We start from the raw sequence: 60,714 nt of genomic DNA, 5'->3' as shown, positions 1-60,714 counted from the left end.
GTAAAAACAAAAATAAAAAAATACTAAAATGCAGTGTTTCGCAACCAGGGTGCCTCCAGTTGTTGCAAAACCAAAACTCCCAGCATGCCTTGACCGGCAAAGGCATGCTGGGAGTAGTAGTTTCACAACAGCTGGAGGCACCCTGGTAGAAACACACTGAGCTGAGTAAAAGGGCGCAGGGAGGGGAAAAAAAATAAATAAATAAAAAATAAATAAAAAAACCTTCTGCTCACCTATTCCCGGTCCCTGCAGATGCCGCTTTCCTCCGTGCGGTCCGATGTCTCATCTCTTCTCCATACAAGCAGTAGGACATTTCCCTTTTCAGCCAATCACTGGCCGCAGTGGTGTCACGTGTCAAGCCAGTGATTGGCTGATGGGGAAAGGTCTTTTTCAGCAGCAAACACACTAGGTTGGTGATTTGAAAGCCGCTTGGGAAACCCAGTGCATTGCTGCAGTACAAAATGTGACGGGGGGGGGGGGGGGGGGGGGAGGGGATGTGACAAGAGGGAGGAAAGATGTGACGGAGAAGAGAAGACGTGACCATGAGGTGAGAATGTGCCGGGGGGGGACGGGGGGAGATAGAAATGAAATGGGGAGATGTGAAATGGGCGGTGGGCATAAAATGGGTGGATAGTTGTAAAAGGGAGACGATTGGACATGAAATGGCGGGATTATACCATTTATTTACTATATCACATCGCATATAGATATTGCAATATTTAGTCCCATAATCACAATTGCACATTTTCCCCATACTCTGCAGTCCTAGTGTGTATATTAGTCAGAGACCCCGCATCCATCTCCTGTTCACTCGCCCTATAACCCGGTGTATTGGATTTAGTGTGGGTGAACGGGATCACTGTTTTCCTTTAATAAAAAAAGAACTGCAGGAGTTTACCTATCGTATCCTTAACTCTTGAGTTTTCAGATCCGGATAAGCTGACAAGCGCCACACCGCCAATACTGCGAATGGAAAACGAGATTACACGAGTGAATCAGGGAGAACAGACGATGATCGATATGATGGGGGAGGGGTCAATACAAATAACAGTCTTCAGTCACCTCAAAACAACAGCCAGTAATTTGGAGAGGGTGAAGCGGTCGCCGCTGTTACTGGGAAAGATGGACGCCAGGATCAGCGTGAAAAGACCTGAAATAAAAGACCCACCGGTTAAGAACCACACAGTCACTCCTAGTTATTATAAGTCCAAGAATGAAGAATAAATGGTGTCAGAACCCACCTGACGTGGAGGAGATGATGTTCACAATGGCCACCTGCGTGTCAGACAGCGCCTCCTGATAGGAATAATTGGCCAAGAACCACTGGAAAGAGAAAAGGAACAAAAAGCAGCTCTATAGAGGTCGGTAGAGTAAGGGAATTATGGGAAGAAAACACTTAAAGCAGTGTTTCCCAACCAGTGTGCCTCCAGCTGTTGCAAAACTACAACTACAAGCATGCCCGAACAGCCAAAGGCTGTCCCAAGCATGCTAGGAGCTGTATTTTTGCAACAGCTGGAGGCACATTGGCTTAGGGTGACAATACAGATAGATAAATCAGGTATCTAATCACCTTTAGTAGGCAGTGCTCCCAGTCTCAATGAAGATAATATATATAGGGGAGTGAGAATAAAACATAACTTTTACTAGTTTTGCAATAAAACATACAAATATAGAGTGAGTGTTTATATAGGTAATGTATTACCATCCATTAGGCGCAAAATAGACAACTGTTAAAGTAGTAGGTTTTTTCATTGCTCATAATAACGAAGATAGAGTCACTATCTCAATACACGTCTCGAAATTCCGCCTGACGCGTTTCTGACAAAGTGTCTTCCTCAGGGGCATGGAAGGAGACAGTGACCTACATGAGAAATTAGCTATTGCATATAGTTGCTTGGCAAAGAGATACTAATGCATATAGTTGCTTGAACAAGGACCAGAGTCGCTAATACAGTAGTGGCTCCGGTTAACCAATCATGTGCTCAAAGTCTATTAGCACAACAAACAAAACTATAGTGAGCAGGAGTCTCCTCAAAGGTCCAGTCTGTAGACCTGTTAGGCTGGTGCGACAACGCTCATCTATGCACAAACCCGCAGTGGCGGGGAGCCGTGCAGTTGTGCCAGATACTGTGCGCACTAGCCGGCACAACTGCACGGCTCCCCGCCACTGCGGACTCTGGTCCTTGTTCAAGCAACTACCGTATATGGCGGCGTATAAGACGACCCCCAACTTTTACAGTTAAAATATAGAGCTTGGGATATACTTGCCGTATAAGACTACCCCTCCTACCGCGATGTACAGTACCTTGTAGTTCCCCCACATTAGGTAGGCAGCATGTTCCCCCACAATAGTAGGCAGCTCCCCCACATTACATCGGCAGCTCCCCCCCTCCCCCCACAATAATAGGCAGCTCCCCTCCCCCCCCACCAAAATAGTAGGCAGCTCCCCTCCCCCCCAAATAGTAGGCAGCTCCCCTCCCCCCAATAGTAGGCAGCTCCCCTCCCCCCAATAGTAGGCAGCTCCCCTCCCCCCCAATAGTAGGCAGCTCCCCTCCCCCCCAATAGTAGGCAGCTCCCCTCCCCCCCAATAGTAGGCAGCTCCCCTCCCCCCCAATAGTAGGCAGCTCCCCTCCCCCCCAATAGTAGGCAGCTCCCCTCCCCCCCAATAGTAGGCAGCTCCCCTCCCCCCCAATAGTAGGCAGCTCCCCTCCCCCCCAATAGTAGGCAGCTCCCCTCCCCCCCCAATAGTAGGCAGCTCCCCTCCCCCCCAATAGTAGGCAGCTCCCCTCCCCCCAATAGTAGGCAGCTCCCCCCCCCCCCAATAGTAGGCAGCTCCCCCCCCCCCCAATAGTAGGCAGCTCCCCTCCCCCCCCAATAGTAGGCAGCTCCCCTCCCCCCCAATAGTAGGCAGCTCCCCTCCCCCCCAATAGTAGGCAGCTCCCCTCCCCCCCAATAGTAGGCAGCTCCCCTCCCCCCCAATAGTAGGCAGCTCCCCTCCCCCCCAATAGTAGGCAGCTCCCCTCCCCCCCAATAGTAGGCAGCTCCCCTCCCCCCAATAGTAGGCAGCTCCCTCCCCCCAATAGTAGGCAGCTCCCCTCCCCCCCCAATAGTAGGCAGCTCCCCTCCCCCCCAATAGTAGGCAGCTCCCCTCCCCCCCAATAGTAGGCAGCTCCCCTCCCCCCCAATAGTAGGCAGCTCCCCTCCCCCCCAATAGTAGGCAGCTCCCCTCCCCCCCAATAGTAGGCAGCTCCCTCCCCCCCCAATAGTAGGCAGCTCCCCTCCCCCCCAATAGTAGGCAGCTCCCCTCCCCCCCAATAGTAGGCAGCTCCCCTCCCCCCCAATAGTAGGCAGCTCCCCTCCCCCCCAATAGTAGGCAGCTCCCCTCCCCCCCCAATAGTAGGCAGCTCCCCTCCCCCCCAATAGTAGGCAGCTCCCCTCCCCCCCAATAGTAGGCAGCTCCCCTCCCCCCAATAGTAGGCAGCTCCCCTCCCCCCCAATAGTAGGCAGCTCCCCTCCCCCACAATAGTAGGCAGCTCCCCTCCCCCACACATACAACGTCCAGCCATAGAGTGTATGGCTGGAGGCTGTATGTCTGTGTACTGCCCCCTCACAGTGTTTCGGTCACCGCTCCACCGGTCCGGGGTCACAATCTACTGATATGGCCTATGGACCATAGCAGCATTCCCGGGACCGGAGGGGCAGTGATCGGAACACTGTAGATGACGCGCCGCCAGTCACTCATCAGGCCCCGGCAGGCGCTCGTCCTCCTGCGCCTCTATGGTTGTACGCACGGGACGTCACTGACGTCCCGTGCGTACAACCATAGAGAGGTGGAGAAGCACAGAAGGACCGGAGGAGGACGCGCGGCGGCCGGGGAATGATTAGTGACCCGCGGACATCCTTATGTCCCGAAAACATTTTTCGGGACACAGGGATGTCCGGCATAGGAAAACTTATGATTATCTTCCCGGGCCGGCTCCTGCGTGCGGCTGCAGGCGGGGGCCGGCCAGAGCATGTAAAAACGAATTCATGTATACTAAAAACCAGGGTGCCTCCAGCTGTTGTGAAACTACAACTACCAGCATGCCCGGACAGCCTTTGCCGGTCCGGGCATGCTGGGAGTTGTAGTTTCACAACAGCTGGAGGCACCCGGGTTTTTAAGTATACAGTTATTAGTTTGTACATGCTCTGGCCGTCCCCCGCCTGCAGCCGCACACAGGAGCCGGCCCGGGCAGATAATCATAAGTATTCCTATGCCGGACCCCAATACCCGGTGTATAAGACGACCCCCGACTTTTCAGAAGAAAATTCGGGGTTAAAAAGTCGTCTTACACGCCGGGATATACGGTATATGCATTAGTATCTCTTTGCGAAGCAACTATATGCAATAGCTAATTTCTCATGTAGGTCACTGTCTCCTTCCATACCCCTGAGGAAGACATTTTATGTCAGAAACGCGTCAAGCGGAATTTGGAGACTTGTATTGAGATAGTGACTCTATCTTCGTTATTATGAGCAATGAAGAAACCTACTACTTTAACAGTTGTCTATTTTGCGTCTAATGGATGGTAATACATTACCTATATAAACACTCACTCTATATTTGTATGTTTTATTGCAAAACTAGCAAAAGTTATGTTTTATTCTCACTCAGATAGATAGATATATATCTATCTATCTATCTATCTATCTATCTAAAACTCAATGTGTGTGTGTATGTATGTATGTGAAGATATTAACATGAAACTTGGTCACATGTTACTTATATGTCACCAACAAACATAGGATAGGTGATTTAACCCTTACTCACCCCCATTTGCCAGGGGCGGGGTTTATGTTTAAAGTCCCATACAAGTCTATGAGAAATATATGTTACTGCATAACTTCCAAACGGCTGGAGATATTTCCATAATACTTGGTCACATGTTACTTATATGTCCATTTAAACTAGAGGATAGTTAGTTTAACTCTTAACTACCCCCATTTGTAAGGGTCGGGGTTTTTGTTTAAAGTCCCATGCAAATCAATGGGAAATGTATGTTCCCACATAACTTTTGTACGGCTGGAGATATTTCAATACCTGGTACATATATTACGGGTCGGGATATGAGGTCGAGATAGGAGGTCGGGACGGGACAACAATATACTGTATGAGGTCGGGATAGGAGGACGGGATATGGGGTCGGGATATGACAATATATGAGGACTGGATATGAAGTCAAAAGCTTCCTCCTTTATTTATTTTCCTCCGCAACAAGGATTAGGAAGGAAAAACCGGGCAACGCCAGGTACTCAGCTAGTATATATATATATATTTTAGGGTGACATACACAGATACTCATCCGGGAGGGCAGAAACTAAAGATAGAGACATGTGTTGGCTGAATCCACTATTTTATGGCAGGACCAGCCAACCCCCCCCCCCCCCCACGGGCGTAATTTTCCAATTCCCGTGTCCGCACAGAAACATTTAACCTGTTTAATGTTTCTGCGGATTCCGCTTGTAAATGCATTGCCGTCTACGGAGACAGTGAATGTGCTGCCGATTCAAGTAGATGTGCTGCCCGTATTTTCCGGGGACATTCCACACATTTTCGGCCTAAAGCTGTTTTTTTCCCAAAAAGTGTGCCTCCAGCTGTTGCAAAACTACAACTCCCAGCATGCCCGGACAGCCATAGGCTGTCCGGGCATGCTGGGAGTTGTAGTTTTGCAACAGCTGGAGGCACCCTGGTTTGAAACATTGAGGGGAATCAATCTTTTTTAGACTGTTTTTTTTTCCCCCCCATCTAAATTTGTCGCAGAAAAAGTCGCCGGCTGGTACCGTGCAACCTTTTCTTCTGCAACATTTAATTCAGCCTGACCATGAAGTGATCGGATTTAGATCACTTTGTACAGTGGTCACCAATTTATCATGTGCGACTTTTGCAAAAAGTCGCACAGTCCAGATTTAGAAGAAATCACGGGGCAATTCAACCCTGTGCTGTATAACTGTGCGACAAATCCCTGCAAATTTTGATACAATTGTCACACGGCAAAATTTAACCAGCTCAGTTCTGTGGGCATTCATCAACGCCCGTTTGCCATTTGATAAATTTGGCGCACGGCCGCCGCTCTCCCCACGGCTTTTTTGCTCTAAAGTAAACAAGAAGTACAGATTTGATAAATGCCCCTCACTGCACTCAAATATAAAGCGCACCCCCCCCCCATTCTCCCTGACCGATGTTGGAGGAAGAATCAGGAATATTCCATTTCATCTGCTCAATCTTTTTGTTCTCAGAGAGATAAACCACTAGAGTCTGGCAGTAGCTTACCTCCCTGGCTCCATTTTAAACACATGAACACTCGGCCAAGCAGAGCATTCATGTATTTGATGAAATCAGACATAGCTATTGGCCAAAGAAGTGTATATATGAACACAGCCAACCCCATCAGCCGTACAGGAGAACCATAACAACATCAAGCCCCTTACCACAAAACAGAAGAAGAAACTGATCTTGGCTACTTGGCAGATGGTGAATTTGCCGCTAGTCCTCGCCCCCGGCTCGCTGTCTCGGACCGGTGGGTGCGACATGCGGGATAGTTTGGCTTCTAGAGCTTGACTTGATGGGAGCTGCCGCACCTCCATTAGGTTACTGAACCGGACACGTGGCTTCTTTGTGGCTTAAAAAAATAAATAAATTTAAAAATACATAAAATAAAAAATACAAAATTAATAAATGCAAAAAGCGTAAGCCAATCCCCTGTATATAAATGGAAGGATACAAGAACCTAGAAGATATACTAAATATAAACCTAAGAGTTAAAATGGTACGCCAGTGGAAAACATTTATTTATTTATTTATTTTTTAAATCAACTGGTGCCAGAATAGGTAAACAGATTTGTAAATTACTCCTATTAAAAAAATCTTTATCCTTCCAGTACTTAGCTGCTGAATACTACAGAGAAAGTTCGTTTGTTTTTGGATTTCTTTTCTTTTTTTTTTTCTGCCTACAGTGCTCTCTGCTGACACCTCTGTCCGTATAAGGAACTGTCCAGAGCAGGAGAAAATCCCCATAGCAAACCTATGCTTCTCTGGATAGTTCCTGATACAGAGAGGAGGTGTCAGCAGAGAGCACTGTGGACAGAAAAACAAAATTTAATAAATAAATAAATAAATAAAAAAAGAAATGCAAAAGCAAAAAGAACTTTCTCTGTAATATACAGCCGCTAATAAGTACTAGAAGGATAAAGATTTTTTTATAGAAGTAATTTACAAATCTAACAGACCATAGATACAGGATCCGGCACTGCTGTGTGTACGGCAAATAGGTAGCTACAGGTGGATATTAGAAGCAAAAAAAACACATTGCTATGGTGCTCAGTCCAGAAAAAAACAGATATGTCCAACAATAAATGAAGTGAGAATAGAGGACGGCACTCACCCAGGATGGTAGCTTCAAAAGTTCTTTATTTTATGAACACGGTGGCGGTGTTAGACAGGTGAATGGACAGGAACGCCGAGGGCCTCGGTGTGTAGGTAACAGCTGTGTCGTACTTCCGTACTTCGTCAGACCATCACCTGTGACACCGCCAACGTGTTCATAAAATTAAAGAACTTTTGAAGCTACCATCCTGGGTGAGTGCCGTCCTCTATTCTCACTTCATTCATTTACAAATCTGTTTAACTTTCTGGCACCAGTTGATTAAAAAAATAAAATAAAAATTATTTTCCACCGGAGTACCCCTTTAACACATCAGCTTACAGTGACCCTGACATTTCTATAAAGTTCTGACCGGTCCTAGTGACCCTGTACTATATCACTCAATCAGGATCTGGGGCTGGGCCTTTGCTGCCAAGCCAGTTTTTTCCCCCCACCAGGGTGCCTCTAGATGTTGCAAAACTACAACTGTCAGCATGCCCGGACAGCCGAAGGCTGTCCGGCCATGCTGGGAGTTGTAGTTTTGCAACAGCTAGAGGCACCCTGGTGGGGAAACACTGTCCTAAGTAATAATAGGGGAGAGGGAGAAACAAAAAAAACCTGATGCTCACCTAGCCACAGCCCCTATAGGTCTGCCATAGATCCCGTTCTCCTCTGTGCTTCCGACAAGCCGCTGGTTTCAGGACCTTTTCTGCTCAGCCAATCAGTGGCCACAGTGGTGTCACATGCCGGGCCAGTGATTAGCTGAGCAAGAAGGTCCTGTAAGTCTGACAAGTCACTGTACTGCATGGAGGAGAATGGGATCTACGGCTGATCTACAGGGGACGGGGGCTAGGTGGGCATCAGAATGTGAAATTGGGCAAAAGAAATGAAATTGGGGGATTTCACCATTTGTTTATTACCGTATTTTTCGCCGTATAAGACGCACCTTTTCTTCCCCAAAACTGGGGGGGGGGGGGAAAAGTCGGTGCGTCTTGTATGGCGAATACACCCCTATCTCTGACCAATAAACATACCTTTAGTCCGGCGCCCCCGGTCCCCCTAAAGATCGGCTTCTCTCTGCGCTGAATTGAGTGCTGGAGGCGGGAAATTGAATATTCATGACAGGCGCTCACATGACCAGCGACCATGAATATTCAAATCCAGCTGGCGGGCCCACCTCCAGCGCGCAATTAAGCGCAGCTAGAAGCCGATTTTCAGAGGGATCGGGCGCTGGACTGAAGGTATGTATTAGGGCTGCACGATCTATCGCAAAAGCAAATCGAATCGCAATTTTTGCTTTTTGCGATACGGCCCCCAGGGAAAACTTGCGATTATCTGCTCGGGTCGGCTCCCGTGTGCTGCTGCAGGCAGGGGCCAGCCAGAGGAGGTAAAAACAAAATTTAAAAAATACTAAAATGCAGTGTTTCCCAACCAGGGTGCCTCCAGTTGTTGCAAAACCAAAACTCCCAGCATGCCTTGACCGGCAAAGGCACGCTGGGAGTAGTAGTTTCACAACAGCTGGAGGCACCCTGGTAGAAACACACTGAGCTGAGTAAAAGGGTGCAGGGAGGGGAAAAAAAAAAAAAATTAAAAAAAAAACCTTCTGCTCACCTACTCCCGGTCCCTGCAGATGCCGCTTTCCTCCGTGCGGTCCGATGTCTCATCTCTTCTCCATACAAGCAGTAGGACCTTTCCCTTTTCAGCCAATCACTGGCCGCAGTGGTGTCACGTGTCAAGCCAGTGATTGGCTGATGGGGAAAGGTCTTTTTCAGCAGCAAACACACTAGGTTGGTGATTTGAAAGCCGCTTGGGAAACCCAGTGTATTGCTGCAGTACAAAATGTGACGGGGGGAGGGGAGGGGATGTGACAAGAGGGAGGAAAGATGTGACGGGGGAAGAGAAGATGTGACCATGAGGTGAGAATGTGCCGGGGGGGGGGGGGAGATAGAAATTAAATGGGGAGATGTGAAATGGGCGGTGGGCATAAAATGGGTGGATAGGTGTAAAAGGGAGGCGATTGGACATGAAATGGCGGGATTATACCATTTATTTATTATATCACATCGCATATAGATATTGCAATATTTAGTCCCATAATCGCAATTGCACATTTTCCCCATACTGTGCAGTCCATCGCGGTGATGCCCTGTATTAACCCTTCAGATGCGGCGATCAAAGCTGACCGCCGCGTCTGAAGGGAAAGTGACACTAACCCGGCTGTTCAGTCGGGCTGTTCGGGACCGCCGCGATTTCACCCCGGCGGTCCCGAACAGCCCGACTGAATAGCCGGGTTAGTGTTTATAGGACACCGGGGGGGGACGACCTTACCTGCCTCCTCGGTGTCTTCTCCGTTCAGGGATCCCCTGTATGGCCGGCGCTCTCCTTCCTCGTCATCACGTTGTTGCGTACGTGCGGCGGCGTGCGTAACGACGTGATGGCGGCGACGGAGAGCAAGGATACCCGGCCGGCAGCAGAGACGTTCCGGGGCGACGGGGACACGGCGACAGCGATGGAGCGACATCCAGGGCAGCGGTGACGGGTCCGGAGCAGCGGGGACACGTGAGTATTACCTCCTATGCAGTGGTCTTCAACCTGCGGACCTCCAGATGTTGCAAAACTACAACTCCCAGCATGCCCGGACAGCCGTTGGCTGTCCGGGCATGCTGGGAGTTGTAGTTTTGCAACATCTGGAGGTCCGCAGATTGAAGACCACTACTGGGTTCAAAATCTTTTTTAGATTTTGCACCTATAAATTGGGTGCGTCTTATACGCCGGTGCGTCCTATAGGACGAAAAATACGGTATATTGCAATAGCAATATTTCCCTCCATAATTGCAATCGCGCGTTTTCCCCGCAAATCGTTCAGCCCTAGGTTATTTTGTAAACTACTACGTGCACCAGAGCGACCTCCGCAGGTGACCTGTATACACTGCACGGATCTTACTCACATTTCTCATTGCTCTGAGGTTTGGATATCAGGATCTTTTCATTCTGAAGGTCATGGAACTTGACAGGGACGTAGAGAGGTTCACTCTGTAGGAAAGACAGGACCTCAGGTTACAGCATATAACAACGGATGTTCTCCTTGTGCCCTCTCCTCTATTATACAGAAGCCTCTGTACCAACGATGAGGTCAAGGACACAACCAGGAGCCTGACACATTCGCAGGCTTTGACCTTACCAGGGTGTGGTTCACACTGCTGTCTGCTGTGCACGCTGGGAAATAACCTTCAGCATCTGCAAACTGAGACAGAAATGCAGCTGTAAATCCCTTCATTAACCTAAAATGACTCCTTAACCAAAAAACAAAAAAGCTCCAAAAGGCTTGGACACAGTCATTCTGCCTGCTGAAGATGCTCCACACTGTTCCTGAAAGGTAAATCAAGGCTTCCCTCTGATCTCTCACCACCCATAAAGATTAGGGCAGCTCTCCCTTGTGTAAACAGCAGTGAAAACTCCCTTGTGTAAACTCCATGTCCACAGCGCTACATTGTTACCTCCCCCTCCCTTCAGCTTCACAACAGAAGCAGCTCAGTGCCTAGTGTAACTTCTTCCTTGCTGTGCTGCTGCGTCCATCCTTTCTGCTCACATAGTTCCTTACAAACCCAGCGCATCCGTAAGTAATCAGCTCAGCACCAGACTATTTAGTCCAGTGCACCCTCAGCATTAAGCCATCCATGTATTGTACAAATTATCCCCCCAGCAGTGCAGCCGGTTCAGTGCTTATTGTAACCCTTTCCTTGCTGTACTATTTCTTTCAAGCCTGCTCACATAACATCTTCAAAAAAAACACTGCGTCAGTAAGCCTTTCTGAGACCCCCCCCCCCCAACTCACCAGAGTGGAGCGTCTCCCCCGCAAGCGTTTGGTGCACTGCTGTCTCCACGGCCGCCAGACCAGAAAACCCAGCAAATACAAGACAAACATAGAGGTCTTTGCAAAAGTGCTGAAAAAAGGTTTGTTGAACTCCTGAAATATGTACTGGAAAATGAGACAGAAATAAAAGCTGAGTGAGTGACGAGATATGTCTATAAAAACTAATGTTACAATAAAAAAATAAAATAAAATAAAAAGCAGACACAAAAAGCACAAAAGAGCTACAAGGGGCCCCAAACCTAAGAACCTGCATCAGTGACATCACTGCCTGGATATAGACAGAGAGAGCCAGCAATGCTGCTGGTATCCCTCCACCTGCCGGAGGTCGCGGACCCCTCACTGCACAGTGATCATGGTCTACACATAATGAAATATACAGCTTTTAAACTTCAATTTTTTTTTTTGGGGGGGGGGGGGGGGGGGTAGTTTGGAGACCATTTTTCTTTTTACTAAGTTGACTGCAGTATAAAACCACATAAGCCACATAAACTTACATTAAAGTCAAAAGTACATCTATTTTTTTCATGCCACAATAAAAACTTTGGGTGAGGAGGGATAGAGCGGGACTGCACCACTAAGCGCACGGTATATCCAGGAGTGTATTCAAATAATAGGGGTAGCGATGGTACGGTATGTGGTGGTGCAATGGAGCAAGAAACCGACACTGTCCAAAATGTGTAAAGGAAGAATGCGCAACTGCACTCACCTAAAAGAATGAATCTTTAAAGGGGTACTCCGGCCCTAAGACATCTTATCCCCTGTCCAAAGGATAGAGGAGAAGATGTTGGACCACGGGGGACCCCTGCAATATCGTATTCGGAACCCACCTCTTTGAGCTGCACGCCGCGCTGCCAGCTCACAAACTGCCGGGTGCCGACCACGGGGCCAGAGTATTGTGACATCACGGCTCCTCCTCCCATGCGACGTCACACCCCGCCCCCGCTATGCAAGTCTATGGGATGGGGCGTGACGGCCCATAGATTTTATAACTTTTGGAGGCTTCCGTTTCTACACAATAAATTTTTCAGCAAAAATGACCCCTTATCTTTATTCTGTAGGTCCATACGGATAAAATGATCCCCTACTTATATAGGTTTGATGTTGTCGCACTTCTGGAAAAAATCATAACTACATGCAGGAAAATGTATACGTTTAAAATCGTCATCTTCTGACCTCTATAACTTTATTTTTCCACGTACTGGGCGGTATGAGGGCTCATTTTTGGCGCCGTGATCTGAAGTTTTTAGCGATACCATTTTTGTATTGATCGGACTTTTAGATCGCTTTTTATTCATTTTTTTCATGATATAACGTGCGCTATTAGCCACAGGTCCCGTCCGTTGTTAGAGGTCGGGCCCAACCCGCTATGATGCCCTTGGTCCTTAAGGGGTTAAGAGGATTTGCCAAGTAGATTTATATAAATAAATAAAAAATAAATAAAAAAAAGTTTGGTATTACCAATTTGGTGATACCAAATGTAAACTTTCCCGATTACAGGAGAGAATTATTTTTTTTTTTATTCCCATAGGAATTTTTTTTTTCTATACAGTTAATTAATCTTATTGGAACAATCTAATGTCTCACAATAGTACTAGCGGAGAAGGAAAACTTGACCCTTGCGATGGCGCTGCTAGTTCCAAAAATGACGTGGATGCCAGACCAGAAGTATTTGTGAAAACACCGGAATGGTTTATTTAATCATAAAGAACACAATAAAATACAGGGAAGACGCGTTTCGGGGGAGCCACCCCCTTCCTCAGATCAGTAACTGATCTGAGGAAGGGAGTGGCTCCCCCGAAACACGTCATCCCTGTATTTTATTGTTTTCTTTATGATTAAATAAATGCAAATGGATTATATGCGAATATTCTATTCGCTCGAGGTGAGCGGCCATAACTTAGGGGCAGGTTCTGCCCTCTCAAGGTTACCGTGTTAACATTGCCATCTTTTGTAGTGGTAACGCACAAGGCGCCCCCGTCGGTCTCTCTTTTTTCCACTTTCAGGTGCATAATAGTACTTGGCCATGAAATCACTTCTAAAATACACTGGAATACTTCTGGTGTTTCATTGAATTATGCCTCTAGCAGGGCCTCATAAGTGAATATAGAAGGCCGGCCTGGGGGGCATTAATTAGGCCCAGGCTGCTGTGGAAACCCAAAGCGCACACTGTAACTGCGCTACTGTCCTTTGGGTTTCCACAGCAGCCTGGGCCTAATAAACTTTTTTTTATAATGTTTTCAATTTTTCCTCACTCACAGAAGTCAGCTCTGAAGACGCCACCCAGATGACATCCACAAGTAAGAGGACAAGAATCCCCAGTACCAGGCGTCTGCGCGGCAAGCTGGAGCTGCCAGAAGTGACCACGCGATTCATGATGTCCACCCCGACCATGTGCCACCGGCTGTAGGAAGAGAGAACAAAGAGTCACAGGTCTGCACCTCTGCCAAAATGACCGCACAACTGTATATAGAGAACTTCATATATACACCCCCCACATACTGTATATATCAGTGTTTCATAACCATTGTGCCTCCAGCTGTTGCAAAACTACAACTTAGAGCATGTCCGGACAGCCTTTGGCAACAGCTGGAGGCAAAGTGGTTATAAATAATTATAATAAATTAAATAAACAATATTATTATTAATATTAATTAAATAATAAAAATTAAATAAATTATAATATTAACCCCTTAAGGACTGAGCCATTTTACACCTTAAGGACCAGAGCATTTCTTGCAATTCTGACCACTGTCACTTTAAACATTAATAACTCTGATGCTTTTAGTTATCATTCTGATTCCGAGATAGTTTTTTCGTGACATATTCTACTTTAACATAGTGGTAAATTTTATGGTAACTTGCATCCTTTCTTGGTGAAAAATCCCCAAATTTGATGAAAAAAATGAAAATTTTGCATTTTTCTAACTTTGAAGCGCTCTGCTTGTAAGGAAAAAAAATTTGATTCACATTTCCAATATGTCTACTTTATGTTTGCATCATAAAATTGATGAGTTTTTACTTTTGGAAGACATCAGAGGGCTTCAACGGTCAGCAGCAATTTTTACATTTTTCACAAAATTTTCAAACTCACTATTTTTCAGGGACCAGTTCAGTTTTGAGGTGGATTTGAAGGGTCTTCATATTAGAAATACCCCATAAATGACCCCATTATAAAAACTACACCCCCCCCCCCCCCAAAGTATTCAAAATGACATTCAGTAAGTGATTTAACCCTTTAGGTGTTTCACAGAAATAGCAGCAAAATGAAGGAGAAAATTCACAATCTTCATTTTTTACACTCGCATGTTCTTGTAGACCCAATTTTTTTATTTTTACAAGGGGTAAAAAGGAGAAAATGTATACTTGTATTTGTATCCCAATTTCTCTCGAGTAAGCACATACCTCATATGTCTATGTAAAGTGTTCGGCGGACGCAGTAGAGGGCTCAGAAGGGAAGGAGCGACAAATGGTTTTTGGGGGGCATGTCACCTTTAGGAAGCCCCTATGGTGCCAAATCAGCAAAAAAACTCCCACATGGCATACCATTTTGGAAACAAAACCCCTTGGGGAACGTAACAAGGGGTAATGTGAACATTTATACCCCACAGGTGTTTCACAACTTTTACATATGTAAAAAAAAAAAAAAAAAAAATGTTATTTACCTAAAATGCTTGGTTTCCCAAAAATTTTACATTTTTAAAAAGGGTAATAGCAGAAAATACTCCCCAAAATTTGTAACACAATTTCTCTCGAGTACGGCGATACCCCATATGTGACCCTAAACTGTTGCCTTGAAATACGACAGGGCTCCAAAGCGAAAGAGCGCCATGCGCATTTGAGGCCTAAATTAGGGACTTGCATAGGGGTGGATATAGGGGTATTCTACGCCAGTGATTCCCAAACAGGGTGCCTCCAGCTGTTGTAAAACTCCCAGCATGCCTGGACAGTCAGTGGCTATCTGGCAATACTGGGAGTAGTTGTTTTGCAACAGCTGGAGGCTCCGTTTTGGAAACAGTGGCGTACCAGAGGTTTTTCATTTTTATTGGGGAAGGGAGGGGGGCTGTGTAGGGGTATGTGTATATGTAGTGTTTTTTACTTTTTATTTTATTTTGTGTTAGTGTAGTGTTTTTAGGGTACAGTCGCACGGGCGGGGGTTCACAGTAGTTTCTCGCTGGCAGTTTGAGCTGCGGCAGAAAATTTGCCGCAGCTCAAACTTGCAGCTGGATACTTACTGTAAACCTCCGCCCATGTGAGTGTACCCTGTACTTCACATTGGGGGGGGGGGGGGGATTGTAGTTATGCAACAGCTTGAGGCACACTGGTTTGCTACTTAACTCAGTGTTTCACAACCAGTGTGCCTTCAGCTGTTGTGAAACACAACCTGCAGATGCACCACTACAACTCCCAGCATGCACTTTAGCTGATTGTGCAAGCTGGGAGATGTAGTTATACAACAGCTGAAGGTACACTTTTCCACAGAAAAAATGTGCCTCCAGCTGTTGCAAAACTTTAAGTCCCAGCATGCCCATAAGGGCATGCTGGGAGTTGTGGTGGTCTGCCTCCTGCTGTTGCATAACTACAGCTCCCAGCATGCCCTTTTTGCATGCTGGGAGCTGTTGCTAAGTAACAGCAGGAGGCTGTCACTCACGTCCAACTGCTTATCCACGCCGCATACATGTCAGTCCCTCACCGCCGCCGCTGCTCCTGGGGCCCAGAGCCCAACTGGGTCGCCGGGGATCGGGTTCCCCAGCTGCCGGGGTCCTCTTCCCGCACCCGATCACATCCTCCGGAAGAGGGGCAGAGCGGGTTGCGGGAGTGACACCCGCAGCAGGTGCCCTGATTGGTCGGCCGGTAAACCGGCCAACGAATCAGGGCGATCGTGAGGTGGCACCAGTGCCACCTCACCCCTGCTGGCTATGGCTGTTCGGGGCCTTCAGAGACGGCCCCGATCAGCCAGTAATTCCGGGTCACTGGAGACACGATTGACCAGGAATCCGCCGCAGATCGCTGGGCTGAATTGTTCAGCGATCTGCGGCCATCGCCGACATGGGAGGTCATCATGACCCCCCCTGGGCGATATGCCGCGATGCCTGCTGATCGATATCAGCAGGCATCGGGCACCGGCTCCCTCCGGCTAGCGGCGGGGGGGCCGGGAATGGACAGGACGTACTCATACGTCCTCGGTCCTTAAGGACTCGGAAATGGGGGCGTAGGAGTACGTCCATTGTCCTTAAGGGGTTAAATAATAAATATATATATATATATATATATATATATATATATATATATATATAACCAACAACAAAAAACGTGGTCTCAAAAGGCTGGAGGTGCTCAACCCCAAATGCAGTTGTGCATTTATACTGGGGAGCAGATCCTGCCCTTGTAGTCCGTTGCTAGGAACGATCCCCAGCATAAAATGCATACAATGGAGGATGCCTGCAGCGGACTACAAGTGCCACAATAGAATCCTACACCAGATAAACGGTGTGGATGTGTAACAATTAGAATAATACAATACAGGAATACGGGTGCACTACTGTGGTAGATGTAACAATGACATTGGCTAATCCCTCAACACTGATGTGAAAATTGAGACATTCGCCAGTGTATCCTTATATGAAGGACACACCAGAGCCCGCACACCAACGCCAAGGTGTCTCAAATGGCGCGGGACCTAACGCTAAACCTACCTGTGCGTGATAAGCAAAACAGGGGCCAGTGGGCAATTACAGCAGCACTAGGCCGACATGTAGCCTGCTCCCAGTTCCCTCCAGCGTGACTGAGCACATACAATGGAAGGGGGGAGAGAGGCTACAAGCCCCACCCAAGTTGGCTGATATAGGTGCATGGCCTCACAGGTGCAACCCTAATGCTGCCTGGAAAATGTTCAAGGCGCATTAACATATGGAGTTTACACACCTCCTAGTATAAATTTACAAACAACAACAAAAAACGTGGTCTCAAAAGGCTGGAACTCCATATGTTAATGCGCCTTGAACATTTTCCAGGCAGCATTAGGGTTGCACCTGTGAGGCCATGCACCTATATCAGCCAACTTGGGTGGGGCTTGTAGCCTCTCTCCCCCCTTCCATTGTATGTGTGCTTAGTCACGCTGGAGGGTACTGGGAGCAGGCTGCATGTCGACCTAGTGCTGCTGTAATTGCCCCACTGGCCCCCTGGTTTGCTTTTCACGCACAGGTAGGTTAGCCTTAGGTCCCGCGCCATCTGAGAAACCTTGGCGTTGGTGTGCATACTGGCGAATGTCTCAATTTTAACATCAGTGTTGAGGGATAGCCAATGTTATTGTATACATCTAGTGCACCTAGATTTCTGTATTGCATTATAATCTCTATCAGGCAAAGTGGTTAGGAAACACTAATTAAATAAAATAATAAATTATAATAATAAATAACTAAATATTTTTAAAGGGGTTCTCCGGTGCTTACACATCTTTTTCCCTATCCAAAGGATAGGGGATAAGATGCCTGATCGCGGGAGTCCCGCCGCTGGGGACCCCCGTGATCTTGCACGCGGCACCCCGTTTGTAATCAGTCCCCAGAGCGTGTTTGCTCCAGGTCTGATTACAGGCGACCACCGGCGTGTGACGTCACACCTCCGCCCCCCCTGTGACATCACGCTCCGCCCCTCAATGCAAGTCTATGGGAGGGGGCGTGACAGCTATCATGCCCCCCTCCCATAGACTTGCATTGAGGGGTGGAGCGTGATGTCACACGGGAGCGGGGGGCGTGACGTCACACGCCGCTGGCCCGGTGATCGCCTGTAATCAGACCTGGAGCGAAAACGCTCTGGGGACTGATTACAAACGGGGTGCCGCGTGCAAGATCACGGGGGTCCCCAGCAGCGGGACGCCCGCGATCAGGCATCTTATCCCCTATCCTTTGGATAGGGGATAAGATGTGTAAGCACCGGAGAACCCCTTTAATAATAAAATAAAAAAAATTATAATTAAATAATAATACACACACATTATATATATATATATATATATATATATATATATATATATATATATATATATATATATATACATACACATACACACACACACACACACCTATCTATATCTATGAAACTTACACCATCACCACACACAGAGAGAGAGAGGAAGGTTACTCATTTCTCATATGGTACCAAAATTCCCACGTTAGGCAGCCGGCGCCCCTGCAGTTATAGTATGAGAAGCACTTTACCTTCTATCACACGCCGTGTCTGAGCCGCGAAGGAATCACCGGACTGCAGCATCTGTGATCACAAAGAAGGAGAAGGTGAGTGCAAGAATACGACAATCCAAACACCGGTGTATACAAACTTCAAGATGGGGGGGGGTGCGACAGGTATACAGCGGATGTATATACACATCTACTATACAAGATATATAAATACAAACTGTGCAATCTCCATGTGGAATTCTGCACAGAACTTCTGCCGTGTTAATATAACCTAAGCGCGACAAACTTACAATGGAACCCTATGGGATTGTCTTGGTCAGTTGCACTTTTCTCCCCGCTCGGCCCCGATCAATCAAAACTTTAGGACATGTCAAAATTTACTTGAAAAAGTGACAGTGGGAAAGCAAAAAACTCTGGCCCAAAAAAATAAAATAAATAAATAATAACCCCCCAAAAATGTACTTGCCCATCAAATACCTTTAAAGGGAGAAGTAAAAAGTTATAGGGGGGGTCCGAAATGGCTTTTAAAATTTACTTAATAGATAAGTTTTTTTTTTTTTTTTTTAAAGTAGTAAAACAACGAAAACTATAGAAATTGAGTATCGTAACCGGTGCTTTCACTCTAGTGGTAGCATGAGACGGAGTCTACAACCCACACAAGGGGCTCAGGTAGTGCAGCTCATCCAGGATGGCACATCAATGCGAGCTGTGGCAAGAAGGTTTGCTGTGGTCTGTCAGCGTAGTGTCCAGAGCATGGAGGCGCTACCAGGAGACAGGCCAGTACATCAGGAGACGTGGAGGAGGTCGTAGGAGGGCAACAACCCAGCAGCAGGACCGCTACCTCCGCCTTTGTGCAAGGAGGAGCAGGAGGAGCACTGTCAGAGCCCTGCAAAATGACCTCCAGCAGGCCACAAGTGTGCATGTGTCCACTCAAACGGTCAGAAACAGACTCCATGAGGGTGGTATGAGGGGCCCGACGTCCACAGGTGGGGGTTGTGCTTACAGGACGTTTGGCATTTGCCAAAGAACACCAAGATTGGCAAATTCACCACTGGCGCCCTGTGCTCTTCACAGATGAAAGCAGGTTCACACTGAGCACATGTGACAGAGTCTGGAGACGCCGTGGAGAACGTTCTGCTGCCTGCAACATCCTCCAGCATCAGCAGTTTGGCGGTGGGTCAGTAATGGTGTGGGGTGGCCTTTCTTTGGGGGGCCGCACAGCCCTCCATGTGCTTGCCAGAGGTAGCCTGACTGCCATTAGGTACCGAGATGAGATCCTCAGACCCCTTGTGAGACCATATGCTGGTGCGGTTGGCCCCTGGGTTCCTCCTAATACAAGACAATGCTAGACCTCATGTGGCTGGAGTGTGTCAGCAGTTCCTACAAGGGGAAGGCATTGATGCTATGGACTGGCCGCCCGTTCCCCTGAATCCGATTGATCACATCTGGGACATCTCGCTCCATCCACCACAGACTGTCCAGGAGTTGGCGGATGCTTTAGTCCAGGTCTGGGAGGACATCCCTCAGGAGACCATCCTCCACCTCATCAGGATCATGTTAAGGGGGCGTGTTGACCACCGTGCATGAAGCGGCGGCTGACACTCCCCCTCAATACAACTCTATGGCAGAGCCAGAACGCTGCCTTCGGCCGTCTCCAGTACTGCCATAGCGATGTATTGAGGGGGAGTGTCGGCTGCTGCTTCGTGCGCTGTCAACACGCGCTATCTGACCAGCGAGCTGGGGCCCCCGTAAAGAGTGATCGTGGGGGGCCCCAGCGCTCGGACCCCTGCGATATGAAACTTATCCCCTATCCTTAGGATAGGTTATAGGTTTTTCACCACTTAACTACCCCTTTAAAGGGGTACTCCATTGGAAAACTTATTTAATTTATTTTAAATTTTTTTTAAAATCAACTGGTGCCAAAAAGTTAAACAGATTTGTAAATGACTTCTATTAAAAAATCTTAATCCTTCCCTCTACAGCAGCTGAAAAGTACTTTAAAACTATAGATGTGGAGAATTCACACTAAGGCCATAAATTGTTCTGTTATAGGAAGAGAGACTAAATAGATAAGGATGAGAAAAGGGGGGGGGGGAGGGGAGCAGGGGAGAGACTGACCCCCCCCCCCCCCCCCAACACACACACACTCCTATACACACACAGTATATGCAACAGGTATACAGGAGACATATCAACACGCATACAGTATAACCGGTATATTCAGTGTGTGTATATATATATATATATATATACACACACACACACACAGTATATGCAACAGGTATACAGGAGACATATATCAACACGCACACAGTATAACCGGTATATGGAGTGTGTGTATGTATATATATATATATATATATATATATACACATACACATACACACACTGAATATACCTGTTATACTGTATGCGTGTTGATATATGTCTCCTGTATACCTGTTGCATATACTGTGTGTGTGTGTGTGTATATATATATATATTACACATGACAGGTATACAGGCTCTCCTCCTCTGTATACAGGCCCCCCGCACTGACCCGGCCTCCTCGGGGGTGGAGGGACCCCGCACTGACCTGGCCTCTGGCCTCCTGGGGGGTGGTGGTGGGGCCCCGCACTGACCTGGCCTCTGGCCTCCTGGGGGGTGGTGGAGGGGCCCCGCACTGACCTGGCCTACTGGGGGGTGGTGGAGGGGCCCCGCACTGACCTGGCCTCCTGGGGGTTGGAGGGGCCCCGCACTGACCTGGCCTCCTGGGGGTTGGAGGGGCCCCGCACTGACCTGGCCTCCTGGGGGTGGTGGTGGGGCCCCGCACTGACCTGGCCTCCTGGGGGGTGGTGGTGGGGCCCCGCACTGACCTGGCCTCCTGGGGGTTGGAGGGGCCCCGCACTCCGCCGTTGATCTCAGGTGACAGCTTCCAGGAACCGCAACTTCCGGGTTTATGTCTGGATACAACAACTTGTAAAATCTCGCGATATGGAAACTGTGCGTGCCCAGCAATGACGGGAGGACTATTGTGTCCACACATGCGCAGTACCGGGTGTTCTAGCTGCAGGCAGGTGGCAGTGCTGAGCAGGGACTGACGAGTTTATTCATGTCCATACAGAGGTTCCAGGATCATCACATATATATCGTCTATGGGGCATCTAAGGGATTGTGGGGTGTCTCGGGGTATGTTATGGGGGTAACCGAATCACTATGGGGCACCTGAGGCACTGGGGGGGTATCTGAATCACTATGGGGCACCTGAGGCACTGTGGGCACTGTGGGGGTATCTGAATCACTATAGGGGCACCTGAGGCACTGTGGGGGTATCTGAATCACTATGGGGGCACCTGAGGCACTGTGGGGGTATCTGAATCACTATGGGGGCACCTGAGGCACTGTGGGGGTATCTGAATCACTATGGGGCACCTGAGGCACTGTGGGGGTATCTGAATCACTATGGGGCACCTGAGGCACTGTGGGGGTATCTGAATCACTATGGGGCACCTGAGGCACTGTGGGGGTATCTGAATCACTATGGGGCACCTGAGGCACTGTGGGGTATCTAAGGCATTGTGGGAGTATCTAAATCACTATAGGGGCACCTAAGACACTGTGGGGGTATCTACATCACTATCGGGCACCTAAGGCATTGTGGGGGTATCTAAATCACTATAGGGACGCCTGAGGCACTGTGGGGGTATCTAAGGCACTGTGGGGGTATCTAAGGCACTGTGGGGGTATCTGAATCACTGTAGGAGGCACCAGAGGTAATGGGGGGGGGGGGGGGGGGGAGAGTACCTGAATAAATTTAAGGTACTGTGGGATATCTGAATTACTATAAGGGGCAGCCGGGGCAGTTTGGGGTATCTGAATCACTATAAGGACTCCTGAGGTACTGTGGGGGTACCTAACTTACTATAGGGGCAGGCACCTGAGGTAATCTGGGAATACCTAAATCACCATAGGGGCTCCTAAAGTGCTGTGGGGTATCTGGATCACTAAATGGGGCACATGAGGCACTGTGGGGGTATCTAATTCACTATAGGGGCACCTGAGGCACTGTGTGAATACCTAAATCATTAAGGGGGCTCCTAAGGCGCTGTGGGGTATCTGAATCACTAAATGGGGCACCTGAGTCACTGTGGGGGTATCTAAGGCACTGTGGGGGTATCTAAGGCACTGTGGGGGTATCTGAACACTGTAGGAGGCACCAGAGGTAATGGGGGGAGGGGGGGAGAGTACCTGAATACATTTAAGGTACTGTGGGATATCTGAATTACTATAAGGGGCATCCGGGGCAGTTTGGGGTATCTGCATCACTATGAGGACTCCTGAGGTACTGTGGGGGTACCTGACTTACTATAGGGGCAGGCACCTGAGGTAATGTGGGAATACCTAAATCACTATAGGGGCTCCTAAAGTGCTGTGGGGTATCTGGATCACTAAATGGGGCACATGAGGCACTGTGGGGGTATCTAATTCACTATAGGGGCACCTGAGGCACTGTGGGGGTATCTAATTCACTATAGGTGCACCTGAGGCACTGTGGGGGTATCTAATTCACTAAAGGGGCACCTGAGGCACTGTGGGAATACCTAAATCACTATGGGGGCTCCTAAGGCGCTGTGGGGGGATCTGAATCACTAAATGGGGCACCTGAGTCACTGTGGGGATCTAAATCACTATAGGGGCACCTAAGGCATTGTGGGGGTATCTAAATCACTATAGGGGCACCTAAGGCACTGTGGGGGATCTAAATCACTATAGGGGCACCTAAGGCACTGTGGGATCTGAATTACTTTGGGGGGGCCTTAAGCACTGTAAAGGTGCCTAAATCACTTTTAGGGCCCCTGAGGCACTGTGGGAGTATCTAGTTCATTATGTCAGCTTCTGAGGCACTCTTAGGGGATCTTAAATCCTATGGGGCACCTTAGGCACTTCAGGGTGATCTAAATTACCATAGGGGCACCTTAGGCACTGGGGGGGTATCTGAATTACTGTGGAGCACCTGAGGCACTGTGGGGGTATCTGAATCACTCTGGGGGTATCTGAATTACTGTGGAGCACTCGAGGCATTGTGAGGGTATCTGAATTACTGTGGAGCACCTGAGGCACTGTGGGGGTATCTGAATCACTGTGGGGCACCTGAGGCACTGTGGGGGTATCTGAATCACTCTGGGGGTATCTGAATTACTGTGGAGCACTTGAGGCACTGTGGGGGTATCTGAATTACTGTGGGGCACCTTAGGCACTCTTAGGGGATCTTCAATACTATTGGGGAATATAAGGCACTCTGGGTATCTGAATCACTCTTGGGGCATCTAAGGCACTGTGGGGTGTCTGAATTACTATAAGTGAATCACAAGGCACTCTCCATGAAATAGATAGGACTGTGTCAGACACTTATATATTGTGTAGAATGTGCAATCTACTCTTATTATGTAAACCTGAAGAATCCTGACTGTGATCTTGTAATATGTTGCTATACAAAACCAAATAGATGTCTCACCAGTTGTGACGCTATTAACTTTACAGACAAACAAAGCGCCCCGAGGGGAGGAAGGGGTAAATCAAACTAAATACACCAAACCCCAGTCACCAGCAAAGCTGGGTGACGGGGTAAAAAAAAAAAAAAAAAAAGCCCTAACCAAAAAATCCCCCCTCTTTTATGTCAAGGTTTAATGAAAAACTTCACTTTTATTAAATTATTTAAAAAGGTCCAACAGAAAAGTGCATTAAAAGTTGCTGCACAATCCCAATAAGATGTTCTAAACTTTCTTACACGGAGTATGTGATCAGTATTACCAGCAACTGTGGTACCCTAAGGTGGTGTCTGAGGTGTTGCAATGGTGAATGAAGGGTCTGGTGGTATTAACCCTTACTTCTCGTGACGCCAGGGTGCGGTTTGCTTAGTATTGAAGATCCTGCTGCCAACCGGCCCACAAACGGCAGGGATAATAAACAGAATGCCCACAGCAGCATTTATGAGATAACTGGAAACTTTTACTTGAACGTTCATGCAAAAGTCTTTACAATTAAACAGTTTCTCTCGAGGTAATCGGGATGCAGGTCCCTCACAGGCTTTGCTGGGACTGATAGTAATGAGCTTTATGCAGGCCACCGTGCTACTAATTATAAGATTTGAGTAGAATAGTAGTCACACAGGGTTTGTAGGTTTGAGTTTTATAACTCACGGTTTTAGTGGCTGCTGGTTCTTTAGGCTTTGGCCTAGTTGAGAGGAATTGAAGATATGCTGATTTGCGGATTGTGCTTGATTGATAGTCCGGCAGGAAGAGAGAGAATTTACAGACTACAGCTCCTTATATATTAAGGGGGCTGGACTAACCAGCAAACCTGTAGGTCCTGAACCCAGTGAACTCTGGGTACATCACATGACCCAGGAAGGTCCTTAAACCTCCGTACATTCAAAACTGTAGATCACATGACCTGGGAAGGTCCTATACATTTATTTTACCTATACATTAAATAATATACACATAAACACAATTATATGAGGCGACCAAGGGGCAAGCCCTGCAGGAGAGCCATGTGGAGATGGAGGAACTCTAGTTGAGGGGACTTAACACAAAGGACAGGACAAGGTCCTGTACCGGGACACCACAAACCCCCTTACTTAAGATAAGTCGTCCTTGACGTAGGTCCCCTGAGGTAGAGGAACGGAATGGCCATAGGGCCAGATGCAGTCCTGAAGCATTAATTCAAATGTCCAAATCCAGGCTGATGGTAATAGAAATGAAGAAAATAATATAGAGTCTCTGTGCATTGAGGTAATGTCCATACATGCTCAAAAAAATGATACACAAACAGGATTGTTGGGGATTGATTCATGAACAGGATAACCTAGATCCCTATTCACAAACAGGATGAATAATGTAGGATGAACATATGTCTTATACCTTGGAGTATCTACATTTTATCTTATTTTATGACACTATGTATGACATTTAATTATGGACTAGCTATAACATCCTCAACTATAGCTGAAAATGTTATTGATATTAGACATTTGATGTATGTCTGAACTTTAATCCTGACTGACATAGACTTTTGACTGTAAGTATGTATAATGACGGGGATGCTTCTACATACTATAATTAATCTCAGTTTTTTTTTTTTGACATACATTAAATATTATACCGCATATTATTTCCATTTGTTATACACTGGTTGTGGATTGGGTTGCCTGAGGCTTTCTGCCCAATGTCTTAGCTACTAGGGTCTGTCGGTACTACACACTTACCCATAGAAATCTGGATCTAGATAACAATTAAGCGTACTGTTACCTTTCTGTATACGTGTATTGTTTAGTTAGCTACAGGTATACCTTCTGGCCAGGAAGAGCATCCTGAACACGTAAAGACAAAAGAACATATTAGTGCATGACATTAGTGCATAACAGTGGTACGGACTGAGATAGAACATGTTTACAGTCCCTAAGAGTTATTTTGGTATTTGTTTGTGAGATATATTTTCTGAGTTAGGTGTACTGGACTTTATGAATGTAAACTAATGAAGTTTATGTACTGTACTATGTGTACATTGAGTTTTATGAATGTAGTCAGTCTTGATACCTGATTGATATGTTTCCTTGTTAGGCACTAGTGAAGGGTGGCATTTATTGTTACTCCCAGAGGAGCTGGGAGGGCACCTTTAAGTAACCACTATAACACCTGGAAGAAATAGGTACTTGTGTACAGGAATTTGATACTTCTGCACAATAACACCACTTACATTTGTTTGACATTTAATGTCAAGAGACATTTTATTGATTGGAACACAAGGGCTACATCATAGCAGCACAACACTTGATGTATTAAGGCAACATTTATGGGCACCAAAAATAAATTACTATGAGATAATTTACATAAACAGCCACGTAAGGCTCTACAGTCCACCTACGTTATAGAGTCCTCAATAAAACACGGCTGTTGCCGGAGTCGGGTACAACTTACTAGAATCTCCTCAGGCAAGGAGTCTCTCGGTCTGGGGCCGGGCACAAGCTTAGGAAGGTGGTTACATTGCTGAACAGGTGAACTTCTTGGCATAGTCCTGCCAGGCACTTCATCTTGAATTGGTTACCAAACTGAAGAAATCTGCAACACAAGAGGGTACTGGTGTACCACACAGTTAATGACAAGCAAAAAAAAACTTTAGAACGAGAATTCTCTTGACTCACAACCTCTCCTATAAGCGTGCTTATGGCTCTGAGAAATGTAGCGAGGAGCACGAGGTTGGGATTCCCTCATAGGATTTATGGCAGTGTCCCAAGAGACATTTGTGAGTCGGGACTGTACTACAGATGGGTTCACGCTCACCACAATGTTCATAGCAGCGGCTGAGGCCTCTGGTACTTCTGTTGGTCCGGCCTAATCTCCTTGGATGGAGTAGGCCGCGGCACTTCCGTCGGTGCCTGTTGGTTAGGCCACACTTCCGGGCGTGGAGTAGGCCAAGGCACTTCTGTTGGTGTCCATTGCTTAGGCCTCACCTCCTCAGGGTGAGTAGGCCTGGGCACATATGTTGGTGTCCCTTGCTTAGGCCTCACCTCCTTATAGGGAGTAGGCCTGGGCACATCTTAGAGATGCTGTAGAATGGGACCTTGACATATACTTATGATCCATGATGGGCACTCGGGAGGTTTCCTCTTCACAGGCTGTGTTAGGCAGCCTCATCGGCCTGACTCCGTGGGGATCTGCGTCCCAGTCGTCCGAATGTGAAGGTTATCTGTGTTGTATCTTTAGGTCTTGTTATTACTGCAGCCCAATCACCCCGCAGACTCTATACTGGGGTGTACTCTACAATCTCCCCTCGTTTTAGGGAGTGATAACTTTTGGGCAGGTAGTCCAGCTGAACGGCCCTTCTGTTGACCAATATGGTCCCTCCATGTCGGCAGTCCAGGAGGGTCCCAAAACCTTGGGCCTTGTCGAACTTGACCACTATGGCGCGTCGGTGCTCCAAGGGTGCCTCAACCTCTTGTGGGTAGTCCAGCATGCGGATATACAGAGTTTCTAATTTTTTTGTGTCCCTCTGCTGCTCTGCCTGGACTTCGTATGGGAGGTGTTTCGGCCATACCTCTCCCTATACTGGCCCTTTAATTTTTCGATAACTTTGGAGACTTCAGCCTCCCTGCGGGCCCTTTCTGCCTCAGCTGTGGGGACCAGTGGATGAGTCTTCCCCGGCAGAGGAAGGACATGGTCCAATATGTACTGTATCAACGCAGGCTCATCGCCGAACACCCAATTCGAAAGTGGAGGTGATCGTGGGCGTGTGCTGGCTGGAGTCACTTGGGACAAGGGGACCTCTCTCTCTGAACTTCAGCCGGAGTACTCACATCTGAGTCTTCAGTCGGAATCTTGGCCCAGGATCCCCATGTCCGGTGGTGGGGGACAGTCTCACTGGTGATGCCGTTCCTGATGTCCCGGGTGATGCCCCTTTTCGGGGTAGCCAGCAACTCGTTGTCCTCCGGTAGCAGGGGGAAGGTTACAGACCTCCTTGGCCCCAAGGGACAACTGCTGCAAGCGGTCGGCAAGGTCTTGGAAAAGTTGCGCTGCGGCCGCAGCAACTTTCCTCTGCTCCGGCGCCATCTTACTGCTCTCCTCACATGTTGTGGTGGGCTCCGCCATCTCTGTACACCTCGCTGCCATCTCGAGACTGTAGAGGTTTCTTTTATATGGGGCTCCCACAAGATGGCCGCCAGCATGAAGGACGTCATCGGTGCAGCTCTGACTTCCTGTCCCCCGGCAAACACAAGCAAAAGATAACAGTTCCTCTTCGGCATAGGAACAGCTACACGATGTCCACGCTCAGCGGCGGGACGCAGACCAGCGCAGGACATTTTGGTGCGCTTTTCGGGTTCTGCCTTCTGTACGGTCTGCAGTGGAGCACGTAGCATGGCTTCGTTCCTAATCTTACAAATGGCCACAATACAGTTTTCTTCACCTCCCCCCTTACTTTTTCTTACGCCCCAGCTAAGCACAATTTCAGCATTAAAGTCTCGTACACTTTTGGGCGCTATTTCAGTCGCAACTTGCGATAATCCCGGACAGTTCATAAAACACATTTCTGAATAGGGGGAGGACTATGGCTCTTGCAATAACAGTATACACCCGTTTTTCGTTGTGGGTGGTCAGGGTAGCAAAGTTATCAAAGGCACACACCCGTATCCTCTTCCTAGGAAACCAAAAGAATTGTGGTGTCTGGGGTGTTGAAATGGTGAATGAAAGGTCTGGTGGTATTAACCCTTCTCGTGACGCCAGGGTGAAGTTTGCTTAGTATTGAAGATCCTACCACCAAACGGAAGGGATAATAAACAGAATGCCCACAGCAGGATTTATGAGATAACTGGAAACTTTTACTTGAACTTTTATGCAACAGTCTTTACAATTAAACAGTTTCTCTCGAGGTAACCGGGATGCAGGTTCCTCATAGGCTTTGCTGGTACTGATAGTAATGAGCTTTATGCAGGCCACCATGCTACTAATTATATGATTTGAGTAGAATAGTAGTCACACAGGATTTGTAGGTTATGAAAGAAGCGATCTGATTGGTTGCTATGGGCAACTGGGCAACCTTTCCTCTAGACAGGTTTTGATTAATCTCCCCCATAAACACAATTATGTGAGGCGACCAAGGGGCAAGCCCTGCAGGAGAGCCCTGTGGAGATGGAGGAACTCTAGCTGAGGGGACTTAACACAAGGGACAGGACAAGGTCCTGTACCGGGACACCACACTAAACAATTTGGGAATGAGGCTAATATTCAAATATCACACAAATGTTTGTCTCATGAATAATTTAATAAAATAATTGAATAAATAAATAATTTAATAATTAATTAAAATCATTTAATAAAATGTAAGTTTTACATTACACCTTAACATAAAAGAGGGGGGATTTTTTGGTTAGGATTTTTTTTTTTTTTTACCCCATCACCCTCCCAGACTTTGGCTGTTCAGGCATGCAGGGAGTTGTAGTTTTGCAACAGCTGGAGGCACCCTGGTTGGGAAACACTGGGCTAGAAGAAGCCTGAGCAGTGCCGTGCATGGTGGGAACAGGTTTAGGTGAGTATAGTCAGTATTCTCTTAGGCTGGGTTCACACTACGGTTTGTATTTACGGTTCCCGTATACGGCTGGGAGGAGGGGGGGGCGGGGTTTAATCACGGCGCCCGCACTCAGCCGTATACGGAAACCGTATTTAATGCATGTCTGTGAGCCGACCGGAGTGAACCGCAGCCTCCGGTGGGCTGCTTTTTCGACCGTATGCGGTTTCCCGACCGCAGGCAAAAACGTGGTCGACCGCGGGGCTCTTTTTTGTGTGTGTGGGGTCACTTTTGGTGTTTGTGTGGGGCAGATTGTGTGTGGGAAACACTAAGTGGGGCTGTAACTGTGTTATGAGCAATGTTACTGTGTATTGTCACAAAAAAAAGGGGGTACTGTGGGCACCCTACCACTACCTGGGAGAAGAAAAGGCAAAGTGAAGGATCAGAGAAGATGCCCCCTGTTGTCAATGGATGTAACTGCACTGTAATCATTTAGACCAGGGGAATGGGCCGACTGGTCCGCCAATAGGGTTGCCTCCTTTCTTGCAGAAAAATACCGGCCATGCTAATTTGCATAATTAATTATATATGCGTGACATCACAGGATACACATATGCAGGGGAAAATTTTGTCCTATTCTGATCCCTATAACTTTTTTATTTCTCCTTATACGGGGCTGTATGAGGGTCATTTTTTTGCGCCCCGGTCTGTAGTTTTTAACAGGACCATTTTTGTTTTGATGGGACTTTTTGATTACTTTTTTTAATTAAATTTGGGAGTTGCAGTTAGTTACTAACTACAACTCCCAGCATGCTCTGATACAGCCTGTGACTCAGCGAACAACAACTCCCAGCATTTTGGACGATATAGTAGTATATAGTATAAGTCAGTGATTCCCAACCAGGGGTGCCTCCAGCTATTGCAAAACTACAATTTCCAGCATGCCAACGGCTATCCGGGCATGCTGGGAGTTGTAGTTTTGCAACAGCTGGAGGCACTCTGGTTGGGAAACACTGGTATAGGTTATTCTGTAACATTCCGGGAGTTGGAGGATTGGTTGGATAAATACCGGCAGGGTGACCAAAATACCAGCTGTGCCGGTAAAATACCAACCAGGTGGCAACCAGAGTTGGGAGAACTTGTCAGGCGTGTTGTGGAGCTCTGGTGGGGAAGATGTCTACAGGACCCACTAGGGCACCAACAGCATTGTACCGCCACAGGTGTCCCACCGCACCCTAGGCTTTATGTCCTCTAGGCTGCAGGTAGTGTCAACCCTGCGGCCATTATAAGGACGGGAGCATCGTTAGGACACACACAGTGAGTGACGTCATTGTGCACATCCTGAAGGTAAAGATGCTTCCGTCCTCTAGCAAACTCCATCTACAGGGGGCAAACTACCCACAGGGGCCCCTATCTACAGGGAGCAAACTACCCACAGGGGGCAAACTACCCACAGGGGCCCCTATCTACAGGAAGCAAACTACCCACAGGGGGCAAACTACCCACAGGGGCCCCTATCTGCAGGGGACAAACTACCCACAGGGGCCCCTATCTACAGGGAGCAAACTACCCACAGGGGGCAAACTACCCACAGGGGCCCTATCTGCAGGGGACAAACTACCCACAGGGGCCCCTATCTACAGGGGGCAAACTACCCACAGCGGCCCCTATGTTCAGGGGGCAAACTACCCACAGGGGCCCTACATACAAGAAGCAAACTATGGGGAGATTTACCAGTCCTTGTGTAGAACAGTGGAGCTGTTGTCCATAGCAACCAATCAGGTTCCAGCTTTCATTTTTTTATTTTTAAACCTCTGGTGGTACGCCCTTGCTCCCTGGTACTTAAGGACCAAGGGCGTACCTGTACGCCTGTGGGAATTTCGGTCCCCGCCGCACGGCGGGCGTGGACCGAACCAGGATGCCTGCTGAAATCATTCAGAAGGCATCCAGTGCAAATGCCTGGGGGGGGGGAGGTCCCGAGACCCCCCCATGTTGGCGATCACCGCAAATCGCTGATCAATTCAGATCAGCGACTTACGGCGATTCCGGGCTGATTGGGTCTCTGATGACCCGATAGCCCGGAAAATAGGGATGATCGGATCGGGCAGAGACAGCTCCGGCCATCCTGTAGGATAGGAATGAGATGGCAGGGTGCCACCTCCTCCTATCCCCTTGCAATTGGCCGATCATTACTGATCGGCAAATCGCAGGGTGGGGGTGAAAGCTCATTTCCCTGTAAACTCACTGTTAACCCCCGGCCCGTGTGAATGTACCTTAAAAACACTACACTAACCCTAAATAAAGAGTAAAACACTACATATACACTACACCCTTACACTGTCACCCCCCCCCCCCCCCCCCCCATTAAAAATTAAAAACGTCTTGTACGTCAGTTTTTCCAAAACGGAGCCTCCAGCTGTTGCAAAATAACAACTCCCAGTATTGCCAGACAGCCATTGACTGTCCAGGCATGTTGGTAGTCTTGCAACAGCTGGAGGCACCCTGTTTGGGGAAAACTGACGTACAGTATTTTTGATATCGGAGGCAAGTGTAACGCATCCGGGTACACCCCTATGAAAATCCCTAATGTAAGCTTCAAATGCGCATGGAGCTCTCTCACTTCGGAGCCCTGTTATATTTCAAGGCAACAGTTTAGGGTCACACATGGGGTATTTCCGTACTCGGGAGAAATTGCGCTACAAATTTTTGGTGGCTTTTTCTCCTTTTACCCCTTATGAAAAGGTAGAGTTGGGGTCTACACCAGCCTGTTAGTGTAAAAATGTTTTATTTTTTACACTAACATGCTGCTGTCACCCCATACTTTTCATTTTCACAAGAGGTAAAAGGGAAAAAAAGACCCCCAAAATTTGTAACACAATTTCTCCTGAGTACGGAAATACCCCATGTGTGGACGTGAAATGCTCTGCGGGCGCACAACAAGGCTCAGGAGTGAGAGCGCACTATGTACATGCAGTTCTGACATAAAAGCAAAAAAATAAACACCCACATGAGACCCCATTTCGGAAACTACACCCCTCACGGAAGGTAACAAGGGGTACAGTGAGCATTCACGCCCCACAGGTGTCTGACAGGTTTTTGGAACAGTGGTCAGTGAAAATGAAAAGTGTAAGTACAAGAACATGTTAGTGTAAAAACTGAAGATTTAGAATTTCCGCCTCCACTTTGCTGCTATTCCTGTAAAACACCTAAATGGTTAACAAACTTTCCGAATGTCATTTTGAATACATTGACGGGTGCAGTTTTCATAACGGGGTCCATAATGGGGTATTTCTAACATAAAGACCCTCAAATTCACTTCACTACTGAACCAGCCCCTGAAAAATTCAGATTTTGAAATTTAATTGGAAAATTGCTGCTGAACTTTGAAGCCTCTGATGTTTTCCAAAAAGTTAAAACATCTCAACTGTATGTAGACATCTTGTATATGTGAATCAATATAGAATTTATTTGGAATATTCATTTTCCTTACAGAAAACTTCAAAGTTATAAAAATGCAAAAAAAATACAAAAGTAAAGACATCCCAGAGTTATTAATGCATAAAGTGATAGAGGTCATTTTGCAACAACAAAAAAATGCTCCCATCCTTTATTATAATGGGCTCTGTCCCCAAGGGGTTAAAGGCCTCTGGATCTGACAGGTTGCTATGGGCAACTGCTCTTCTGCACAAGGTTTGATAGATCTCCCCCATCCGTGTATCCCGGGTCAAGCCCATCTGACTAATCATTGCGGGAACAGGCTTGTCCCGCCCTCTGCCTGACCCTGATTGGCTCTTCTCCTTCCTGTCTTGTCACCATTGGTCAGGCGGCCTGTCACTCAGTCTCTTCAGTTCCTGATTCCTGCGCTGCTTTCCTCTGATTGGTCGCTGCTCCTCAATCGTTTCCTCTGATTGGTTACTCTCGTTCAGTCGTGTCCGGTGATTGGCTGCGCCTCCACGTTAAGGAAGTGTTTTGCTGCGTCTCTCTGATTGGCTGTAGGGGGTTTCAATTCATGATGATGATTGGCGGCTGAGGGAGCGCCTGGCACGCGATTGGCTGTCCTCTCTGACTGGTTTCCTCTGCCTGGGTGTTGGCCGCCATCTTGCTGTCAGTCTGTGCGGAAGCCGCTCCCGTTTTCGGACATGGCTTCCCGGCTCCCGGCCTGTGTGGTGGACTGCGGCACGGGGTGAGTGATGGGCGGCTGTCAGTGAGGGGGGCGGGTGTGAACGGTGGACGGAGCGGGTGTGTGACTGGAGGCAGGCCGGGAATGAGGGAGGGTGCGGTGCGGGGGTGTGAGAGGAGCTGTGCGGACGACTGCGGGGTGAGAGGACGGGCCTGCTGCGGGGTGAGAGGACGGGCCTGCTGCGGGGTGAGAGGAGCTGTGCGGACGGCTGCGGGGTGAGAGGAGCTGTGCGGACGGCTGCGGGGTGAGAGGACGGGCCTACTGCGGGGTGTATGAGGGGAGAACACTTCTGACATTAGACTCTGTTCACATTGGTGTTGGCGCCTCTGTTGCGGATTTTGTCACATGACAGGTGGGGTCACTTAGTGTGCAGCCCTAATAATTCCAGTACCATGACCCACCCCATTATAGGGGGATCTGTCAGGTGATTATGGTCATGTGACTCCGCACCACAGTCGTTTTTGTATATTCCTGTGGATATGTTAGTGCCCCCAGGTGGAGATGGACGCTGCGGCCGATGAGATCCTGACAGGATTTCCATCTACTTAGGAAGCATTTACTACTGTGTACGGGGGATAGTACAGAATGGCGCGGCCCAGGGAGTTGTATGGGATTGTACAGAATGGCGCGGCCCAGGGAGTTGTATGGGATTCACCAGAATGGCGCGGCCCAGGGAGTTGTATGGGATTGTACAGAATGGCGCAGCCCAGGGAGTTGTATGGAATTCACCAGAATGGCGCGGCCCAGGGAGTTGTATGGGATTGTACAGAATGGCGTGGCCCAGGGAGTTGTATGGAATTCACCAGAATGGCGCGGCCCAGGGAGTTGTATGGGATTGTACAGAATGGCGCGGCCCAGGGAGTTGTATGGGATTGTACAGAATGGCGCGGCCCAGGGAGTTGTATGGGATTGTACAGAATGGCGCGGCCCAGGGAGTTGTATGGGATTGTACAGAATGGCGCGGCCCAGGGAGTTGTATGGGATTGTACAGAATGGCGCGGCCCAGGGAGTTGTATGGGATTCACCAGAATGGCGCGGCCCAGGGAGTTGTATGGGATTCACCAGAATGGCGCGGCCCAGGGAGTTGTATGGGATTGTACAGAATGGCGCGGCCCAGGGAGTTGTATGGGATTGTACAGAATGGCGCGGCCCAGGGAGTTGTATGGGATTGTACAGAATGGCGCGGCCCAGGGAGTTGTATGGGATTGTACAGAATGGCGCGGCCCAGGGAGTTGTATGGGATTGTACAGAATGGCGCGGCCCAGGGAGTTGTATGGGATTGTACAGAATGGCGCGGCCCAGGGAGTTGTATGGGATTGTACAGAATGGCGCGGCCCAGGGAGTTGTATGGGATTCACCAGAATGGCGCGGCCCAGGGAGTTGTATGGGATTGTACAGAATGGCGCGGCCCAGGGAGTTGTATGGGATTGTACAGAATGGCGCGGCCCAGGGAGTTGTATGGGATTGTACAGAATGGCGCGGCCCAGGGAGTTGTATGGGATTCACCAGAATGGCGCGGCCCAGGGAGTTGTATGGGATTCACCAGAATGGCGCGGCCCAGGGAGTTGTATGGGATTGTACAGAATGGCGCGGCCCAGGGAGTTGTATGGGATTGTACAGAATGGCGCGGCCCAGGGAGTTGTATGGGATTCACCAGAATGGCGCGGCCCAGGGAGTTGTATGGGATTGTACAGAATGGCGCGGCCCAGGGAGTTGTATGGGATTGTACAGAATGGCGCGGCCCAGGGAGTTGTATGGGATTGTACAGAATGGCGCGGCCCAGGGAGTTGTATGGGATTCACCAGAATGGCGCGGCCCAGGGAGTTGTATGGGATTCACCAGAATGGCGCGGCCCAGGGAGTTGTATGGGATTCACCAGAATGGCGCGGCCCAGGGAGTTGTATGGGATTCACCAGAATGGCGCGGCCCAGGGAGTTGTATGGGATTCACCAGAATGGCGCGGCCCAGGGAGTTGTATGGGATTCACCAGAATGGCGCTATAAATATTCCACTATAAATACGTGCGACAAAACAGTAACTGGGTGTTGGGTGAAGGGTCCCCAGGTGATGTAACGAGGGGCTCAATCGGATGAGGAGGGACCCCAAGTGACATGAGGGAGTGTTTCCCTGATAACATTTATAGGTATTTCCCCGGTGAGGTTAAGAGGGGTCCCACAAGGTGAGGAGCTGTAGGTGAGGAGGGATTTCACAAGTGACAGGCTCTGTGTGTGTGTAGAGAAGCTGGAGATAAAGGCTGGATGCAGATGTGTGGGGAGGGGTGTCCACTAGGGGACGGGCTGGATGCAGATGTGTAGTGGGGGGATCTTCAAAGGGACGGGCTGGATGCAGATGTGTAGGGGGGGGGGAGGAACCTTCAAGGGGACGGGCTGGATGCAGATGTGTGTGGGGGGAGAAACCTTCAAGGGGACGGGCTGGATGCAGATGTGTGGGGGGGGGGGGAGAAACCTTCAAGGGGACGGGCTGGATGCAGATGTGTAGGGGTGGGGGGAGAAACCTTCAAGGGGACGGGCTGGATGCAGATGTGTAGGGGTGGGGGGAGAAACCTTCAAGGGGACGGGCTGGATGCAGATGTGTAGGGGGGAACCTTCAAGGGGACGGGCTGGATGCAGATGTGTAGGGGGGGGGGGAACCTTCAAGGGGACGGGCTGGATGCAGATGTGTAGGGGGGGGGGGGGGACCTTCAAGGGGACGGGCTGGATGCAGATGTGTAGGGGGGGGGGGGAACCTTCAAGGGGACGGGCTGGATGCAGATGTGTAGGGGGGGGGGGGGAACCTTCAAGGGGACGGGCTGGATGCAGATGTGTAGGGGGGGGGGGGGGGGAACCTTCAAGGGGACGGGCTGGATGCAGATGTGTAGGGGGGGGGAACCTTCAAGGGGACGGGCTGGATGCAGATGTGTAGGGGGGAGGAACCTTCAAGGGGACGGGCTGGATGCAGATGTGTAGGGGGGGGGGGGGGAGAAACCTTCAAGGGGACGGGCTGGATGCAGATGTGTAGGGGTGGGGGGAGAAACCTTCAAGGGGACGGGCTGGATGCAGATGTGTAGGGGGGGGACCTTCAAGGGGACGGGCTGGATGCAGATGTGTAGGGGGGGACCTTCAAGGGGACGGGCTGGATGCAGATGTGTAGGGGGGGAACCTTCAAGGGGACGGGCTGGATGCAGATGTGTAGGGGGGGGGGGAACCTTCAAGGGGACGGGCTGGATGCAGATGTGTAGGGGGGGGGGGGGAAACCTTCAAGGGGACGGGCTGGATGCAGATGTGTAGGGGGGGGGAACCTTCAAGGGGACGGGCTGGATGCAGATGTGTAGGGGGGGGGCCTTCAAGGGGACGGGCTGGATGCAGATGTGTAGGGGGCCTTCATGGGGGCGGGCTGGATGAAGATGTGTAGGGGGGGGGCCTTCAAGGGGACGGGCTGGATGCAGATGTGTAGGGGGGGGACCTTCAAGGGGATGGGCTGGATGCAGATGTGTAGGGGGGGACCTTCAAGGGGACGGGCTGGATGCAGATGTGTAGGGGGGGGGACCTTCAAGGGGCAGGCTTGATGCTTTAGGTGGAGACAGGTGCCCTAGGGCAGTGTTTCCCAAACAGGGTGCCTCCAGCTGTTGCAAAACTACAACTCCCAACAGCTGGAGGCACCCTGGTTTGGGAAACACTGCCCTAGGGTATCAGTTTTTACAGGTAGTGAGTAGACGGGTCTTTGCTGGATGGACGTCCCGTATCTACAAGCTGTAGGCAGAAGCTGGATTTGTGATTTCCTTATTTGTAGATGTGAACAGAAGCAGAAGTCGTGTGTATGTGTGTGTGTGTGTGTGTGTGTGTGTGTACGCGCGCGCACAGGAAGTGCAGGGTGCAGATACTTTTTGCATCCTGCAGGCTGTACAGAGGCTCTATGGGGGGTGCAGTTTTGGGCCTGGGGGGTCTTGCTGTGTCAGGTGATCAGGGGTCCTTAGTTGCTCGTCTTGTGGCTTTTTGTTCCTGGTTTTCTGCTTATGTGACTCACTGACCACAGCACAGGATGTGGGGGCTGCAGACCGACTACAGGGGGGGGGGGAGAGCAGTACTGCCGGGGCCTCAGTCCTCAGGGCTCGGTCAGGTTGTTCGCATTCCCCGATCAGGATGCGTCTCATCTTGTCTTCTCCTCAGGATCCTGCATTCCTTGTGTCCATCAGCTCTTTTCTCTTTCAGGTATACAAAGCTTGGATATGCCGGGAACACAGAGCCGCAGTTCATCATCCCATCATGTGAGTTTTCATCTCCTCGTACTCCACTCATGTCTGTGGCTGCTTACTAGAGTTTATTACAGGGTCATGACAGGTTCTCCTGATGGTATTGGTAAAAAAAAAGACAATCTGCCAACTCTAAGGGCGCGTTCACACTGAGTAATTCCTCTTTAATTCTCCGCTTAGAAATAATTAAAGGGCTTATCCAGGAAAAAACTTTTTTTTATATATCAACTGGCTCCAGAAAGTTAAACAGATTTGTAAATTACTTTTATTAAAAAAATCTTAATCCTTTCAGTACTTATGAGCTTCAGAAGTTGAGTTGGTCTTTTCTGTCTAAGTGCTCTCTGATGACACGTGTCTCGGGAAACGCCCAGTTTAGAAGCAAATCCCCATAGCAAACCTCTTCTAAACTGGGCAGTTCCCGAGACACGTGTCATCAGAGAGCACTTAGACAGAAAAAAACAACCTTAACTTCAGAAGCTCATAAGTACTGAAAGGATTAAGATTTTTTAATAGAAGTAATGTACAAATCTGTTTAACTTGGAGCCAGTTGATCATGTTCATTCTTCTTGCGGAATACGCGAGCAGAAGTCTATTGAAGTCAATGGTACAAAAAAATTGCGTTTGAAATAGTTTCCGTACGGAATTCGCACGAAAATTCCACACGAAAAAAATAGGGAAATTCCAATTGGTGGTTGTAGTCCAGCAAAAAAAAAATTTCCTCCTATATTCTGCACGGAATTCCTCGTTAATTCCGTGCGGAAAAATCGCACGAAAAAAACGTTAATTCCGAAGCAGAATTTTTATGCGAGGATTCCTCTCCTATTCCTCAGTGTGAACGCACCCTTAAGACAAACTCTTACAGTAGACTTCATAGTGTGGCTGCTCTTACATTAGACTCAATAGTGTGTGTAATTGTTTTTGGGTTCAGAGGAGAACTTTTACACTTTTTGGGGGTAAAATGGGAAAAACGAACAATATTTATTGGGGGAGTGATTTTTTTTTTTTTACATTTTTCAACTTTATTTATTTTTTTTACACTTTTTTATGTCCCCATAGGGGACTAGATATAGCAATCATTTGATTGCTAATACTGTTCAGTGCTATGCATAGGACACAGCACTGATCAGTATTATCGGTCATCTTCTGCTCTGCTCGATCTCAGACCAGAGCAGGAGACGCCGGAGAGAGGCAGGTGAGGGGACCTTCGGCCGCCATTACAGATGATCGCATCCCTGCGGCAGCGCTGCGGGTGATCCGATCATATATTTTAACATGCGCACTGCTGCAGCCGTGATTTGTACTGATCACAGCATCTGAGGGGTTAATGGTGGACATCCGCGCGATTGCGGATGTCTGCCATTACCGGCGGGTCCCCGGCTGCTGCTAGCAGCCGTAACCTGCCATGTATGACGTGAGCAACAGCTGGAGGCACCCTGGTTGGGAAACACTGCCCTAGAAGCAGATACCATGATGTCACTATAATTATATTGCACCTGGAAAGAACATGATACGCAGACACAGTAGTGACATCTCCTTTCTCCATCTGCAGGTATTGCTATTAAGGAGTCCGCAAAAGTTGGAGACCAAGCTCAGAGACGGCTGATGAAAGGAGTGGACGATCTGGACTTCTTCATTGGGGATGAAGCTATAGACAAGCCAACATATGCCACAAAGGTATGATAACATATGTACAATCAGAGACGTAAATATGCACAAAAGGGGGAAAAAGATCTTATAGCATGTGTAAAGTACAAGTGCTACATAAACATGTCTCCAAAGAGGAAGTGACTTCTTTAAAACACTAACAATAACCAAATAAATAGGGGCGGAGTTATATATAGAAATGTAACAAATAAATGTTTAATATTAGACAAAGTTTAAAAGGACATAGAAACAAACAGTACTAAATTATGTGACACCTCAGAAATGTCCAACAGCAATTTAATTATAATTATACAAAAAGATATAATAGTGCTCAGACCTCTATGACTTGTTACTATAATTGTGAATGATGTAGTACAGGATAAAAATACAGAGGCGACGGGGTTGATACAAAGGTATGATGTGTGCAGGCACTGGGACTTCCCACATCTACTTCTCCATTTTTGTTACCCCATGTATTATGAGGACATATACCCAGAAGCGCTGCGGTGTATGCATTTGGATGGCCCATGTGTTGTCTGTGAATTACCACTGCTTCTGTTCCTTCTCTCATACAGTGGCCAATTCGTCATGGAATTGTGGAGGACTGGGATCTCATGGAGCGTTTTATGGAACAAGTTATATTCAAGTATCTAAGAGCCGAGCCAGAAGATCATTACTTCCTCCTGGTAAGTGTGTAAGACCTACCTGTATAAGGATCTGTCCTGTGTGGTGTAGTATAGAGGATCTCTCCTGTGTGGTGTAGTATAGAGGATCTCTCCTGTGTGGTGTAGTATAGAGGATCTCTCCTGTGTGGTGTAGTATAGAGGATCTCTCCTGTGTGGTGTAGTATAGAGGATCTCTCCTGTGTGGTGTAGTATAGAGGATCTCTCCTGTGTGGTGTAGTATAGAGGATCTCTCCTGTGTGGTGTAGTATAGAGGATCTCTCCTGTGTGGTGTAGTATAGAGGATCTCTCCTGTGTGGTGTAGTATAGAGGATCTCTCCTGTGTGGTGTAGTATAGAGGATCTGTCCTGTGTGGTGTAGTATAGAGGATCTGTCCTGTGTGGTGTAGTATAGAGGATCTGTCCTGTGTGGTGTAGTATAGAGGATCTCTCCTGTGTGGTGTAGTATAGAGGATCTCTCCTGTGTGGTGTAGTATAGAGGATCTCTCCTGTGTGGTGTAGTATAGAGGATCTCTCCTGTGTGGTGTAGTATAGAGGATCTCTCCTGTGTGGTGTAGTATAGAGGATCTCCCCTGTGTGGTGTAGTATAGAGGATCTCCCCTGTGTGGTGTAGTATAGAGGATCTCTCCTGTGTGGTGTAGTATGGGGGATCTGTCCTGTGTGGTGTAGTATAGAGGATCTCTCCTGTGTGGTGTAGTATAGAGGATCTCTCCTGTGTGGTGTAATATAGAGGATCTCTCCTGTGTGGTGTAGTATAGAGGATCTCTCCTGTGTGGTGTAGTATAGAGGATCTCTCCTGTGTGGTGTAGTATAGAGGATCTCTCCTGTGTGGTGTAGTATAGAGGATCTCTCCTGTGTGGTGTAGTATGGGGGATCTGTCCTGTGTGGTGTAGTATGGGGGATCTGTCCTGTGTGGTGTAGTATAGAGGCTCTCTCCTGTGTGCTGTAGTATAGAGGATCTCTCCTGTGTGCTGTAGTATAGAGGATCTCTCCTGTGTGGTGTAGTATAGAGGATCTCTCCTGTGTGGTGTAGTATACAGGATCTCTCCTGTGTGGTGTAGTATACAGGATCTCTCCTGTGTGGTGTAGTATACAGGATCTCTCCTGTGTGGTGTAGTATAGAGGATCTCTCCTGTGTGGTGTAGTATAGAGGATCTCTCCTGTGTGGTGTAGTATGGGGGATCTCTCCTGTGTGGTGTAGTATGGGGGATCTCTCCTGTGTGGTGTAGTATGGGGGATCTCTCCTGTGTGGTGTAGTATGGGGGATCTCTCCTGTGTGGTGTAGTATGGGGGATCTCTCCTGTGTGGTGTAGTATAGAGGATCTGTCCTGTGTGGTGTAGTATAGAGGATCTCTCCTGTGTGGTGTAGTATTGGGGGATCTGTCCTGTGTGGTGTAGTATTGAGGGATCTGTCCTGTGTGGTGTAGTATGGGGGATCTCTCCTGTGTGGTGTAGTATAGAGGATCTCTCCTGTGTGGTGTAGTATAGAGGATCTCTCCTGTGTGGTGTAGTATGGGGGGGATCTCTCCTGTGTGGTGTAGTATTGGGGGATCTCTCCTGTGTGGTGTAGTATGGGGGGATCTCTCCTGTGTGGTGTAGTATGGGGGGATCTGTCCTGTGTGGTGTAGTATTGGGGGATCTGTCCTGTGTGGTGTAGTATTGAGGGATCTGTCCTGTGTGGTGTAGTATTGGGGGATCTGTCCTGTGTGGTGTAGTATTGGGGGTATCTGTCCTGTGTGGTGTAGTATTGGGGGTATCTGTCCTGTGTGGTGTAGTATGGGGGGATCTGTCCTGTGTGGTGTAGTATGGGGGGGATCTCTCCTGTGTGGTGTAGTATTGGGGGTATCTGTCCTGTGTGGTGTAGTATGGGGGGGGGTCTGTCTATTTCTTTAGTTTAACTAATTGTATTGCCTGTGAAATAACAATTCTGGCTTCTGATAATGCTGCATTGTGCTGTTTCTTATGAATAGGTTGACGTATGGTTGTTGTCTTTCTTCACATTGGGCTATGTTCCTACTGTGATTGATAAGAGAACATTGTGAACGGCCATCACCCTGTGGTCAGTTTAATCTTACATCTCCTAGAGGAGCAGCATCATAGAGCTCTGGAAGATGCATCAGAATTATTTAATAAAGAATTCATGTAGTGACTAAAATATAGATGTCAGGGGAACTTTCCATCGTGATCTCCCTGGGCCTCTTCCACTGCCGTTTCCTGCTCTCTCCTCTATGCGGGCCTCGTCTGGTACCGTCCGCTCTCTCCTCCTATGCGGGCCTCGTCTGGTACCGTCCGCTCTCTCCTCCTATGCGGGCCTCGTCTGGTACCGTCCGCTCTCTCCTCTATGCGGGCCTCGTCTGGTACCGTCCGCTCTCTCCTCTATGCGGGCCTCGTCTGGTACCGTCCGCTCTCTCCTCTATGCGGGCCTCGTCTGGTACCGTCCGCTCTCTCCTCTATGCGGGCCTCGTCTGGTACCGTCCGCTCTCTCCTCTATGCGGGCCTCGTCTGGTACCGTCCGCTCTCTCCTCTATGCGGGCCTCGTCTGGTACCGTCCGCTCTCTCCTCTATGCGGGCCTCGTCTGGTACCGTCCGCTCTCTCCTCCTATGCTGGCCTCGTCTGGTACCGTCCGCTCTCTCCTCCTATGCTGGCCTCGTCTGGTACCGTCCGCTCTCTCCTCCTATGCTGGCCTCGTCTGGTACCGTCCGCTCTCTCCCCTATGCTGGCCTCGTCTGGTACCGTCCGCTCTCTCCCCTATGCTGGCCTCGTCTGGTACCGTCCGCTCTCTCCTCTATGCGGGCCTCGTCTGGTACCGTCCGCTCTCTCCTCTATGCGGGCCTCGTCTGGTACCGTCCGCTCCTCCTATGCTGGCCTCGTCTGGTACCGTCCGCTCTCTCCTCTATGCTGGTACCGTCCGCTCTCTCCTCTATGCGGGCCTCGTCTGGTACCGTCCGCGCTCTCCTCTATGCGGGCCTCGTCTGGTACCGTCCGCTCTCTCCTCTATGCGGGCCTCGTCTGGTACCGTCCGCTCTCTCCTCTATGCTGGTACCGTCCACTCTCTCCTCTCTGCGGGCCTTGTCTGGTACCGTCCGCTCTCTATTCCATGTGGTCATTCATGAATTCCTGTAACTCTGTCTTTTCTCCACAGACTGAGCCTCCTCTGAACACTCCAGAGAACAGGGAATACACTGCTGAGATCATGTTTGAGTCTTTCAATGTCCCAGGGTTGTATATAGCAGTCCAGGTAAGTAGTCTGGGACTTCTGGCCAGTGTGGACTATTTATGTGGTGGATTCTGTACAGATCCTAAGGTGCAATGTCTTTTCTTTCCAGGCTGTACTTGCCTTGGCTGCTTCTTGGACATCCAGACAAGTTGGTGAGCGCACACTAACCGGGACAGTGATAGACAGTGGAGATGGTGTGACACACGTCATTCCCGTGGTGAGTGCCTATTGTAAGCGACTATATCGTGTGTGTGTGTGTGTGTGGTGGTCCCTGGACATAAGACTTTACCTGTAAGGTGGGATTTTTCTTTCCATCTGCATTTTGGATACTTATTTAGACTGATGCCAAACTTTACTGTAGCAATATGGTCCTCAGCATCCAGGTCTCATACAGGTCACCTAGTGAGGCCTCTGACTATTTTTTTGGTAGTGGGCATATATCAAGGTTTCTGTTACAGTGTGCCGCACTATTCTTGTAGGGGTATTCCATCCTGTAAGACTTAACTGCATCATAGAGGTTCTTTGTCTGACCTTAAGAATAGGGACCTGAAGCTTTCACTGGTGTAAAGCGGCAGGTCGTGCAAGTACTCCACCACTCCATATGTTGCCGTGGAGCTGCTAGAGACAGCCAAGTGTTGTTCTCCAAAAAAGCAGGTATACAAAGATAGAAATGTATCTGGCACCACTGGCGGCTATCCACATCAGACTTCCAGGAAGCCGTTCGCTATCAGCAAATGTGTACCTATACCTAAAGCAGCGTGGGTGGTGCTCACATCCAATAGATACAGTTCCGTATAAAGTCCAATAGAGCAAGGAAGATAATGATGAAGCACTCGCCCAGTAATTGCTGAAAACTTCAGGCTTTATTCCATGCAAGGTAAGGTAAACAAACAGGTATAGGAAGACGGAGAGCGTGGGGGGACGCTCAGGTGGGCGGCGACATGTTTCACACTCTACGGTGCTTTGTCTGGCCCGTAATGACGTTTGCACATCCAGGTACAACTTATAGGAAAGACTTGTCGGGTGTTACTATAGTGACAGATAAAACAGTGTACGGGAAATCAAACCACCAATAACAAATACAACAATAAAATCTTGAAAGCAATACCTATTCCTGCACAGAGACTAGTGGAGGAAGCCACCGATTTAGTTTATATCATTCAAGCCCAACGGACCTAAAGCATTAGTACGAATGATCCAGCGGGCTGCTTTTTCGGACACTTTTACCCAATAATTTGTTTCTGGTCACTTATTCAGCTTTTTCAAAAGCCGCCCTAACTAGTTCTGCAGCGTTGTTCTATATCTGACAGCTCGTATAGATAATAGAGTGGCTGTGCACGGGCCTGACCTGCCGCTTCATTCCAATAGGAGACTGACCTTACACATCCAGGTACTACTTATAGGAAAGACTTATAGGAAACTGATCACTCGCGCCTCTCCGCACAGTCGAATATACATTCCCTTTCCTGTAAATAGGGGATACGGTTTATTGGCTGAAATACCCCTTTAACAATCAGATGTCTGGTCCTGCCAGGTTTTCTCCTTTACGGAGTGGACTTTACACTTTCCACAGGGTTGGCTCCTGATGGCAGATGGGATTTTTGCTCACCTGTTAATACAGTGGTCCCTTAACATACGATGGTAATCCGTTCCAAACGGACCATCGTTTGTTGAAACCATCGTATGTTGAGGGATCCGTGCAATGGAAAGTATAGGACAGTGGTCTACAACCTGCGGGCCTCCAGATGTTGCAAAACTACAACACCCAGCATGCCCGGACAGCCGTTGGCTGTCCGGTCAGTGCTGGGTGTTGTAGTTTTGCAACATCTGGAGGTCCGCAGGTTGTAGACCACTGTTAGACGAAGTTGTACTCACCTGTCCCCTCCGCTCCAGACCATCACCCCTGCCCTGGATGTCGCCGTCCATCGCTGTCGCTGCGTCCCCAAGGTGTCCCCGAAGCTCCGGCAAGGCCTCTGCTTCCCCGGCATCCGCGCTCTCCGTCGCCGCCATCACGTCGCTACGCACGCCGCTCCTATTGGATGACGGGATGGCGTGCGCAGCGACGTGATGATGACGATGGAGAGCGACGACGATGCAGGGGATCCCGAAGAGGACGCTCCGGAGCCCCGAGGACAGGTAAGTGGTCGTCAGCGGAGCACACGGGGCACCGTAAACGGCTATCCGGCGGCAGCTGAAGCAGTCTGCGCTGCCGGATAGCAGTTTATGCAATGGCCCGACATAAAAAAAGCATCGTATGTTGATGCTGCCTTCAACATGCGATGGCCTCTGAGAGGCCATCGCATGTTGAAATGATCATATGTCGGGGCCATCGTAGGTCGAGGGGTCACTGTATTACATTGGAGCATTAATAATGCCTCTCCTGTAGTGAAGGGCACACACTTGGCCTCCTCCCATCAGTATGAATATTTGTCCAGGACCAGGCCTTACATATGTGTGTTCCTGGTGTTCTACCATTCATTGCCTATATCTTACAGGCTGAAGGCTACGTGATCGGAAGCTGTATTAAGCACATCCCCATTGCTGGCCGAGACATTACCTACTTCATCCAGCAGCTGCTCAGAGACAGAGAGGTGGGAATCCCCCCGGAACAGTCCCTGGAGACGGCCAAAGCTGTGAAGGTAACAGAAGCTGCACCCAACATTTGTGTCTCCTGCTGGATGTTATGTCCCATATTAACCTGGGGCAAAGAAGAGGACGATGGGGTCAAACCCTCTGTTCTTTGTCCTCTTGGTTTCTGCAGCCACCAGTTGACAGTAAATATAACTAATGATTTGGATCCCACTGTGCCCCAATACCCCCCCACCCACCCATGTTGCCTTTTTATCATTGCCGCCACAGTGACCTATATCTCTGGATTTGGAATGGCAGATTTTTTAATTTGTGTATAACCAGAGCGTCCCAGAAAACCATTCCCCCTCAGCTCTATATCTTCTACATCTTTACATTTCAGGAGCGTTTCAGCTATGTCTGTCCTGACTTGGTGAAAGAATTCAGCAAATACGATACAGACGGTGCCAAGTGGATCAAGCAGTACAGCGGCATTAACGCAGTGTCCAAGAAAGAGTTCTGTATTGACGTTGGTTACGAGAGATTTCTGGGACCTGAGATCTTCTTTCATCCAGAGGTTGGTGTGCTATAAAAAAAAAATAATAATTCCGCACAATAAGGCAAAATCTCTTTGAGACAACCACCCGAATCTGCACACACAAGTGGGGTTGGTCTTATCAAAGAATGCATAATAAATGTAGAACTGAAAATCTGGTCTGGTTAAAGGAGTACTCTGGAGCGCACTTTTCTTATTTTATCCGTTACGGGCTGAAAAATAAAAGAAAACAAATTTTCTCTTACCTGCCTAGGCTCCCCCGGTGCTCCAGTACAGGCGTTCGGTCCCCGGGCTGTTTGCTTCTTACTTCCTGTTAGCCCGTCACGTCACACGGAGCTTCAACCTATCACCAGCCGCAGCGATGTCCCGCCTCAGCTGGTGATAGGCTGAAGCTCCGTGTGACATGCCGGGCTAACAGGAAGTAAGAAGAATACAGCCAGGGGACCGCACACCTGCACCGGAGCATCGGGGGCTCGTTGGCAGGTAAGAGAAAGTTGGTTTTCTTTAATTTTGCAGCCCGGACGGGGTAAAATGAGAAAAGTGCGCACCGGACTACTGCTTTAAGGCAGTGTTTCCCAACCAGGGTGCCTCCAGCTGTTGCAGTGTTTCCCAACCAGGGTGCTTCCAGCTTTTGCAGAACTACAACTTCCAGCATGCCCGGACAGCCAAAGGCTGTCCGGGCATGCTGAAAGTTGTAGTTCTGAAACAGCTGGAGGCACCCTGGTCGGGAAACATTGGGTTTTAGGGGTGGTCTTGTCAAAGAGGTGGTCTTTCGGAGAGGTTTCCCTGTATTTGTCCCTTCTGGCTTTCTAGTAAATAGGTGTTTGTATTAGGTTTTGTGATTTAGGTTCTGATAATTTTTCTGTCACATTTGTAGTTTGCAAATCCAGATTTCACTCAGCCCATCTCGGAAGTTGTGGATGAAGTGATTCAGAACTGTCCCATCGATGTCCGACGTCCTCTCTACAAGGTCATTGGAGTATTGCAGTCAGTTTTCCTTCTCTCTGTGATAGTTGTGTATAATACTGACTGCTTTGTTCTTCTATGCGCAGAATATAGTCCTCTCCGGTGGCTCCACCATGTTCAGGGACTTTGGCCGTCGTCTGCAAAGAGACCTGAAGAGAACAGTCGATGCTAGACTGAAGCTGAGTGAGGAGCTTAGTGGCGGTCGTCTGAAGGTGAGTCTGTAATGGTATTGGATGGTGCTAGGCAACACGTGTCATTTTATGTGCAAATCACTTTTATATGCCTTTTACTTCTCTAAATAATTTTGCAACTATTTTGTGACTTACCTGAATGAAAACTACAAATTTTTAAAAATTTTGCGGTTTCTTTAACCCCTTAACGACGCAGGACGTATATTTACGTCCTGCGCCGGCTCCTGCGATATGAAGCGGGATCGCGCCGCGATCCTGCATCATATCGCGTCGGTCCCGGCACTCATCAACGGCCGGGACCCGCGGCTAATACCCGCGGCGATGTGCGGTATTAACCCTTTAGAAGCGGCGGTCAAAGCTGACCGCCGCTTCTAAAGTGAAACTGAAAGTATCCCGGCTGCTCAGTCAGGCTGTTCGGGACCGCCGCGGTGAAATCGCGGCGTCCCGAACAGCTGATCGGACACCGGGAGGGCCCTTACCTGCCTCCTCGGTGTCTGATCGACGAATGACTGCTCCGTGCCTGAGATCCAGGCAGGAGCAGTCAAGCGCCGATAACACTGATCACAGGCGTGTTAATACACTCCATTGATCAGCATAGGAGATCAGTGTGTGCAGTGTTATAGGTCCCTATGGGACCTATAACACTGCAAAAAAAATGTAAAAAAAAAGTGTTAATAAAGGTCATTTAACCTCTTCCCTAATAAAAGTTTGAATCACCCCCCTTTTCCCATAAAAAAAATAAAACCGTGTAAAAAAAAAAAATAAACATATGTGGTATCGCAGCGTGCATAAATGTCCGAACTATAAAAATATATAATTAATTAAACCGCACGGTCAATGGCGTACGCGCAAAAAAAATTCCAAAGTCCAAAAAAGCGTATTTTGGTCACTTTTTATACCATTAAAAAAATGAATAAAAAGTGATCAAAAAGTCCGATCAAAACAAAAATCATACCGATAGAAACTTCAGATCACGGCGCAAAAAATGAGTCCTCAAACCGCCCTGTACATGGAAAAATAAAAAAGTTATAGGGGTCAGAAGATGACACTTTTAAACGTATAAATTTTCCTGCATGTAGTTATGATTTTTTCCAGAAGTGCGACAAAATCAAACCTATATAAGTAGGGGATCATTTTAACCGTATGGACCTACAGAATAATAAGGTGTAATTTTTACCGTAATATGCACTGCGTAGAAACGGAAGCCCCCAAAAGTTACAAAATGGCGTTTTGTTTTTCGATTTTGTCGCACAATGATTTTTTTTTTTCCGTTTCGCCGTGCATTTATGGGTAAAATGACTAATGTCACTGCAAAGTAGAATTGGTGACGCAAAAAATAAGCCATAATATGGATTTTTAGGTGGAAAATTGAAAGGGTTATGATTTTTAAAAGGTGAGGAGGAAAAAACAAAAGTGCAAAAAACGGAAAAACCCTGAGTCCTTAAGGGGTTAAAAATCAGACATTGCTTATGAATTGTGGCTCATCAGATGAAAAAATTGACAATAGGGACATGTTACCCTAAGAGGAGTTCTGCAATTAGGGTCACAGGTCGCCTATTTATAGGGGGGGAAAGTAGTCACTGCTATTTGGACATGGACCACAGAAAGCCAAGGAGAGATTTGTCTCAGGAGATTAGACGTAACATTCTAAACAAGCATTTGTTAGGTAAAGGCTATAGGACCTCTCCAAGCCGCCTGATCTTCCTGTGACTACAGTGTCTCATATATTATTCGGAAGTTTTAGGTCTACAGGATGTGGACGTAGAGGAAAACTCATGACAAATCAAAGAGACTGATAATACAATGGTAACCAAAGAACTTCCAAAGACATTAGAGATGAACTTCAATGGGCACTGTCAGATACAAAAACTTTTTTTTTATGTTGTTTATCATGGATAATGGGGCGGGACCCTAGTAGAAGGGAACACACAACCTCCTCCTGCTCACATACGGTATAAAGGTCTTACTTTTACTATATGAGCATGAGGGCTTTGTCTGCGCCACTGTGGCAGCTGCCCGACATTGATCATTTCGCTGCTATAGTGTTGCATACAAAGAGCTTGAGCACTGTCAGATTCTAAAAAATGTTACCGTATATACTCGCGTATAAGAGACCCGAATATAAGCCGAGGCCCCTAATTTCACCCCAAAATCCCAGGAAAAGTTATTGACTCGAGTATAAGCCTAGGGTGGGAAATACATAATCCCCCCCGCCCCCGTCATCATCCAGATCCCCGTCATTAACACACTCATCATCATCACCCTGTCATCATCCAGACCCTCATCATCACCGCCTGTCATCATCCCACACCCCCCTTCATCATCCCCCCCCTTCATCATCACCGCCTGTCATCATCCCACACCCCCCCCTTCAACATCCCCTTGTCATCATCCCACACCCCCTTCATCATCCCCTTGTCATCATCCCACACCCCCTTCATCATCCCCTGTCATCATCACCATATGTCATCAGCCTCCCCCCCCCCCCCCCCCCCCCCTTCATCATCACCGCTTGTCAATGTCTGATACAGTGGTCTTCAACCTGCGGACCTCCAGATGTTTCAAAACTACAACTCCCAGCAAGCCCGGGCAGCCATCGGCTTTCCGGGCTTGCTGGGAGTTATAGTTTTGAAACCTCTGGAGGTCCGCAGGTTGAAGACCACTGCGGCCTTCGACATCATCCAGCCCCCCCCCCCCACCCTCTCACCCCCTTTAGTTTTTGTACTTGCCTCCGCTCGGCGGGATGTTAGGGTGAGCTGGTCTGGGCCATCTGTGCTGCAGGACTGTCCGGTGGGGAGGTCGTCCGGTGGGATAGTCGTTCCGGGCTGCCATCTTCACCGGGGGGGCCTCTTCTTCGGGCCCAGAATAGAGGCGTTGCCTTGACGACGACGCAGAGGGACGTTGCTAATGAACGTCGCTGTGCGTCGTCGTCAAGGCAACGTGACTATTGTGGGGCCGAAGCGCGGAGAAGAGGCCCCCCCCCCCCCCCGGTGAAGATGGACAGCCCGCAACGACTATCCCACTGAACGACCTCCCCACCGGACAGTCCTGCAGCACCGGACCAGCGCACCCTAACATCCCGCCGAGCGGAGGTGAGTACAAAAGTAAAGGTGATGGGGGGGTCTGGAGGATGTCGAAGGCCGCAGTGGTCTTCAACCTGCGGACCTCCAGAGGTTTCAAAACTACAAGCCGATGGCTGCCCGGGCTTGCTGGGAGTTGTAGTTTTGAAACATCGGGAGGTCCGCAGGTTGAAGACCACTGAGGGCGGAGAGTTCACTCGAGTATAAGCCGATGGGGTTTTTTTCAGCACGAAAAATCGTGCTGAAAAACTCTACTTATACTCGAGTATATACGGTATATGTTTTAAATCTTGGCAAAACATTAACCTTTCTAAAATACATCATAAGAAAAATGTATTTCCTTTATAGAAATCATGGCTTATAGAATCATTGCTTTTTCCAAGCTGAAGCCCAGGCATAGACAAAGTCCAGTAAGTGAGGGTGGAGTAGCCTCCTCTGTGCTCTCTCCTGCCTGAGGGCGCTCCTCTGTGCTCTCTCCTGCCTGAGGGCGCTCCTCTGTGCTCTCTCCTGCCTGAGGGCGCTCCTCTGTGCTCTCTCCTGCCTGAGGGCGCTCCTCTGTGCTCTCTCCTGCCTGAGGGCGCTCCTCTGTGCTCTCTCCTGCCTGAGGGCGCTCCTCTGTGCTCTCTCCTGCCTGAGGGCGCTCCTCTGTGCTCTCTCCTGCCTGAGGGCGCTCCTCTGTGCTCTCTCCTGCCTGAGGGCGCTCCTCTGTGCTCTCTCCTGCCTGAGGGCGCTCCTCTGTGCTCTCTCCTGCCTGAGGGCGCTCCTCTGTGCTCTCTCCTGCCTGAGGGCGCTCCTCTGTGCTCTCTCCTGCCTGAGGGCGCTCCTCTGTGCTAGCCCATCCTCACTTGCTGGACTTCATTCAAGCTGAAGCACAGGCATAGACAAAGCCATGATTTTATAAGCCATGATTTCTATAAAAAGGAAATAAAATTTTCTTATGAAGTATATTAGAAAGGTTAATGTTTTGCCAAGATGTACAACAGTTTTTAAATCTGTCAGTGCCCATTTCAAGAGGAAGGTCTCGGTGTCAGATTGCACCGTCCGTCGTGGTTTGAGCCAATGTGGACTTAATGGAAGACGACCTAGGAGGACAACACTGCTGAGAGCAAAGCATAAAAAGCCAGACTGGAAATTGTCAACACTAATATTGACAAGCCACAAAAATCTTTTGGAATGTCGTTTGGACAGATGAGACAAAACTGGAGCTTTTTGGCAACAAGTCACATTAGCTCTATATTCACAGATTCAAAAATAAAGCCTACAACTTGACTGCACCCACTGTGATCATGGAGGAGGCTCGGTTATGTTTGGGGCTTTGCTGCATCTGGCACAAGGTGTCTTAAAGCTGCACAGGGTACAGTGAAATCTCAAGACTATCAAGGCATTCTGGTAGGAAGTGTGCGGCCCAGTGTCATGAAGCTTGGTCTTAGTCACAGGTCAGGGGTGCCCCAACAGAATAATCCAAAACACCCAGCTAAAAACACTCAAGTATGAAACAGTCTGGAGCAGACAATTGAGACACCTGGAGCGGGATCTCCTGAAGAGTGGGCCAAGATACCTGGAAACAAGTGCCGAAATCTTATTCAGTTACAGAAATCGCTGGATTGCAGTGACAGCACCAAAAGGTTGTGCCACAAAAATATTAAGTTCAGCGTAGCATCATTTTTGTCCAGGACAAATGAGGACACATTTGTCCTGGCCCTTAAGGACACACCATAAATGTACAGCGCTGCAGCAAGTAACCGCGCACAGAACCATACATTTATGGCGCAGCTATGAAGAGCGGCGCTTGCTACATAGCAGGTGAACTCCAGATGATATTTGCAGCCTGGGACTTAGAAATAATGGCAGACATCAGTGATCCCGCTGATGTATGCATTTAACCCTATAGATGGTGTGATCAACGCAGATCACAGCATCAATAACGAAACCTGAAGTTCAGGTGGTCTTATCAGTTCCCCCCCCTGTGCAAATGTAGGGGTTTGATAAGCTCATATGGCTGCTGCAGGTGTCCTTGCCTCCCTCCAGTGCCAGGATGGCCGAGCTTCTGGTGCAGCCTGGAGAGGCATGATGTACAAGAAGATCGCCGGTAGTGCTGAACAGTACTATGTTATAACCTAATACTGAACAGTACATGGCAATCTAATAGTTTATAGTCCCCTATGGAGGCTTAGGGTACGTTCAAACGAGTGGCTTTACAGAGCCTATTTCTCTGCAGATCCGCCGCTGAAGGACCGCTGTATGCTGCCTTTACATGTGCCTGCTCGGAGCGGCAATACGCCACTACAAGCAGACACACTGCAATGTGCGAGTGGCCGTGCGCATGCGCAGTATACTTGCACATCACAGCAGCTCTCGGGCCGGCTCGTAGAGCAGGGGAAGCGGCCGCGATGTGTGCGAGTACACTGCACATGCGCGGCAACTCGCACGTCGCTTTAGTGTGTCTGCACGTAGCCCCGTATTGCCTCTCTGAGCAGGCAGGCACATGTAAAGGCAGCATACAGCGGTCCTTCAGCGGTGGATCCGCAGCGTAAAATATGTATATCCGCTCGTCTGAACGTACACTTAAAGTGTAAAATATAACAAATAGAAAAAAATATATGAAATCCCATTAAAAAAAATAATGTAAGAAAAATAAACACAACACATCTGTTGCATGTGTAAATGTCCAATCTATGAAAATATAATTTTAATTATCTCACACGGTGAGCGGCAAAAATGTAAAAAAAAAATATTATAATTCCAAACACCAGAATTGCTGATTTTTGGTCACCTCACCAAAAAAAAATCAATCAAAAAATTATTTCAAAATAAAAAATGGTACCGATGATAACTACAGATCACTGCACAAAAAAATGGAAAAATTTAAATGGAAAAATAAGAAAGTTATAGGGGGTCAGAATAGGGCAATTTTAAGCATACTTTTATTAAAGTTTTTTTTTTTTTTTTTTTTTAAAAGCAGTACAATAATACACCTGGGTATTATTTTAATCGCCCCACGTAATATAGAAAACATGGCAGTTTTACTGTAAAGTTTACAGTGTAAAAACCAAAGCCCAAAAATTTGCACAATTACGCTTTTCTTTTCAATTTCCCCACACAAATAATTTTGTTCGTACATTTTATGATAAAATGAAAGGTGGTGTTACAAAATACCATTGGTTATGCAAAAAAACAAACCCTCGTGTGGGTCTGTAGGGGGTCGGGGGAGGTGGGGGGTTAGTTATGCCTCTTTAAAAGGCAAAAAACGCAAATGCAACGATGTCTGATTTTAATCAGTTAATTGTTGGTAAATAACAATTTTTAACTTTTTTGTCAATTTTAAGTTATTTCAGCAGCATTGTCGGTTTTTCTGTCTTTAACGGAAAGGGACCAACAATTTTGTCCACGTTTCATAGCTATTAAGTTTATCCCTTTATGTATTTTATCCCATCTATATATCATTTTTATTCATGTATTTACTTATGGCTGGTAATCAGCTCTGATTATATGGTCTTTTATGTGAGTGTATTAGATGTTATAAAATGCACAGCAGATACTTTGCTGTATGTGGCTTTATATAGGCTATACTCCTGCTGTTTTTTGTTACATTGTACCACAGCTCTCTTACACTATAATAATAGGTGCCCTTGGGAACCAGCTTTTTTTTATTTTTAGTACCTTTTTAGATGATTTATGTGGGGGCGTACGCATGTGACTTGAGCCACCTCTAAGATTGAACACACTAATCTTGTTTTGATATCTTTTATTCTTATTAAACACTATTAGAGCCTTGTAGGTTTTTTTTTTTTATCCGTTTTACAGTGTATTAACTAAGCAACCAAATAAGTTAATCAATAATTCTTTTTTTTATGTCTTTCAGCCCAAGCCAATTGATGTACAGGTGATCACACACCACATGCAGCGTTACGCAGTCTGGTTTGGAGGCTCCATGCTGGCATCTACAGTAAGTCCATGACTATTGCTGTCCCTATTGTAAGACTGTGAGTAAGATAGAAGCACAGTAGGAATGATCAGGGGTTGATGAGGAAAGTCCTTTGCCTCTAATATATGAGTATTGGGTAGGGATCGACCGATTATCGGTTTGGCCGATATATTCACGATTTTGGACATTATCTGTATCGGCAATTACTTTGCCGATAATGCCCCGGCCAGAGACTACCGCCGCTGCCCCATTGCCTCCCCCATCCTCTGGCCACATACCGCCGCTGCCCCATTGCCTCCCCCATCCTCTTGCCACATACCGCCGCTGCCCCATTGCCTCCCCCATCCTCTGGCCACATACCGCCGCTGCCCCATTGCCTCCCCCATCCTCTGGCCACATACCGCCGCTGCCCCATTGCCTCCCCCATCCTCTGGCCACATACCGCCGCTGCCCCATTGCCTCCCCCATCCTCTGGCCACATACCGCCGCTGCCCCATTGCCTCCCCCATCCTCTGGCCACATACCGCCGCTGCCCCATTGCCTCCCCCATCCTCTGGCCACATACCGCCGCTGCCCCATTGCCTCCCCCATCCTCTGGCCACATACCGCCGCTGCCCCATTGCCTCCCCCATCCTCTGGCCACATACCGCCGCTGCCCCATTGCCTCCCCCATCCTCTGGCCACATACCGCCGCTGCCCCATTGCCTCCCCCATCCTCTGGCCACATACCGCCGCTGCCCCATTGCCTCCCCCATCCTCTGGCCACATACCGCCGCTGCCCCATTGCCTCCCCCATCCTCTGGCCACATACCGCCGCTGCCCCATTGCCTCCCCCATCCTCTGGCCACATACCGCCGCTGCCCCATTGCCTCCCCCATCCTCTGGCCACATACCGCCGCTGCCCCATTGCCTCCCCCATCCTCTGGCCACATACCGCCGCTGCCCCATTGCCTCCCCCATCCTCTGGCCACATACCGCCGCTGCCCCATTGCCTCCCCCATCCTCTGGCCACATACCGCCGCTGCCCCATTGCCTCCCCCATCCTCTGGCCACATACCGCCGCTGCCCCATTGCCTCCCCCATCCTCTGGCCACATACCGCCGCTGCCCCATTGCCTCCCCCATCCTCTGGCCACATACCGCCGCTGCCCCATTGCCTCCCCCATCCTCTGGCCACATACCGCCGCTGCCCCATTGCCTCCCCCATCCTCTGGCCACATACCGCCGCTGCCCCATTGCCTCCCCCATCCTCTGGCCACATACCGCCGCTGCCCCATTGCCTCCCCCATCCTCTGGCCACATACCGCCGCTGCCCCATTGCCTCCCCCATCCTCTGGCCACATACCGCCGCTGCCCCATTGCCTCCCCCATCCTCTGGCCACATACCGCCGCTGCCCCATCGCCTCCCCCATCCTCTGGCCACATACCGCCGCTGCCCCATCGCCTTCCTCAACGCGACGTCACCGTCAGTGCACACAGTGACAGCGCAGGACGCCGCCGGAGCCAGAAGTATTGTGGCCCCCGGGAACAGGTAATTATAACACCGGTGATGGGGGAGGCAATGGGGCAGCGGCGGTGGTTGGACTAGGGAGGGACCCCAGGACAGGCAGGAGGAGAGAAGCAGGGGCGGTGGCGGTCTCTGGCTCTGCAAAAGCCGCTGCAGCTCATTAATTTAAAGCGCCCGCTTTAAATCATTGATCTGCAGCGGCTTCTGCCCCGCCGGGGGATGGGGGGTGGGAAATAGTCGTTAACTTATACCGGGATATCGGTATAAGTTATCGGCTATCGGCCTGAAAAGTACCAGATTATCGGTATCGGCCCTAAAAAAAATCAATATCTGTCGATCCCTAGTATTGGGGAAGTATTGTGTGTACTGAGCACTTTGTAGAGCGGTGTTTCACAACCAGTGTGCCTCCAGCTGTTGCAAAACTACACCTTCCAGCATGCCCGGACAGCAAAAATCTGGTGCATTTGCAGAATGTCTAGTCTAAGCTGAGAATTAGACGGTATTTTAGGTTTTATATGCCCCCTAAATGCCCACAGATCTGACCGCAAAAGTTGTCTAAAGATGTCCAATCTCATAAGACACCTGATAAACAAAGGGGACCCTCCCTTTAAGTGTGCACCGTCATCAGACTTAAAGGGGTTCTCCACCATAAGGGGATTTTAGTACGTACCTGGCAGACAGTAATGGACATGCTTAGGAAGGATCTGCGCTTGTCTTGGGGCTAAATGCCTATGTTGTGAGATTACCATAAAACTGTGGATAGCATTTTGTGAACTATTTCCTGTTTGAGTTTTCTTCTTTGCCTACAAATCCCATAATTCCATTTTCTCCTTCCCACACATCAGCCACCGCACCCATTGAAACATAAATGAGCTGCATCCATTCAAAAGACCTGTAGTTTTCAATCAGGGTGCCTACAGCTGTTGCATTAGTTGGAGATTGATCTCTCTCCCACCAAGCGATCCCTCCACCCATTGAAGCAGACAAGCTCCCTGTCATCAGCTGACTAGTGAGTCAGGTCTCGGCCGCATTGCAACCTGGGAAAAATCCGAGACAAGTCATTTTGTATGCTGGTAAAAATAAATATTGGGGCAAAAATCACATAATGTGAGAAAACCGTCATCAACTGCCGAGCCGAGAAGTTTGTGACGAATCGAATTTACTGTAAATTCGCTCATCTCTAAATATAGTGTTTGTACCAAACACTATATTTAGAGATGAGCGAATTTACAGTAAATTCGACTCGTCACAAACTTCTCGGCTCGGCAGTTGATGACTTATCCTGCATAAATTAGTTCAGCTTTCCGGTGCTCCCGTGGGCTGGAAAAGGTGGATACAGTCCTAGGAGACTCTTTCCTAGGACTGTATCCACCTTTTCCAGCCCACCGGAGCACCTGAAGGCTGAACTAATTTATGCAGGAAAAGTCATCAACTGCCGAGCCGAGAAGTTCGTGACGAATCAAATTTACTGTAAGTTCGCTCATCTCTAACTATATTATGAACTACACTAACTTTACACCCCCTGTAGCATAGTAAATGGCATAATAAAAATGGAATACCCCTTTAATAACCTATTGCAGTAACACTTAGAATATTATCACGTCAGAAGTATCAAATATCAAGGATAAGACCCAAGAGCAGTGGTCTCAAACTGTGGACTCCCAGCATGAGGTGACGTTTTGCAACATCTGGAGGGCCACAGTTTGAGACCACTACCCGAAAGGATATTATTCATAATAGGCACTATGGTAATAATTCCTAGATCCTGAGCCATGTCATCCAAAAGTATACATCCTCACCTGATGCAGACAGTGGCTGCTCCCCCTCTAAACAAACACCTTGACACCTCCTAAAATCAGCTCGGAGAGGACTCTAGTCTCACAGATTGATCGTTTCCTCTTTTCCTTTCAGCCGGAGTTTTACCAGGTTTGCCACACGAAAAAGGATTATGAAGAGATCGGGCCCAGCATCTGCCGCCACAATCCAGTGTTTGGGGTCATGTCTTAAATCATGGAATGGTGATGGTTGCTGTTGTCATGTTCTTGGGGAGAAGATGGGGGGGGTTGGGGAACCTCTCCTCAGGGGCTGCTGTGGGCAACATACACGTTCCCATGTGACCCGTTTCATGCCAGAGTTGTCCTCATATTACGGTTCAATAAAAACAAAAGCTCTGGGCTTTAGTTTTGTGCCTGGTATTTTGTATGGACTTCTGTTCCTCATGGGTGACACCTCTGTCTGCTGCTTCCTGTGACCGGTCATAGGAACCGCTTTTTGTATCTTTTTATTGGGGCCAATGAGTAAGTTTTAGCTCCATTGGCAGAGGCTCTACAGGAGTCAGTCCCTCTGCATTCAATACGCTTGTGTCCCAGACCCTGCCGCCTCTGTTCTTCGCTTGCACACAGCTGGACCGTATCTGCAAATAATGTCTAGTGGTTTTCATTGATAATAATTAAATGGTTAAATTTTTTTTGTTTTGTGACGCCTGAGATCATTCCAATAAAGGGCAGCATATCTTTTCTACGAGCATCTCTGCTGTTTCTATATGTTTTGTAGCTTTTTACTTGTTCCTTTTCTGGATGTTGACAGGGTGGATGCGGCATCTGTATGAGCTGTGAAGGACTGTACATGGCAGGTAGACAGCTGCCGGACCATTTTGGAGGACGCAGGGATTAACTACTTCAGGGCGGACATATCAAGGAGCAGGGTTCATCCTCACTGTATGTGATGTGAGTTATAGCCACATGTTATGGGGGAGGTTATTACAACTGTTGTTATAGAGCAGTGTTTCCCAACCAGGGTGCTTCCAGATGTTTCAAAACTACAACTCCCAGCATACTGGGAGTTGTAGTTTTGCAACACCTGGAGGCACCCATGTTGGGAAACACTGCTATAGAGGAGTAACCATGGATCATTTGCTGCACCTTCTTCTTTTAACAGACAGGGCACAATGTTTCTAAGACTTTGAATGTAAATGAGTGAGAACGCTGCGCTGTCTTTTAAACCACACACCCAGACTCTCACCACCTCTTACCGCCTTCACCTTCAAAAACATTTCTGCTCAATGCAATCTGCTCATTCCTATGACTTAAACTACAGTGACCCCTCGACCTACGATGGCCCCGACATACGATCATTTCAGCATACGATCACTCTGAGGCAGCATCAACATACGATGCTTTTGTATGTCGGGGCCATCGCATAAACAGGTATCCTGCAGCGCAGACTGCTTCAGCTGCCCCCGGATAGCCATTTACGGTGCCCCGTGTGGTCCGCTGACGATCACTTACCTGTCCTCGGGGCTCCGGCGCGTCCTCTTCGGGATCCTCTGCATCGTCGGTGCTCTCCATCGACGTCATCACGTCGCTGCGCACGCCGTCCCGTCATCCAATAGGAGCGGCGTGCATAGCAGAGGCCTTGGTGGAGCGTTGGGGACATCTTGGGGACGCGGCGACAGCAATGGAGGGCGACATCCCGCGCAGCGGTGACGGTCCGGAGTGGCGGGGACAGGTGCGTACAACTTCCTCTAACAGTGGTCTACAACCTGCGGACCTTCAGATGTTGCAAAACTAAAACTCCCATCATGCCCGGACAGCCGTTGGCTGTCCGGGCATGCTGGGTGTTGTAGTTTTGCAACATCTGGAGGTACGCAGGTTGTAGACCACTGTCCTATACTTTACATTGCACGGATCCCTCAACATGCGATGGTTTCAACAAACGATGGTCTGTTTGGAACAGATTACCATCGTATGTTGAGGGACCACTGTATTGGTACATGCCCTCATCATCTGCCCATCCTCCTCCATGGCCTCCATCAAACACTCTTGCTCTCAATTCATCCTCAACTCTGCTACCCGACTAAGGCAGGGTTCACATATGACTGGTGTGCGGCACTGATGTTAGAACTGATCCCATTAATTTCTCTGGGACAGATAACAATCATCCAGCGTCTCAATTTTAAAGCCTGATGGTTGGATGGGCACCGGACAGGGGTTCGCGGCTTTCTGCGTTCCCCTGTCCTCTGCCCAGAAACAATGGATGCCGGATGACATAATTCTAATAATAATAATAATGCTTTTATTTATTATTGTCCTTAGTGGGATTTGAACCCAAGTCCCAGGCACTGCAAGGCAGCAGTGCTAACCACTGAGCCACCATGCTGCCCTTAGCATACATCTGCTATACATCTGCTATGCACGGTTGCTAAAATGGACAGAGATGTCAGCAGAGAGCACTGTGCTCGTGATGTCATCAGTGTTCCAAAAAGAAAGGAATTTCCTCTGTAGCATTCAGCAGCTAATAAGTACTGGAAGGATTAAGATTTTTTTAATAGAAGTAATTTACAAATATGTTTAACTTTCTGCCACCAGTTGATTTAAAAGAAAAAAATGTTTTCACCGGAGTACCCCTTTAATTAAAAAGTAAAATAAAAAACCTATTACCTA

General features: G+C 48.5%; 2 protein-coding genes across 3 annotated transcripts in view; one reads left to right on the top strand and one right to left on the bottom strand.

Annotated features, from left to right (window-relative positions):
- SLC35F5 (solute carrier family 35 member F5) overlaps positions 1 to 21,356 on the bottom strand; it is a 57,641-nt gene extending 36,285 nt beyond the window's left edge. For both annotated transcript variants that reach the window (XR_008847250.1, XM_056536297.1), the window contains exons 1-11: positions 21,338 to 21,356; positions 21,246 to 21,297; positions 18,489 to 18,540; positions 13,531 to 13,675; positions 11,236 to 11,379; positions 10,582 to 10,644; positions 10,349 to 10,433; positions 6,469 to 6,659; positions 1,242 to 1,323; positions 1,063 to 1,150; positions 899 to 963 (exon numbers count right to left, since the gene is read on the bottom strand). Coding sequence is in view for 1 of the 2 variants with exons in the window: in XM_056536297.1 (XP_056392272.1) it covers positions 899 to 963; positions 1,063 to 1,150; positions 1,242 to 1,323; positions 6,469 to 6,659; positions 10,349 to 10,433; positions 10,582 to 10,644; positions 11,236 to 11,379; positions 13,531 to 13,665 (853 nt within the window). In the remaining variant the exon portion in view is untranslated. The remainder of the gene's footprint in view (positions 1 to 898; positions 964 to 1,062; positions 1,151 to 1,241; positions 1,324 to 6,468; positions 6,660 to 10,348; positions 10,434 to 10,581; positions 10,645 to 11,235; positions 11,380 to 13,530; positions 13,676 to 18,488; positions 18,541 to 21,245; positions 21,298 to 21,337) is intronic.
- Positions 21,357 to 33,538: 12,182 nt separating this feature from the next.
- On the top strand, positions 33,539 to 58,792 carry ACTR3 (actin related protein 3). The gene is made up of 12 exons (XM_056536296.1): positions 33,539 to 33,690; positions 37,896 to 37,951; positions 39,486 to 39,610; positions 40,156 to 40,266; positions 43,406 to 43,501; positions 43,590 to 43,697; positions 45,976 to 46,119; positions 46,452 to 46,625; positions 47,482 to 47,574; positions 47,657 to 47,782; positions 54,704 to 54,787; positions 58,184 to 58,792. The coding sequence occupies exons 1-12, from the start codon at positions 33,647 to 33,649 to the stop codon at positions 58,277 to 58,279; spliced, it is 1,257 nt and encodes a 418-aa protein (XP_056392271.1). The 5' UTR covers positions 33,539 to 33,646; the 3' UTR covers positions 58,280 to 58,792.
- Positions 58,793 to 60,714: the final 1,922 nt, after the last annotated feature.

Source organism: Hyla sarda, chromosome 8 (genome assembly GCF_029499605.1).
Source record: "Hyla sarda isolate aHylSar1 chromosome 8, aHylSar1.hap1, whole genome shotgun sequence".
Lineage (NCBI taxonomy): Eukaryota > Metazoa > Chordata > Amphibia > Anura > Hylidae > Hyla > Hyla sarda.
Note: the sequence above shows the minus strand (reverse complement) of the source record. Positions and strands in the feature narration are given on the sequence as shown.

What these genes read in the sequence shown, in the direction of transcription:
- ACTR3 (XM_056536296.1), top strand. Translation starts at nt 33,647, where the DNA reads ATGGCTTCCCGGCTCCCGGCCTGTGTGGTGGACTGCGGCACGGG. An exon ending in GGTTGTATATAGCAGTCCAG is followed by an intron (nt 43,502 to 43,589) that starts GTAAGTAGTCTG and finishes TTTTCTTTCCAG; the next exon opens with GCTGTACTTGCCTTGGCTGC. An exon ending in GCTCCATGCTGGCATCTACA is followed by an intron (nt 54,788 to 58,183) that starts GTAAGTCCATGA and finishes TTTTCCTTTCAG; the next exon opens with CCGGAGTTTTACCAGGTTTG.